The 72,089-nt window shown below is 41.5% G+C and overlaps 1 protein-coding gene across 1 annotated transcript; it reads right to left on the reverse strand.

Annotated features, from left to right (window-relative positions):
- Positions 1-14,767: 14,767 nt before the first annotated feature.
- On the reverse strand, positions 14,768-43,035 carry LOC149751428 (uncharacterized). The gene is made up of 3 exons (XM_089927030.1): positions 42,829-43,035; positions 42,443-42,747; positions 14,768-14,786 (listed from the first exon to the last, which is right to left on the reverse strand). The coding sequence occupies exons 1-3, from the start codon at positions 43,024-43,026 to the stop codon at positions 14,768-14,770; spliced, it is 522 nt and encodes a 173-aa protein (XP_089783156.1). The 5' UTR covers positions 43,027-43,035.
- Between the last annotated feature and the right edge of the window lie 29,054 nt (positions 43,036-72,089).

The following is a 72,089-nucleotide window of genomic DNA, read 5'->3' on the forward strand; positions in this document are numbered from 1 at the left end:
ATGGCCTCTTTTATAAAGTCATAGAAAGGAACGAGCTGGTGGCATCACAATGGAATTGGAAAGAATGAACTGGACTATCATACTACAGAGCCCACTTTCTCTCCATGAAACAAGGCAGTTGAGCAATTAATGGATCTGCTTGGCCCAATTAGGCCAAACAAAATCATTGATGTACCAGTGTAGAAATTGACAAATTGTGAAAATTTCTCTATCAATTGTTATTATATGCTTGTTTGGGAGGTAGCAACACCTAAAAGAGCAAAAATCTTCTTGTGGATTACTCTCAAGAATAGAGGGAGATTTGTGCATGCGCCTCGTTGGTGCTCCCCTCGATCATATGGGCGATTGGAGACGAACGGGCTATTGATGTGTTGGAGGACAGATGGCTGTCCGAGCAGCTCCTTAGGTGGTGGCCTACCTTCTTCGACCTGGTGTACTTGGAGGGATGCAGAGTTCGCGACCTGATTGTCCCTCGGGAGAGAAGATGGAATGTGGACCATGTTCGGCATGCCTTCGGGGAGCAGCTGACTGAGAAGGTTCTTGATCTACCGTTACCTACAGAGGATGTTGCAGCCAAAAGTGTATGGAGAGCGACAAAGAGATCGATGGTAAGTGCCTGTGACCTACAGGATCTGGTCAGAGGAGGATGGTTTGTCAGATGGATGGAAAATAGATCAAAAAGATGCACATCCATCCCCGTGTTGCATTGTTCATCTAGAAGGTGGCATGGGGATGTTTGCCGACTAAGGGTGTACTGGCAAGGAGGGGTGTACGTGTCACTTCTACCTGCGAGTGGTGTCTAGATGAGGAGGAGTCCATTAATCATGTCCTTCGATTCCCTCATGTGGCACAGATCTGGGGGTGCGTCAGGAGGTCACCGCAAACCATAGCTACGATTGAGGACTTCCTGCATCTACTGCAGCAGTCATTGTGGATGCCCAGTATAGTGGAGTGGAGCATTAGATGTGCTTATGTGGCCAACCACATCTGGTTGGATAGAAATGCCCGGATCTTTGAGAGCAGAAGGGTTCATCCGGGGATAGTGGTGGACAGAGCTTTATTTCATGCTGTCGAGGTATCCAGCACCACTACTGCGGCATTGTTTGAGTTGGCGAGGGATATTTGGGTTTCCCATTCAGCTTATACAGCGGCCAAGATGATTCTCGTTTCTTGGGAGTCCCTTAGCTTTCTTAAGATAAATTTCAATGGTAGTGTCTTGGATGGTGGAGGTAGAGGTGGAGTGGATTTTGTGATCAGGAACCACGACTCCAATTATAGAGAAATCTATGCTGTGGGAAGGCAAAGGATAGCCATGACTAGCTCAGGAGCCTACTTTTTTCATTGTCTCACCCTATTTGACTTCTTCTCCTTGTACTTGTCTTTCTTACCTTTTGCCTCTTAAAAGACTTCTTTATTTTGCACATATTACTCTATTTAATAAAATCTAGAGGAGATTCTTCACTTCCTCCTTTATCCCCTCAAACAAAATAAGAAGAGGCATTGTATCACTTTCTGATAAAAATTAAGTTTTTTTTTTTTGTTGTTTGCTTTTGTCACATAAAGCTATTATTTCTTTAGATTGTACATAGCACCATGTTCAAGTGCAAAGTCATCTTGAGCAAATGAGATGTGTTTGACATATGAAATACTATGCATACATTTGTACGTAGCATCTGCGAGGGCCTAGTCCATTGACCAACCTGCACACTTATTGGGCTTAGGCCAGCCTAGTGGTTTCACATGTGCCGCACATGATGAAACGGGAGAGAAGGACTCTGGTTGTGAGTCTCCTTCATTCCCATTTTCAATTGTGATCGCTATCGAAAAAGCAGAGGTTCAATCTAATCCGAATACAAAAAATCTTAGATTTTTGCCTATTTAAGCTTGCTCATTCTCCCCTTTTGAGATCCATCAAAGAATAGGGATAGTTTTCTTTCGATCTCAAGCTTTCTTCTCGAGAGTCATCCTCCATTTTTTACTGAGAAAGGTCGCTAAAGAGCCTTGCCAAACCTAGGTACGAGCTCTCCATCTTCTCCTCTTCCTTCCTTTGTTTTTTGGGCCTTTATTTTCATGGATTTGAGTCAGCAATCGTCAAACTCTCTTTTGAAATAGAGCACCCCTATTCCAGTTTCTTCCACCGTGATCTGACACCATTGGCCACCGGGTTTCGCCTAGAATTGCAGCCACCTGAGGTCATCGTCAGGTGGGCAGTTAGGCCACCGCTACTGCCACCTATTACTGATGAGTGGAAGGAAGAAGAGAGACGATAAGAAGGATTCTTCCCTCTTCTTTCCTCTCTCTACTTTCTATCTCTAGAAGATTTATGGACCCAGTATTGGATCCTATCGACCTGATCTACGAACTCGAGTTGATTCCTGAAAGGAGGCCCTAAACTGTCCTAGTGCCCGGGATGCCTACTAGACTGATCATCTGGCCTTGTCAAGTATCCATGAAACTCAATGATGATGAATTATGTTAAATAATTAAGTATGATCGAGTCCATGCCCTATGATTTATTTATCGAATCGCTCAGGCCTGACCCACCCAGAATCATCGAATGCCATCATCTGACTAATCGTCTATGTTTCTTATTATTTTAATTCAATTAAAATCGTCAAACAAAAATTAATTTTGCTTTTATTATTTTTAATAGGGTTTAAATTGTCTAGTGAATTTTGTCAGTTTAAGACGAAAGAGGTAAGTAGATCGTACACTCCTTATTATTTTTAAATTATCATGTTTTCCATGTATATGGTTTGCCAATGAAAATATCATTCTTTTAAAATTATGGATTGGCATATATATTATAAAAATTATGCCTTATTATGAAAAATAGTTTTATAAATGCTTTAATAAAAATAGCTTTGTTATGAAATATAAATCTGATCATGTCATTTAGTATTTTTTATCTACTTATATGAATATTTTTAGAAAAATATATAAATTTTTTAAAGGCTCTTAGATAGCTATGTATGATCTCTAGAATTGAAAAAATCGACACCCTAAAGCTAGCATCCAACGAAAATAGCCCTCTGCCAATGATTTAATGTTGGTAACTTATACGAGTTATGATATCTTGTTGATTTTGAAGATTGCCCTGTCACACATTATAGTGACTATGGCACGAATATTTATGAGCAATATTTTGATCCATGATAGGATCAAATAATATGAAGAATGATTTACAAATTTATTTGCAATATAAACCTGAAATTATATTTATGAAAGATGGATGATTTGTTCATACATGATTTACTTTATGAGTTGTTTTAATATACTATACTACAAAATGTTTATTTTAGAATATTTGTTATTTTTCTTAAATGATGCATTGATATGAATTTGTACTTAATAAATTAACTATACTATACTACAAAATGTACTATACTACAAAATGTACTATACTACAAAATGTACTATACTTAATAAATTAATATACTATACTACAAAATGTTCATCTGGCGATTTTGTAGAAGAATTTTAGTCTTTAAATTAACTATGAATTTGCACTTAATAATTGTTTGAATGTTGAGGATTATGAGTTTGGTATTTATATTTGGATTTAGACACTCTGAACTAATGTTGGCTGCATTTAATGAATAATGAAATTGAATTGTATTTATCATATTTTGTTTGAGATGGATTTGAAAGCTAAATGTATTATTGGTTTCGTGTTAGCTTGGGTTGTACCCAAGGGTAGCACAGCTATATCATACGCCAGATTTGGGGCGTGACAGCGTCTATATTTAACCTTCAGTGCATTGCATATGCACGTGTGTGCATGCAGACACATACAAAAGAGACAAAGAGAGAGAGAGAGAGATCTTCATGTGTATGTGAATCTAATTTTAGTCCTTTATTCATTAAATCAAGCATCAAGCGCAACTAATGGAGATTTATTAACAAAGATATTTCATGTCTCTCTTGTATGTGCGCGTACAACTGAGACAAAGAGAGATTTTATTAACAAGGCACATACAACTGAATGTCTGTCCCATCTCCCTTGTACTATTTCTTTTTTTCTGATTTTATGAACTGCACCCACACTCATTGTGTGTGAGTCACCATTGTACCTAAAAAAAAGGAGATATATGAGCTTGATCTATAGGATTGAATAGATTAATCTAACTACTAGATATTCCTAAACAAAAACTACTAGACATCAAGGGATGCTTGATCTATAGGATTGAATAGATTAATCTAACTCGCATTGATCCATAGGTTTAGCCCTTAACAAGGGTAATTTTAAGTTCTTGATCCATATATGGAAGAGGCAGGGGGAACTAAGAAGCAATTTAAAAGAAAATTGGAATTAAAATGGACAATTAAATATTACTGAAGATGGTCAAGGTAGAATTACTTCCACCTCAATATTTCTTTCTTTTATTTTCTTGTGTTTTTCCCCCACTCATACCATTCACTATATATATCTTTCAATAAAGACTTTAATTTTATTTTCTTTATCCATCCACCCCGTTTATATCTTTCTATCAATTCAATAACTAGGATATCCATCCATTCCCACAGATCGTCTTTCAAATCCATTTTTATGAGACTCTGACTTGGAGTCTAATAAAGTGAAATAGGAGATGTAATGAAGACACCAACACATATAGGGCCACTAGTTTACATCATCCTCATCTTTCTTTACCCTTCCATAACCTTGGGAATTGCAAGCTTGTATGACTCCACATGTGCCCACTCTTATCTATATCAACTACTCTCTTTATCATATGATATTAAATTCAAGCAAGCACATATAAGTATATGTTACTAGTTATTAATGAGAAAGCAGCCGGTGTCAAGGTTGGAAAATGTGGGGGTGGAATGCTCTCATGCTCTTCTTCTTTGGACCTTCGTGGAGAAAGCAAAGAAGAAAGCATTTGTCTCTCTTCTCCCATTTGCCTCTCTCCTGCTTTTCTAGTGCGAGTCTTTGGTATTGTTGTTGTTAGATGAGGAAAAGTCCATCAGCTTTTACATTATTTGGTAACGCAGAACAAAGTTTTTATTTTGTCCATTGCCCCACCTGTCCCCATAAACAACCAAAATAGACCTTCAGTTATAACTAGTAAGCCTTTATTTCTTATGGCCAAGGCAAGTGGAGGCTATTCAAGAGTGGAGGGCATATCATCTCACGAAATCTTTCTTCTTTGCGTTCAATTACACCAGAAAATAACTTGTAAACTTTATTAAACTATATAATGTGCTCACGAACTATATAATGTGCTCACGCTGGAGTGTTAATTTTTACGGGCTACCTGATCAATAATTGGATGGGGTTTGTAGTTTCTCAAATGTATCTTTAAGTCACCTGCACAATTTGAATTGGTTGGTAGCTATCTTTATCAGTGGCTCTCGATGGAATCAAATAGACATGGCTAAATCTTTACTGTCTTTGTATGCTTCTTGTTGGTTGTAGCTGTTGGATCTGTGATGCTGTTACTGGAGCTCATGAAATTTTAGCCTTGGCCACTCATCATTGAAACTATATATTTCAAATTTAATGAGATATTTGATGGTCAAAATGTAGGAGAGACCAAATTTGAAATCATTATTTGAATCAAATTTTCATATAAATTTAGCGTTTCATATTCACTATTGCTTGTCACTAAATAGATGAATATTAAACTACCCTTTATTTTCTAATCAAACCTAAACTATAAACATATGTGTAGAAATAGTTTTAGGTTGTTCTTCCATTAATAGATGTTCTAAAGGTTGGATGATGACAAAAAATTTCTAGAAGAGGTTGATCCAGAAGATGGTCTAGGATCAAGATATTCTATAGCAGAGATCAATTCTAATGTGGTGAGCTAATATTTTACTTGGTTTGGCCACCTTATAAAAGAGGAACCACTACATTTTTTGAGTTTGACTGAATTATGATCATCAAAAAAAGCAATTTATGAAGTTTTGTTTGCTTAGTTTGTTCTGCAAATATGAGTTTGAAGGAGTTTAGCCCTATATGTTTGAATGGTTATTTGCTTTCAAAAATATATTTTAGATTTTGAAATAAATGCAACAAAAAACTATAATAACAATTAATAACTACACTTAGAAGTATAACAAGTAATTTTGTAATCTTTGCACATTTTTCAAAGTAGCAACAATAGGTATTTTGAAAACAACTAATAATATGCACAGTTTTTAAAGATGCAAGAGTTTTCTGTACAGATTTTAAAGATGCAGAAAATTCTACAGAAAATTAAAAATTACAGAAAATAGTTTGCACAGAATTTAAAGTTGTAGAAAATCTACATGGATTTTAAAGCTGTAGTAGTATTTGACAGATTTTTAATCTACAGAAAATTTTAACACCATTTTCAAAGATGCAGAAAATTCTGCAAAGTTTTTAAATATATAGAAAAGTTTTTATACAGATTTTAAAGTTACAAAAATCTGTTTGCAAAGCAATATAATTTTCTTAAAAGATTGATTTTGGTGAAGAAAATAACCTTTTGAATAAAGTTAAGGCTTTCAAATTTTTATACAATTAGACTAAATCTAACTCTATATTATCAAATTAAATTTTGATAAACAAATATATATAACAATTTCTAGTATAATAAAGATCACGTTCTTAGATTGTTAGAAATATTTTGCCAAAAAATTGCTATATCTTTATTTTATAAAAGTATTATAAAATAATAATCTACTATAATAAAATTAGAAGTTTCAAAAGAGTTTGTCTGTATCAAGGCGTGTGATATGCACTACCCTAAAAATGTGATTTTTTCTATGTGCAGATCTATGGCGATCTCGTCTCCAAGTTACAATAATCTAGCTCAGTCTGATTTTCCTTCAACAAGTATGATTGCTGGAGAAAGAAGCAAAATTAAAAAGTGAAACAACTTTATCTAAGGAAACAACTCTTGAGAGGAGAGAAAGCTCTAATAAATGAGAAAGATCGGATTTTTTTGAATTAATTCTGTATTTATAGACTCTATTCGGAATACCGGAAAGACGAGATAGTTTTGAAGATACGTAATGTTTCAGAAACATCATATATTTTTGGAAACCAATATTCTCTTTCAAAGAGTCATAACTCTTCTAAAAGAAACATCTAAAAAAATAAATATTTTAAAGCTTTTAAAACAACTAAAATTAGAAGATAAGAAAATTTGAATCTTTTTTTAATTAAAACTCTAGCACAAGCAAGGCTAACCCACACTTATTTCTAATTTTAAATGAGATCAGTACATTAGAAGATTAGAGAAATTAATTTGTGATATGGTTTCTCATATTTCTTTGTTTTTACAAAAAAAAAAAAAAGGCATTACTAGTTGTAAAGCACGTGTGAAGAAGTTAAGGTGGGGGAATGTGTGGGTTATATTTATTCTTTCAAATCACTTCTATATTTTTTGGCTCTGGTGATAATTCTGTCAATGCCGGTGATGATTTCAAGCCGAGGGGGGCGGGGTGAAAAAGTTGGACAAGCCGGTAATGATTTCAAGCCGAGGGGGGCGGGGTGAAAAAGTTGGACAATGTGTAGCAAAAAAAAAAACAAACAAAGTTGGACAAAGCGTGCGGGAATACGGACATGACGACGTGGCGTCCCGGTGGCGCGGAGCGTGGACTGTTAGCTCCGACTCGCCCTTTTTTGTGGGCCCGGCTGTCCACTTAGTGTCAGACCAATAAATGGAAGTCATGAAGCTACCCACCTCCAATGGCCTATGTGCTCTGGTCTGTGCTGTTGTTATTATTTTTTTTTTCTTTTAAGACAAAAGTAGCACTATTTTTCTACTTATAATTTATAAATATATTTATCATAACAATATTATATAATTATTATTAATTTTTTTGAAATTTATGTATACTATATTTATATCTAATAGCTCGTAAAACTTATACTTAAATCTAGTTAAATTAATGGCAATAGTAAAATCGCTCATTTTATGTAAAAATTTGAAATTATTTTTGGATGGAAAAAAGGATATATCTATTTTCTTATATTTTTGGATGATTATTTTGTCACTTTAAGTTATTTTAGTTATCTTAAAAGCGTTTGGATTTCGTTTAAAATTAACGATTTGTCTAATATTTTGTTAAGTTATAAATTAGAATGTTGAATAAAAGTAAATCTTAAAAAATGGGTGAAAATTTTTCAAACTATTAAATATAAATATAATTTATTTTTTAAAATTTATTATTATTATTATTATTATTATTATTATTATTATTATTATTTAAGAAATACATAATTTTTTATCTTTGTACATGGACATGGTAACTTGATGAGTCACAAGCACATAGGAGTGAATAAGGGAGGCTTGTAGATAGACTTGTTTGTAATTATAGGAACCAGAATAATTTTGGCTCCCCACGCCGAGGACTGCAGCACTGGAAGGACCAGCCGGACTCAGTCCGATCCAATGGTTTACGCCCGGCTAGCTGGAAAGGCAATGATAGAGCACGCAGGCCGAGGTGTTCAGTGGAACCCCAGGTGGGGTTTTGGGGTCCATTTAGCCAGATGCCTGTTTGTCCTCTCTGGCTCACAAAAAGCCAATGACTAACTTCCATTGTACCACGAGTAAAGGGTAGAGGAACATCTCGTTTCCATTGGAATTTTCACCGCCATCAGGTCACAAGTATTTCTGACTTTCTAAGGTAATTAACTTTAAAAAAATAATAATAAAATAATAAAAATAAAAGAACTGACAAGAAGGATAAGAGTTTACTGAGCCATGGCCCATTTGCCCATGTGGATTTACCTGCCATGCAAGGATGATAGGCGCAATTCTCTGGATTTTCTTGGCAAAGGGAGTATTACTTTTCTTTGATTTATATATAAATTTTATTTTGTAATTTGTGAAAAAAAAACTATAAGAGCCACCAAGGTGTAAATGGAACTAGACTTTGTTTCCACCGAAGCGGTCTAGATTCGAAATGCACAAGCGTCGATTAAATTTGGAGACCGGATGCCCCACGTCTGGACGCTTTTGGTGAAAGCGCTACTGGTCCGCTGCTACGCGGGTGAGGTTTCCTCTCCCCCTCCTATTTTTTTTAAAAAAAAATATAAGAATATTAGCTGGAAAGGAAGCAGAAAATAGTAGCATATAATTGGTTTTTTAATATATTTTTGGTCGATAAGGTATGGATTCAATTTTGGGTTATGGAACAGGAGTAATCCTCTCTCATATCTCCTCAACCTACAAGGTTTGTGAAGGGAAGAATTCATAATTGATTTGGTACAATCACTAGGAGATTCTAATAGTATCTTTTATTTTTATTTCAGGCTTTGTAACAGAGACATTGACATTTGGACTACACATTGAGGCCCTACATGGAGGCAGGATTTGAACTGAAACATTTAGTACAAGCACCTAGAAGCCATTACAACTAACTCCTTATTTGATCACTTCTTAAAGAGCAGATACATGGGCACATTTCTATATCCTGGACACAAGACCTCATGTAGCACTAGTTATCCTTCATCCCATTTCAAGTCCACTCCAATTCCAATTTTAATTTTTAAATATTTTTTTAATACCAAAGACTCACCGCATATTATTTTCTTTAGTGTTTCTGATCTTTCCAAAATCACATGATCGAACGTAAACAGTAATAGCAAACAAGAATACCACATCAATGTTAGGTACTAGACAAGGCAAATCAAGAGTGAAAGATCGAGAAATCCTCCTATCGGCTTCAGTCCAACATATAATGCTTGTGATAGTAGCCTCTAGAAATTAATGCTAGAAGAATGATCCATGCTCCCTCTCTCAAGTGGCTTGATCATTGATCAACATTTTGCTTAATTTTTGAGAGAAAGAGTTAAGACCGATACATGCTATAATTAGCAAGGTCCAAATTTTGAACTTACTAGTCTTGAGGATCCATGTCGGTTTAGATATGGGTGCAATTCAAGTCTACTCAACCACTTGCATCCCAGACTTTGCCAAGCCTGCATAGCTTCCCGCAGCTGCTCTTTTAATGCTCTTTGTAGCATTAAAATGTCTTCTTCAAATCTCCATGGAGCAAGAGTAATACATTCCGAGAACATAAGACAAGCCATAGCAATAACTCACTCAACAGAAACCAACAGATAATCATAAGCTTATTGAAGTGTTATACTGAATCTACTAAAGAAAATAGAAGGTGTAATATGAATCTATATCATACAACATTTCAAGTTGATGCGAAAAAACCCTCTGATTATTGTTGATCTCATCCATGTATGGGCTAATCTTGCAGTATATCTGCTTTTATGAGCTTATGCAATAACCATTGTCCTATTGAGAAATTAAGAGCTTTCCTAAGCTTCATAGTAAGATGAGATAAGCAGCAGTTAAGATACCATCAACAGTATCAGGAGATGTTGGTGACGGGCCCAAGCGGCCAATCCAAAGTTGGAGCCTCTCATCAGCAATATCCTCTTCCGCCCCTGGGGTCTTGGCTCTTCTCCAGAAATATGTAAGCCTTGCCTGAGTAGATGGTATATTTGTAAGTCACCACTAAAAAAAAAATGCTCAAATATAGTTGCGAGGGAATACTTTTGATGAACTACTACTGGGACTGGTGTATGAAACTACAAAGAGAAATTACAAACTTAAAGCAGTAAACCACTTAGCAAGTATGCAAGCAATAGTTTGGGCCTTTTCTTTTGGTCCAAGCCCATGAGGGCTCTTTAAGTCATTTTAAGTCCAAATTATAAACCCTGGGTGCTGTTTTTTCTAGATAAAAATAGAAGCATGAAAATCAGAGCTCTTTGTGAGAAAAGACGGCTACGATTTGGAGAGAGCTTGTGTGTCTAAGGGAGTCGACCCCAGTGAATGGCGAGTCGACCCCTTAAGTGGCACAGAGCCAAGACAGAGAGCACCCAAAAACAGCCAGAGCCTAGGTGTCGACCTCAGGCAGACTGGAGTCGACCTCTGGACATAAGGGAGTCGACCCTTAAGAGTGGCTGGTGTGCTGGGGTCGACTACAGTCTAAGGGAGTCGACCCCAGTGAATGTCTGTTTGACACCGAGGATCCCCTTTTATACCGTTAGAATGAGAATGAGTCAAAGGTTTGGAAGACCTCGCCCAAAAGGAGAGTCTCTGCCTTTCTCATCGTTCTCTTGACAAGTCATGACTACGCCCTCCAAACAAAAAAAAAGGTTTTGATTTTGCATCCTCTGCTATTGATACTCATTGAAGCTTGTGTTTTCAAGGGTGTAGTTTCTTTCAACAAATTGCTTGGAAGATTTTGTGTTGGAGTTGGCTTGTTCATGCTTATGAGGTAACCCTTGTCTTTCTCCTCTTTTTGGATTGTATTGGCTCAAGTGATATATGTTGATACTTGAATAGAAATTACCGTAATTTGTTTATTCTAGTAGAAGTTTGATCGGAGCATGACCCGTAGATGTAGGCTATATGCCAAACCACGTTAAATCTTGTGTCTCTTGTGTATGCCTTCTATGTGTTTGATGTTTTGCCACTTAGAATCAGGCCATACATTTTGCTTGCCTAGCATTAGTATTTGTGGTGACTAGCTTTCATAGACTTTGTATGGATAAACTTATACTTAGTTGGCCACATTTAGTTTAATTTGTGATCTCATCAAGTGAGGGAGGATTTTTCCTACAAGTGGTATCAGAGCAAGGTTTTGGGGCTTGTGGTTGACTTGTGTGGTTTGAGATGGAAGGTTCTTTTAGTACCATGATTAAGCTCATAAACACAAATTGGTTGATTTGGAAACAAAAAATGGAAGACATTCTTTCTTGCAAATATTTGTATGAACCCGTGGAGGATAAAACGGCTAGGCTTAAAGACTTGGATGATAAAGCTTGGTAAAAGTTGCATAGAAAGACTATTGGGATAATTAGGCAATTGTTGGATGATAGTGTTTTTCATCATGTATCTAATGAAACCAATGCTTATGAGTTGTGGAAGAAGCCAGAGACTAGATATGAGCAAAACACCACCAGGAACAAAGCTTTTTTTTTAATTAGAAAGCTTGTGAATATGAAGTTTAAAGAGGGTTGCCCTGTTGCCGATCACTTGAATGAATTTTAAAGTGTTGTGAATCAATTGAGTACAATGAAAATGATGCTTGAAGATGAGTTGCAATTTTTGTTGCTTTTGAGTTCTTTTCGGGATAGTTGGGGGACCTTGGTCGTCACAGTTAGTAACTCTGCTCCGAATGGTGTATTATCAATGAGTCAAGTTACTAGTAGCTTGTTCAATGAAGAAGCAAGAAAAAAATCAATGGGTACAAATAATACACAAGCTCTTGTCATGGAGAATAGGGGTAGAAGTAAGAGCAGAGAACACAAAGCTCATGGTAAATTTAAAAAAAGATCTCAGTCTAGAGAAAAGTTTGGTGAAAAAGGCAAATATTTTCATTATGGTAAAGTGGGGCATATGAAAAGAAATTGCTATGTATGGAAAACACAACAAAAAGAGAATAGTGCATAGACGAAAGAAGATGACAAGAATACAATGGCTACTTGCTCAAGTGAAGAGATAGTGGTTCTTTCTTATGAAGAAAATGAATGTATGCATGTTGATGAAGAAGTTGAGTGGGTTGTTGACACCAGAGTTTCCTACCATTCTACTCCTCATAAGGAGTTCTTCACTTCATACAAGGAAAGAGACTTTGAAAATGTGAAGATGGGCAATGAGAGTTGTTCGAAGATTGTGAAAATTGGTGATGCTTGCATTCAAACCAATGCTGGATGTACTTTGAAAGATGTGCACCATGTTCCCAATTTGTGTCTTAATCTTATTTCCGTGAATGTTTTGGATAGGCAAGATTATGTGAATTGCTTTGGTGATGGAAGATGAAAGCTTACTAAAGGATTTCTTGTAGTAGCTAAAGCAAAGCATTATTGCACTCTTTACAAGACACATATGAAGGTGTGTAGAGATGACTTATATGTCACCGAAGATGAGTCGTCTCCAAGCTTGTGGCATAAGAGGTTGGCTCACATGAGTGAGAAGGGATTGCAAATTTTAGCAAAAATGTCTCTCATTTTCTTTGCCAAAGGTAAAATTCTGAATCCTTGTGATCATTGTCTTTTTGGTAAGCAACATAGAGTTTCTTTTGCAAAATCTTCTTTAAATAAATCTAATCCTCTTGAGTTGGTTTACTCTGATGTTTGTGGAGCCATTGAGGTGGAGTCTTTGGATGGCAATAGTTATTTTGTCACATTTATTGATGATGCATCAAGGAAGGTGTGGGTGTATTTGTTGAAGACAAACGATCAGGTGCTTTAGTTATTTCAACAATTTCATGGCATGGTTGAAAGAGAGATAGGAAAACCATTAAAGTGTCTCCGTAGTGATAACGAAGGAGAATACACATTAATAGAGTTCAAAAGTTACTAATGTGGGCATGGTATTAGGCATGAACAAACTGTTTCAAGTACACCACAATATAATGGGATGGTAGAGAGGATGAACCATACTATTGTAGAGAGAGTCAGATGCATGCTAAAGATGGCTAAGTAACTTAAGGCATTTTGGGGTGAAGCCATTTTCACTGCTTGTTACTTAATAAATAGATCTCCCTCAGTTCCTTTGGGCTTTGATATTCTAGAAAAAAGATATAGAGTGGAAAGGATATTTTCTATTCGTATTTGAAGGTATTTAGGTGCAAAGCTATGCACATGTACCTAGGGAGCAAAGGTTGAAGCTTGATGATAAGATATTTTCTTATATCTTTGTTGGTTATTGTAATGAAGAGTTTGGATACAGATTATGGGTTCCAGTGAAGAGGAACATTATCAGAAGTAGAGATGTGGTCTTTCATGAAGGCCAAACCTTTGAAGATGCTGAAATAGTTGAGAAATTTAAGGATGTGGTAGAAGGTGCTATCGATTTTGTACCTATTCCGTCTCGTTTGTAGTATACTACAGATGGAGGAGAGGTACAAGATGAATCTAGCAGAGATGAGGTACCAGAAACTAGTGATAGTGATGTGTCAGAAATAGGTATGGTTGATGATGAGTTGCTGAAAGATGAGGTTAGTGAGTAGGGAGAGCAGTCTACTCAACAAGAAAGTGCAGAACCTCAGAGTATCCTACTAGAGAGCATCGATCATCATCAACGTATCCTACTTCAGAGTACATTATGTTTACTAGTGAGGGGAAGCTGGAGAGCTTTCGAGAAGCATAGTCTCATGAAGCCAAGATTAGTTGGATGAGAGCTATGGAAGAAGAGATGAATTCTTTGCTGAAAAATGACACTTATCAGCTTGTGGAGCTCCCTAGAGGCAAAAAAGTATTGAAGAATAAATAGGTGTTCAAGTTGAAAAAGAATGGCAATGGAAAGCTAGTTAAACACAAAGCCTGGTTGGTTGTTAAAAGCTTTGGCCAGAAGAGAGGCATTGACTTTGATGAGATTTTTTCTTCGGTTGTGAAGATGAATTCTATCAGAGTTGCCTTGGGTTTGACAGCTAGCTTGGACCTTGAGCTAGAGCAATTGGATGTTAAAACTACATTTCTTCATGGTGATTTGAAGAAAGAGATCTACTTGGCTCAACCTGAGGGGTTTGAGGTGAAAGTAAAGATCACTTGGTTTGCAAGTTGAAGAAAAGTCTTTATGGGCTCAAGCAAGCTTCAAGAAAGTGGTACAAGAAGTTCGACTCATTCATGGTCGATCATGGGTACAAAAGAATAGAGGTAGATCATTGTGTTTACTTTAAAAAGTTCAGTGGTGGGAACTTTATTATCCTTTTGCTCTATGTGGATGATATTAGCGAACACATTCTCGATGTTAGCAAAAGCATTAATTCCATGACTAATTGTTTCCGGAAAATACCAAATGCTTCTGTGAACTTCTGATCACCGGGTGATTTGAGATCTGCATGCACAGAAGAAAGCATAAAGGTAATGTGTTAGGTGCTGCTAATACATTTGTAGTTTTACTCTGCTCTATGGTTATACCGTACGAAGAAGAAAGAGAAGAAAATAATGAGCAAACATCCTAAATTTTTTATAGTTGCACAACATTCTATGCTTATGTGCAAGCATGTCCTTGTATGACTTTGGCTGCTTTCAACAGCAAGACAACACTTTGACAACTAAAAACAAAAGCAAACATGATAAAAAAATTTATTTTGAGGGAAAACATGATAAGGAATTATGCTTGCAAAAAGGTGTAGATATATATGTAGTACCATGTGATGAAACCCAGTGGACTAGGCCTGGACCAGTTGACTGGCCCAGCCACATTTGGGCCAACCTCACGTGCGACGCACGTGAGGGCAATCGGGAGGAAGACTCTAGTTGGAGTCTTCTTTCTCCCTTCCGATCGCACATGAGGGCAATCGGAAGGTGTAGGTTACGCAGGTGGTCGCATGCATATATTTTTAAAAATTTTACAGCGGAAGCATGAATTAAACTATTTAATTCCTATGCATACTAGAGATCATATCTCTACAACAAAAATAGATTTAGAACTTTAAACATTTATCCTAAACAAGTAGGCATGATTCTATATCTAACATTTAGTCATGCAGAATTTCAACAACCTAGTTGATTTCTAATTTTAATTTTTAATGAGATCAGATCTCATACCTTTTTGCTTTGAGAGCTTTTATGATGCCTTGATCACCTTGTATAGCCGAGCATGTGTCCAGCCTCTATGGATAGTCCACGCGAAGCTCTAGAAAGATCCACAACTGCAGGAGTGCTAGCTCGTGCAGAGGCGCTGCAGTGGCTGAACTTTTCTCCCTCGAAGCACTCAACTTTTGATTCTTCTTCGAGAGGATGAAGGATGGAGATGAAGGAGAAGAAGGAGGAGAGAAGGTGGCTGGCTCTCAGAATTTTTTCAGAATTTAGAACCCTTTCTAAAGACCATCTCAACAAACCCTAAGTGTGGGGGTCCTTTTATAGCCAAAAGACCCCCCACGCCTCACACCTCTTTTGGCCAACGAATTTGGCTGATAAAATTCTCAAAAAATTTTGGTGAATCGGCAGCTAAGAGATGAACAAATTTTCTTTTAGTCTTGTGCCAAGAATCCCTAAAAATCAGGAGGTTATTGCGCCCCATCCAAACTTTAGCTGCACGCCACCCTGCTTGATGCGTCATGTAGTCCCTACAAATTAGGAATTTGATTTCTATCTTTTTAGGAAGATTTGAGGCGCCATATTTTTCTGAAAAATAGCCCCACGCCTTCTCTTTCCTCATGCCAAAAATAAAGAGGATAGGCACCACTGCTTTTAGGGATAAGGATGAGGTGTCTTTCTTCTCCAAGAAAGAAAGCTAGGGTCCTAAATTTTAGAAATTCTTCTCCATAATAAATTCTGATTATTTGGACTCTTAATCCTCATCAAGTAAGGACTCTTAATTGACTTGAGTCAATTCCAATCCAATTGGGTCAAGTCCGATCAATTAGGTTATGTCCAATCGACTCGGGTCGAACCCGATCGAATTAGGTCAAACTCTAATTTAGCCCAAATTGAATCTAATTCAATTTGGCTTAATTAAAGTTCAATAATTCAATCAAATTGAATTTATTAGTAATCAAATTACTAATTAACCCTCCAGTAATTCAATAATTATTTTAATGCAATTTTTGCTTAGGATAATTTGTCAATCAAATTGACCAAATTATCCTTGAATGATTCTTAATCATCAATCAGCCATTTGATCAACATAGAAACTTCTATGCGTGTGACCCCATAGGTTCGAACCTAAGTCGGTAGCATAAGGACAACTTCTTGTACTAATCGAAATGACCATCTAGCAATGGTACCCGACATCCGGATAGGCCGAATGATTGCAAAGCAACATTCAAGAACCCTTGGACTATGGTTACCGTATAATTTATCCCTATGACTCCTAAATGCCAGGATGACTTCAGAGTTCTGTCAACTCTGTAATAAGTGCATCCATGATGTGATTCAACTTTAGAAATCCTATGATTTCTCATAAGGATTACCCTGGCCAAGGTTTTGCTAAATTGAACATAAGGCATTATCTCCTGTTTATAGGAGGGGTCAATTCCATCTTGACTCACAACTGACTACGCAAGTACTTGACTGTACCCAGTGACCTTCTGTCACTGAATTAGAAATTCAGGTAGTCCGGTACCAAAGTACAGTGAGTTGCTTGCCAGTCACAGATTACGGTCTCAGGTCAGAAGGCAAACTTATACTCATATCCACTCGGAACATCTCTTGACAGTAGAGCATTCCGAAATTGGTCACGTTCAGTGAAATGTACTCCTACACTTCACCTGTGTGACATATCAGTGTCTCCACACTCCTTGGTTAAGAGGACAACCAATGTATATGTCATACAACGACCTAATCTCGATAATGCTATCGTCCTAGTAACAGCATATCATTTGATCGCGAATAGTTTTAAGGACTTGAAGATAAATCCTCCTTTATCATAAAACAAGTCCTAAGGACTTCATCATATAAAAGTTCATTTGAAGATGTACAATGAAATGATAAATAATGCCAAATAACACTTTATTAATTTGTCAATTCATTTACAAAATTCAATCATCAACATGCTGACGATTGACATTTAGGATACAATTTCCAACAACTCCCACTTAGCCTAAAGCCAATCGACACAGTATCTAATACCCATCTTTGACTTGTGTTCGTTAAACTCTTTGATGCCGAGGACTTTGATAAATAGGTCAGCCAGATTTTTTTTTATATCAATCTTCTGAAAATCAATGTCACCTCGTTCGACGATCTCTCGAACTAGATGGTAGCGACGTAGAATATTCTTGGTCCGCTGATGTGCTTTGGGTTGTCTTGCTTGAGCTATGGCTCCAGTGTTGTCACAAAATACAGTGACTAGACCATCAATGGAGGGTGTCACTCCAAGCTCAGTAATGAACTTCCGCAACCATACAGCTTCTTTGGCGGCATCAGATGTTGTGATGTATTCTGCTTCACATGTAGAATCTGCCACTGTATGCTGCTTGGAACTCTTCTAGCAGATGACCCCACCCTTAAGAGTAAAGATATATCTCGACACGCTCTTGCTATCATCTTGATCTGACTGAAAATTTGAATCGGTATATCTCTCAAGTTTTAAGTCAGAATCACCGTAGACAAGCCACTAGTTTTTAGTATTTCTCAAATACTTAAGGATAATTTTTACAACCTTCCAGTGGTTGCTACCTGGATCAGACTGGTATCTGCTCACTACTCCTAGTGAGTATGCCACGTTTGGTCTAGTACATGTCATGGCATACATTATAGATCCTACTGTCGAAGCATATGGAATTCTATCCATACTCTCTCTTTCTTAAGGGGTTGTCGGACACTCTCTCTTAGAGAGGTTAATTGCATGGCCCATCGAAAGATAGCCTTTCTTGAAATTAATCATACTGAACCTCTTCAGTATACACTATAAAAAATTTGGACATTAACGACACTTTTTTTGGCTATTAGCGATGCTTTTAAGCGTCGGTAGAAACCATCCCGACGCTTTACAAAGCGTCGGTAAAGTATCGCCTATGCTACAGTGGAAAAAACATTTTTCGATGCTTTCAAAAGCGTCGCTAATTCCAATTTAGCGACGCTTTTAAGCGTCGCTCTTTTCCGACGCTTTTAAGCGTCGCTCTTTTCCAATGCTTTAAAGCGTCGCTAATTACTATTTGCCAAAAAAAATTACTATTGACGGTCTGCATCTTCTCCTCCATTCCATGGTGCTGATGGAACACAAAGAGAAATACAAACAACCTCCCCGATCGGTACCTTCATTCCATCTATGCAGAGTGGTTGGGTTTGGCTATATAAACAGTTCTTTCTTTTTCAGATCTGCCGATGTGGGACTAAAATAAGGTAGTTTTTTGGCTTCCGACGACGCTTTTAATGATGCTTAAAAGCATCGTTATTTAACAACGCTAAAAAGCATCGTTAAAAGCGTCGTCAATTACATATTAACTTTGACGACGCTTTTAAGCGTCGTCATTAGCCGACGCTTTTAAAAAGCATCGGCAAATGTTGACGGGGAAAAATTTTTGCCGACGCTTGGAATAAGTGTCGGTAAATAAGAGTCGGAAATTTTCTTTTTTGGTGTAGTAATAGTATCAATGTATGTAGATTGGGATAATCCAAGCAATCTTCTAGATCTATCTCTATAAATCTTCATCCCTTGGATGTAAGATGCTTCTCCCAAATCCTTCGTGGCAAATTGAGATGATAGCCAAACCTTTATTCCTTGTAATGCAGGAATGTCATTTTCGATTAGAAGAATGTCATCCACATACAAAACAAGAAATATAATAACTGAACCATTTGTCAATTTATAAATGCAAGGTTCCTCTTCATTCTTAATGAAGCCATACGATTTGATCACCTTATCAAATTGTATGTTCCAACTCCGTGAAGTTTGCTTTAATCCATAAATGGATTTTTGAAGCTTGCACACCTTAGACTCTTCTGTAGATATAAAATCTTCAGGTTGCATACACCTCCTCTTCTAAATCTCTATTTAAAAAAGCGGTCTTTACATCTATTTGCCAGATTTTATAATCTAAGCGTGCTGCTATCGCAAGCATAATCCGAATGGATTTGAGCATTGCCACAGAAGAAAACGTCTCGTCATAGTCAATACCATAATGCTGATGATATTCTTTGGCAACCAAACGGGGTTTATAGGTCTCTATCTTTCCGTCTGCGCCCTGTTTTCTTTTGAAAATCTACTTACACCCTATGGGTTTAATCCCTTCGGATGGGTCAACTAATGTCCATACATCATTGACCTTCATGGATTCCATTTCAGATTGCATGGCTCCAAGCCATGCATCAAAGTCATACCTCTGCATTGCATCCATGTAGGTGATCGGATCCTCATCGTTTTCATCAAGTTCGACAGAATCGCCGTCTTGGACCAAGAAACCATAGTATCTGTCCGACTGACGTGGTACTCTACCTGATCGCCTTAATGGTGCATCTAAGATGGGTTCTGGATCTGATCTAATCAAATCCGACTCAATTAGTTCAGTGGATGGTGTCGGATCTTCTACATGTTGAACTTTTCTAAGTTCAACATTAGAGCTATTAGTTCCTTCACTAAGAAATTCTTTCTCTAAGAAAACAGTTCTATTGCTTACGAACAACTTTTGTTCTTCAGCAAGGTAGAAATAATATCCTTTAGTTTTTTTAGGGTAACCGGTGAAGAAACATTTGTCAGACTTGGGTTCAAGTTTGTCTGTCTTCAAACGTTTGATGTACGCCGGACACCCCCAAATCCTAAGATGAGAGAGTACCGATTTTCGTCCCGTCCACATCTCATGTGATGTTTTATTCACCATTTACTTGGAATCTTATTAAGTATATAACAGGATGACTCAAGTGCATATCCTCAAAATAATATGGGCATATCAACAAACCCCATCATGGATCGAACTATATCTAATAGAGTTCGATTTCTCCTTTCTGACATGCCGTTATACTGCGGTGTACCAGAAGGAGTCCATTGGGAAAGAATCCCATTCTCTTTCAGATATGTCAAAAACTCATTGGAAAGGTATTCACCTCCTCGATCTGATCGAAGAGTTTTAATACTCTTCAGTTTGTTTTTCTACTTCATTATGATACAATTTGAACATTTCAAATGCTTCAGATTTATGTCTCATTAAATAGACATAACCATACCTTGAAAGGTCGTCTGTGAAAGTAATGAAATATGCATATCCGCCTCTAGCATTTGTGCTCATTGGCCCACATACATCAGAATGTACTAGGGTCAATAAGTCATTGGCTCGTTCACCTTTTTCAGTAAAAGGTGACTTGGTCATCTTACCAAGAAGGCATGATCACAGGTTGTTAATGATTCACAATCATTAACATTGAGGACTCCCTCTTTATTTAACATGTTCATCATGTTCTTGTTAATATGACCTAGCCTATGATGCCAAAGGTAGACATCCGTGACATTATCTATTCTAGGGCGCTTATTGGATTTGTACATTATATGAACAGGCTGTGACAAAATATAAATATCATTACTCAGAATTCCATTCATTACAGCAACACCATTCCAAATGATATTGCAATAATCCTTTTTTATTGATATTTCATGACTATTTTTAGCCAAAAGACTTACAGAAATGACATTCAATAAAAAACTTGGACAATAGTGACAATCACTAAGGACATTTACATGAGAGCTGAATACAAGTTTAAGAATTTCTAAAGCTAGAACTGGAATAGGTCTTCCATCTCCAACATTCAGGAATCTTTCTCCTTCTTCAAACCTCTCACTGACCTGAAGTCCCTGCAACGAATTGCAAATATTAAAAGGACTACCGGTATCCAATACCCAAGTCAAATTATCACAAATAGAAAAATTACAAGGCGTTATCATATAAATATCTTGATTGGCAACAGATTTCTCACTTTTTTTAGACCTGTTTGGATCAAGAGATGCAATGTACAAAGGACAATTCCTCTTCCAATGCCCCTGCTTCTTACAGTAGAAGCACTCTGCCTTACCTTGATTAACCTTCTTCTTCTTAGTCTGATTCTGCTCAGCATGATGCACCTTTTTCTTTTGATTTTTGTTTTTCTTCTTCCCTTTCTTAAAGGGACCATGACCCTTGGACGAACCTCCCACTAAATTCACCGACCCTTTTAGGAGTTGGTGATCCTTCTCAAAAGTTTGTAGTAAACCCAACAATTGGTGATAATTTACTACCGATTTGAATATACGAAAATTGGTGAGAAATGGGTGGTACGAATGAGGAAGAGAATTCAGTATAGCATCTTTTCCCAATTGATCATGAAGGAAAAAATTGAGAGTGCTCAGGCGCTCGATTAACTCAATCATGTACAATACATGATCAGTCACCGATGCCCCATCATTCATCCGTGCGCTGAAAATAGCACAACTAGTCTTGTGCTTTTCAATGTCGTCGGGAGTGCCAAAAGATTCGTTCAACACTTGAACAATTTCTTCGGGCTGGGCATTCTCGAACCGGCGACTGAACTCATCGCTCATTGCAGCAAGCATAATGCATCGGACAGTGATACGGTCATTGAGCCACTTCTGCTAAGTTTCTCTGATCGTACCCCGTGTATTACCAGCAGGCTGCTCAGGTGCTGGATCCGTTATCACATAAAGGATCCGTTCATGCTCTAGCACAATCTTAAGTTTCCTAAGCCAGTTATTGAAATTGGGTCCAGTCAACTTGTCATTATCCAACAATGAACGAAGTGACAAACTAGTAGCCATTTCTACATAAAAAGAAAATCGGCTATAAGTATATGAATTGACAATACCCTAAAGACTTGGATTTTAGTCTATAGGTCCTCTCACTATTTTATACAAATTTGTAGCCTCTACCTCAAATTCGAAGAATTACACTTAAATCTTTAGTGAGCATTAGAATCCAATTGATCGCATTATGGGCCCAAGTGTGGCCCAGCCAACCCATATGCACCTATTGGTAGGTTCTGAACCAATTGTTTCACCAAACAATTTCTAGTGATAATTTTGGCCCAGTCTCTTTGGCAGGCGTGTGGTGCCTTCACCAAAAATTCTGGTTAGGTCCAACCATTAAATGATAGTGTTACGGGGGAACTTAGCCACCATGCCCCACGTGACCGGCACGCGCGCCCGGAAAGACTGCGGCTGCCCCTTGATCCAGCAATCCGACCTCGGGTCGGATATCTTCGGCTCCGCAGCCCGACCCCGAGTCGGCTGTCCCTTGATCCAGCAATCCGACCTCGGGTCGGATATCTTCGGCTCCGCAGCCCGACCCCGAGTCGGCTGCCCCTTGATCCAGCAATCCGACCCCGAGTCGGCAATCTCTGACAACAACAGACTGTTCCCCTGAGGCACGCCGCGGCCCCCTGCTGTTGCCCAAGGTGACAAGCCAAGAGGGGGGGGGGGGTGAATTGGTTTCTTCTAATTTTCGGTGCTTTAAACGTTTTCTCAATATAAGTGCGGTGGATGCTTTCTTAAGCTATTAGAATGATTTAAACTAGTGCAAAGATAGAAGATGATGCAAGAATAAACGGAAACACAAGCACAACACAAACACAACAATATATAGTGGTTCGGTGCTCTCCTTAGCACCTACGTCCACTCCCCAAGCGTCCCCTTGGGAATTCACTATAATCTCTCGGATTACAGTTGGATTGTTTTCCGGGCTCACAATCCAAAAACCTTTGTTGGTTTTACGGGCTCACCAACGAACTTATACACTTTGGTTTTCCGGGTTCACCAAAAACCTTTGTTGGTTTTGCGGGCTCACCAACGAACCTTTACACTTTGGTTTTCCGGGTTCACCAAAAACCTTTGTTGGTTTTGCGGGCTCACCAACGAACCTTTGTACTTTGGTTTTCCGGGTTCACCAAAAACCTTTGTTGGTTTTGCGGGCTTACCAACGAACCTTTACAAAGTGTTTAACAAATGAAAAGAAAAGATTCAAACTCCTAAATGAACATATGAAACAATATAAACTACAAAGAAGAGTTAGAAGGTATTTATCGCTTTGAAGTCGCTTTGCTCTTCTTTGTCAAGGATGCTTCACTCTTCAAGGGAGGATGGAGCTCTTGATGACTCTTTGAATCTGCTCAATCCCTTTCTTTGATTCTTGAATGAAGCCCTTGGATGAAGCTTGCCTTGCTAGGGTTCTCTCTTGAATGCACTTAATGTATTTTCCCAAAAGCTTGCTTCCTCTGATGAATACTCCCTCTTAAATACTTCTCCAACCTCCAAATAGTCCTTTCTGACCGTTGGATTGAAGAAACTAGCTGTTTATAGCCGTTGGGAGTCCAAAAAGCATTTCTGCACAACTAGCCGTTATGTTCAGCCCGTGTTTGGGTCGGCTCAACCTGTCCTTGGGTCGGCTCAACCTTCACTTGGGTCGACTCAAACATTCCTTGGGTCGACCCTCTCAGAAAACACAGAAACTTGAAATTCAGCCTTCTGTTGCCTTGGGTCGACCCAACCTTTCTTTGGGTCGACTCAAACCTTGGGTCAGCTCAACATTTTTCTTGGGTCGACCCAAGGTCAGCTTCAGAAAATTCAGAGCCTTGAATTTCAGCCTTTCTTCACTTGGGTCGACTCAACCTTTCTCTGGGTCGACTCAAGCTTGGGTCGACTCAACTTCATCTTGGGTCGACCCTCTCAGTAAATCCAGAGAACCATTTTTCCTTCATGTTTTGAGGTTCTTGAAGTTTGGGTCGACTCATGCTTACCTTGGGTCGACCCAACCAACTGTTCATCTGTGCCATTTTTGCAGGAGTGTGCCAAATGATTTCTTGATGTGCCGGGGTCGACTCAAACAATCTTTGGGTCGACTCAATCCACACTTTGCTGCATTCTCAAGGTTAGATCCATTCAAATGAACAAGAACATATATATATTTTCAATTTAAACAAATATACTGAGAGTAATGAACTTATAAATGAAGTATCAATTTAACTTATAGCATGCTCTAGATAATTGCTTGTTAATCATCAAAATAACACTATCATCCTCAATCTCCCCCTTTTTGATGATTACAAAATAAAGAGTATAAGCCTATTGATACTTGTCTTTAAAATCAGTTTATAAAAGGGATTAAGTTGCTGAATTTCAGCTTTTCATATATCCTTGTGAAATCTCCCCCTATATCATTCAAATGTTGCCAATTTGACTTTTTGAATTGCTCCCCCTTTCATTTATAATTCATTAGCAATGAAACTTCAAAAATTTGAGATAAAATATGAGTTTCAGCTTATGTATCGGGGTGCTAGAGGTGCGTGCCAAATTCTGAATTTTTATTTGCCAAATTCTGAATTGTGATAGAAATTTTTGATTTGATGATTTTCATTGTTACAAATTGCTCCCCCTTAAATGTATAAGCTTTCTTATATGATTTCCAATTTGTTTGCCCATTTATTCCTCTTTTCTTAACATACTCTAAACACTATTTTTACTTCTCCCCTTTTTGTTATACATATCTTTACTTCTCCCAAAATTAATACTCTTTCTTTACTTCTCAAATGAAGTGCTCTTTCTTTTCTTAAATTGAATACTCTATCTTTTCTTCTCCCCCTTTATATACTCTTTTCTTCTCCCCCTTTATATACTCTTTCCTTCTCTTCTCCCCCTTTTTGTTATCATCAAAAACATATATATGGGAAAGGATGCAATAAGGAACAAACTTCAGACTTCATTGATCAAAATAGGAACATTTTCATACATTAATGCCCAAAATAAAGATAAGTACAATGTTCCTCAATCAAGATTTAAAGATATAAGGAAAAAAACAAGATACATATGGAAAAAAGCAAGATACATATGAGAACTAGATATCTAGCCTAGGCTCTAAACATAGATCGTGAGACTCTCTCGGATTGCTTGGCTACGGCTCTCTCGAGTCCCATTTCTCCAAGATATTGAAGTAATCTACTGTTTGGAGATGATTGGAGAAGATTTGAGAGTGGAAAATAGGGTTTTCGGAAGAAGACAAAGGGTAAACAGTGCCCTAGATAGCTCACGGGTCCCCCTTTTAACAGTGGGATCCCGACGTTGGGTCGACTCAAGAAACTTCTTGGGTCGACTCAACGTTGGGTCGACCCTATTCTGGGTTGGGTTGACCCAAGTGCAGAATTTTTCTTTTCTCTTTCTTTTTGCTTCTAAAAATTTTCCTTGCTTCCGATCCTTATAAATTCTTTCTGGGACAATGATACATGAGTAAGGAATCTATAGATAACAAGTTTGACTCATGTTTCATAGATTTTTAGAAATTGGAGGAATGTATCATGAGACTACTTGCTCCCTTTTATATTTCTTCAATAAAAAGGATCACATATACCTAATTCTCTCCTTAGCGTGCAGAATCTATCTTCACTCAAGGGTTTTGTGAGTATGTCGGCTAATTGTTTTTCAGTGCATATATGCTCAACACATATGTTTCCATTTTGCACATGATCCCTAATAAAGTGACATCTTATTTCTCTTTGTTTGGCTTTAGGAATGAGATATTTACGATGTAAGCCGGAAGTGATCTCTAAATGTAGATTCCAAGGATAGTTTTGAAATCAAGTGTAGATGGAATCTTTTTCAAGTTATTTTAGGGAGTATCAAGAATAATATTCAAAGAAAGGCACGGATGAAAATCCAACATTTTTTTTTTAATATATTAAGTATATAGCAAAATGAGAGCAATCTAATTAATTTTCAGAGTATAGTATAAGATCAAATAAAGATCAAACCTTATATACTTGAAAAACATAAGATTATGTTGAATCCTTAATTCTTAATGACTTTAAAGTTCTTTCATGATATAAAAGTATTGGGGCATAGACACCAAGACATGAATTTATGCAATGTAGGATATATAAAATTCAGGGCTTTGAAAGTTCTTTTAAACCTCTCTTAAAGACTTTCTTTTACTCCTTTAAAGATCATAGCATCAAAATCAATTAAAATGAATTGGCTCATGATTGAAACACTAAAGTGCAAGCCAATAAGAACTCATTAGTAGATTCCAAAGTAAATTTCCAATACTAAGACAAATGGAATCCTTTTCACTTAGTTTTCAAAACAAGTGATTTACCAATTAAGTACAGATAAAAATCCAACTTTCAAAAGATATTCAACGAAGCACAAAGTTTAATACCACTTCACATTTAGTATTCTTTCTCTTATCTTTAGTTGAATTTCAGATTTTAATGATAAACGTGAATAAAACTGAACCTTTATGATATCAAGAATGTAGAGTGATCTAGAATTATTCAAAATTTATAGCAATCACTCTTTTTAATCTTTTAAGAACAAGTTATGCTTCCTCTTAATCTTTGAGAAAATGTACTGAAATATTAATCAGAAAATGATTCATTTGAAGCTCAAATTCTTTCAAAAGCATTTACATTTTCTTTCTTTTAAGAATCATTTGAGTGAGCTGAAATATTTCTAGACTTGAGATCATTCACTCTTTTAATAATATATATACATATATATTTTGATGAAAGTCTTTAACAATGTAGGAGAGGAAAAAATATATAGATGATCATTGAAGTATATGTATTTATAGAACTCAATTTCTTAATCAAGGTTTTTCAGCAATATAATATATGAAGCACAATAAATCTTTTCAATATCAAAATAAAATCATATATTAAAAATATTTGTTTGCAATCAAGATCATCAAAAGACACATCATTCAGACCAATATTAGTACACTTTGAAGATAAGAAATGATATGTTTCAGATGCGTATCGGGGCAAGCAATCAAGGCATCAGAATTATTCTATTTTTCTTAAGCTGTAATTTTATCTAGAAATTCATGTTGAGTTTAAGCTTTTATATAAAATCAGATTCTGAATTTCATAAAGATTCTCAAGGAGGCTTTCAAAGTTGTAATTTGAGATATGTATCTTCTCATTGTAGCTCATCTTAAATCATTACGATTGAAAGTACATATTTCAAGAACATTAGAGCACATCCAGAATCTTTGTAATTCATATTAAATTTTGGTACAAATTGGAGGACATGATGTTCTAATGTTAGGCAAGATAAAAGATAAATCAGAATCAATTCATTTTGCCTAATTTGCAAATTCAAATTATGCTTTTCTTTTATTTTTCAAAATATATTCATTAAAACAGAATGATGTTGTTGTTGGTAGTAATATGTTTCAATCAAATTTTATAGGCATGAAGCATTACAAGTTATATTCAGGAAAGATCTTTGGTATTTGAATATTGAAGACACATAATTCAAAATATCATGTCACATGCAAAACATAATATGCATTAAGTCATAACATCATGTATTAAAACATTAAGAGCAAGCATGTCAAAGATCAAAATTTATTCTTTTCAAATAAACTCTCCCTATTTATATATAATTCTACACTGATTTTATCCTTAAGGTGTGTTTTCAAGTGATCGAAACTTCATTTGGCTTTTCACAAGCTTTATATATACTTTTATTTATCTTGTCATTCATTTCCGTATTTTTGAATTTCTTCCTTTAACCATTTAGTGAACATTCTAATCTTCATTTCTTTTGGTATTACTTTTCTATGCTCTATACTCTATTTGCTCCCTATCCGGTGGAGTTGGAAGGGGCACGAGGTACTACCACTAGCCTCCCTCTTGTGCCGTCCCTAATATGCCCTACACCGAATAGTTGGGTCAAATAGTACCGGGTACTACCACTAGCCTCCCCATTGACACCATCCCTATAATGAGCAATGTAGAAATGTTCAACTGTTTTCTTTAGCAACAAGATATTCACTCCAAACTCTCCCTATTTAAATATAATTAATTACGGATTTTATCCCTTCCAAAAGAATGTTCACACAAGTCTCACAAATATGCTGAATATATTATGCTTGCGCTGCTTTTACTTAAGATTGGAGTATTTACTTAGCTTTTACTTCTTCTGAGCAATGTTCATTTTTTTTTTCTTTATCTCTCTCTCTTTTTGTTATTTTCAAGTAGTTACATGAAAGAGCAGAATAAAGAATTAATCTAATATGCTGCATATAAATATATATCATGCAAACAGCATTTTCATTATGCCCAATGATTCATAGCTTATCACAAGTTATTTTGAATTAGAAACTTGAGGCATAAACTTGTGTATTTCATGGTTATGCATTATACAGGCAAAAGTGAACTTCAATTTAATCATACCATGAAACAATTATTATTAGCATGAGAATGAAGCATGATATCAAGAAGATTAGCAATTAAATGTTTAATCATGCTACCATATAATTTCAGACTATTGATTTTGCTCAACTAACTCACAAGAGAAGAGTTTAGATTACCAGTGCATTTAGCATTCTTCAAGCCAAATACCTTTTAGATTCTTTATTCCCTTGGCTGAAGAAAATCTTCTTTTTTTTTGTTTCCAAGGGAATGTTTATTGTATCTTTCATCGAGGTGTCCTTCAAGTTGAAATTTCTTGCTCACAAATCCTGTATCATTAGCAAAATCTTTTTCTTTTCTTGAAGGCAATTCATTAGGTTCTCTAGGATACAAAAACATTCATACAACATATTTCTTAGCTAGATGACTCAACATGAGACATGACAATAATTGAATTTGAGTCACTTTACTCAAGAGATTGCCTAAATATAAGCAAGCACAAGTCACTTGAACTAAAGAGATAACTTCATTAAGTAAAATGGTTCAAGGACAAGCATGTGAGGCAATAGAAAGATTCATCAAGATCAAATCAATTTCTTATTGTCAGAAGCAATTTAGCTTAGATTCTATTTGCTTAAGATAATTATTAATAAGATATACCAGTTAAGTTTTAATCAAATTATCTTAAATAGTTGTGTCTATCAAAATTCTGATTGTTACATAGAATCAAAATGATAAACTATATTCTCAATAAAGGATCTAGTTTTAATAAGAATAGTATGAATTGATATCTCTACAACTAGTATCTTTTCATTGAATATTCTATATGCATTGCTTGAAGAGTAATATCCAAAGGAATATTTGTTTTACCAGATTTGACATTATTTTCATAAGAATATATCAAGCATGACATGTATGACTGAAAAATATAAAAGATATACAATATATCATTTTCTATTTTTCAGACGATCAAAAGGAGTTTTCTAATAGAAACCATATGTATGACAAGCAATGATGATAGCTTTTAACAGAAATCATTTAAGTAGATGACTATCATACAACATTGTCTTTTTCATTTCTTCAAGGATTCTATCAACTCTATTTTATTTATGGTGTTCTTGGTGTAGAAACAATTGTATTCAATATTATTTTCTGTGCACAACTCAATAAGAAATTGGTTTTCAAAACTATGCCATGATTTCATAGTTTGCAAACCTTTTTCATTTGAACCCTTTTTGTGAGTTTGTGCCAATGCAGAAAATATTTTAATTTAAGTGCCAAGAACAAAACCAATATTAGCTTTGAGAAATTTTCCACAATTACAAAATCAGAAAGCTTATCTCCTGGGTTCACAATCCTAGAGATCCAAATAAGTTCTTATGAAGAGTTTTCAAAGGCTAAAAGGTGAAAACAATATTTTCAGATTTAGAAATGATTCTAGTTTGTTTTTCTAGATGACATACATAGCAAACTTTGACCTTGCAAAAATTAATCTAAGTGAACCAATGACAAGGTCTTTTGAGATTAAGTCCATACTAGTATGAGTTGATTTTATATGCCAAAACTAGACTCTTTAATCTTGGTATTCTTAATACATATATTTAAAAAAAAATACCAAGTAGACATTCTTATGTTTATGATCAATAAAGGATAATGCCATGGATAACAACTCTCAATCAAGCATATAGATAATTCAAAGAGTTATTCTAAGAGTATTGATTAAGCAAATTATCCATCAATAACTGAAGCATAATATAGGAAGATGGAGTGATTTGGATATATTTTCATTTCATACCAAGAGTATCGCCTATATCACAGAAATGATTAATACTAGCTACAATTTCAATATGAGAGGATGCAAGAATTACTAATTTCATTATTTCTTCCATTTTGGTCACTCTTCTTAATTATATTTTAAGTTCTATTCTTTAACACGTGTCTAGAGAACCCATTGTCCAGATAACATCTTTCATTGGAATCTTGGGTAGCTAGACACATTTGCTAACAATGATCATGTTTTCAACTTAGAAACCCAAGCTCTTTTGGGTCCTTGCAGGTTAGCTATAATTGTTCCTTTTGGAACCCATATTCTCTTAATTACCATTTTGTCTATTAGTTTGCAGGTTTTAGGAGTACAAGTAATATACTTCTGCATACTCTTGCAAAATTTAAACAACATAGATTTAGCAAAAATAGATAATGAATTTTCAGTTTTCTGTTTTTGTTTATTAGTTTCACCAGATTTGTGAAAAATCGTTTTAGGATGAATAGTGGAGGATTTAAGAAATATATTCTCGAAAGATTTTTGAGTGTACCAAGGTTGATATCCCAATCCAGCTTTGTCATATACAGCTCTTGAGTTTTCTATCATTAAATTCAGTTTTTCAGAGCTGGGAGTGAATCTTTCAACAGTAGGTTTCAAATTATCAACTTCTTTAGTTAATTTTTCATTATCTTCTGAAAGCAATCCATTGTTTTTCTTAAGTTTATCATGGCTTTCAGTGAGAAGTTGATTTCTCTGATTTAGTTCTTTATTTTCTTTAATTAAGATTTCAATTTTATTATTTAGTTTTAGTTTTTCATCTATTAGAATTTGATTTTCATTCTTCAAGTTCTTGTTCCTACAAATAAGTTTCTTATGTTCTAAATACAAATCAGAAAAAGCATCATGAAGTTCATCGAATGTAAAATCATCTTCAGTTTTATCATATACTTCATATTCAGAAGAGGAGACACTTTGTGTTTCAACACATACCTCGTTCTTGTGTCCCACAAGGCATAGATTTTCAATATCTGCTTGCCTCTCATCTTCTTCAAAGCTAATTTTTGATTTGCTAAAAATGTTAGTGCTTTCATATTTAATCTCTAGCATATTCCATATGTCTTTAGCAGTTATGCAAGAAGATATGTAATTAAATTCACTATCATTTAATGCACAAACTAGCACATTCATGGCTTTTGCATTTTGCTGAGCCATTTTCTTATCATGATTAGTGCTTGTGTGTGGTCCATTGACTATGATACTCCATAAATCATAGTCATGTGCTTGAATGAAGATGCGCATGCGTGCTTTCCAATATGTGTAGTTTATACCATCAAATAGTGGAGGTCTATCAATTAGTTGTCCCTCACTCATAGAACATCCCACTTGGGTTGTCATGATCTTTAACTCTTGATTATGAGATCAATGAGTACTATTAGAGCACCTCGCTCTGATACCACTTGTTGCCCAAGGTGACAAGCCAAGAGGGGGGGTGAATTGGTTTCTTCTAATTTTCGGTGCTTTAAACGTTTTCTCAATATAAGTGCGGTGGATGCTTTCTTAAGCTATTAGAATGATTTAAATAGTGCAAAGATAGAAGATGATGCAAGAATAAACGGAAACACAAGCACAACACAAACACAACAATATATAGTGGTTCGGTGCTCTCCTTAGCACCTACGTCCACTCCCCAAGCGTCCCCTTGGGAATTCACTATAATCTCTCGGATTACAGTTGGATTGTTTTCCGGGCTCACAATCCAAAAACCTTTGTTGGTTTTACGGGCTCACCAACGAACCTATACACTTTGGTTTTCCGGGTTCACCAAAAACCTTTGTTGGTTTTGCGGGCTCACCAACGAACCTTTACACTTTGGTTTTCCGGGTTCACCAAAAACCTTTGTTGGTTTTGCGGGCTCACCAACGAACCTTTGTACTTTGATTTTCCGGGTTCACCAAAAACCTTTGTTGGTTTTGCGGACTTACCAACGAACCTTTACAAAGTGTTTAACAAATGAAAAGAAAAGATTCAAACTCCTAAATGAGCATATGAAACAATATAAACTACAAAGAAAAGTTAGAAGGTATTTATCGCTTTGAAGTCGCTTTGCTCTTCTTTGTCAAGGATGCTTCACTCTTCAAGGGAGGATGGAGCTCTTGATGACTCTTTGAATCTGTTCAATCCCTTTCTTTGATTCTTGAATGAAGCCCTTGGATGAAGCTTGCCTTGCTAGGGTTCTCTCTTGAATGCACTTAATGTATTTTCCCAAAAGCTGGCTTCCTCTGATGAATACTCCCTCTTAAATACTTCTCCAACCTCCAAATAGTCCTTTCTGACCGTTGGATTGAAGAAACTAGCTGTTTATAGCCGTTGGGAGTCCAAAAAGCATTTCTGCACAACTAGCCGTTATGTTCAGCCCGTGTTTGGGTCGGCTCAACCTGTCCTTGGGTCGACCCAACCTTCACTTGGGTCGACTCAAACATTCCTTGGGTCGACCCTCTCAGAAAACACAGAAACTTGAAATTCAGCCTTCTATTGCCTTGGGTCGACCCAACCTTTCTTTGGGTCGACTCAAACCTTGGGTCAGCTCAACATTTTTCTTGGGTCGACCCAAGGTCAGCTTCAGAAAATTCAGAGCCTTGAATTTCAGCCTTTCTTCACTTGGGTCGACTCAACCTTTCTTTGGGTCGACTCAAGCTTGGGTCGACTCAACTTCATCTTGGGTCGACCCTCTCAGTAAATCCAGAGAACCATTTTTCCTTCATGTTTTGAGGTTCTTGAAGTTTGGGTCGACTCATGCTTACCTTGGGTCGACCCAACCAACTGTTCATCTGTGCCATTTTTGCAGGAGTGTGCCAAATGATTTCTTGATGTGCCGGAGTCGACTCAAACAATCTTTGGGTCGACTCAATCCACACTTTGCTGCATTCTCAAGGTTAGATCCATTCAAATGAACAAGAACATATATATATTTTCAATTTAAACAAATATACTGAGAGTAATGAACTTATAAATGAAGTATCAATTTAACTTATAGCATGCTCTAGATAATTGCTTGTTAATCATCAAAATAACACTATCATCCTCACCTGCTCCACTACTCCCTGCAACGGCCGTATCCGACGCTGTTTTACGATCCCCTGTAACAGCCGTACAAAGCGGAACTCCACTACGCCCTGCCATAGCCGTACCCAGCGCTGCCCCACGACGCCCTGTAACGGCCATGTCAGTGGCAACCCCATCGCGCCACACGATGACCAATCCCCAAAAGAACCCCCCAGCCTGGTATATATGCGGCTGGGGGGGAAGGGGGAGGGTAAGCAAGATTTTTCAGAGTATCATCTTACCTGCTACCTCTCCTTCTCCTTCGATCTTCCCTAACTTGATCGTCGGAGGGCCCCCACTACCCCGGTGGTGGTGCGAGGCTTGCTTGCAGGTTTTCCGGCGGAAGGTGGAACGCAACCGAAGCAATTCCAAGGGAACCCCGTTCACACCGCTGTGCCAATCGTTCTCGGTTTGAACCCCCAGCAACAGTTGGCGCTAGAGGAAGGGCCCGGATCTCAGAGCGATCGTAATGGCACGGCGAGGTGGTCGTGGAGCTTCCAATGCTTCCGGTCGCGGGGCCTCTCACGCCTCTGGCCGGAAGGCCGCTGCATCTCCAACACACTCTCAGCAACACTCCACCTCCCCACCGCCCGTTCAGACGGTCGAAGCCGCCCAGTTCGACCAACTAACCCAGCAGGTTCACACCCTCGTGGAGGCGGTGCAGAATCTGCAGGGTGCGATTTTCCGGGCGCCGCAGCGGGCTCAGGAGCCGCCGCGGCCTGAGCATTCGCCTGTCCTCCTCAACCCGCGCTCCTTCCTCTCCCATGGGGATGAGCGCCGGCGCGAGGAGGATTCTCGAGCACGCTCCATTCTGCCGGGACCCTCCCACCGGAGCCGCGCGGGGTCCGAGAGGCGGGCCCGGGCGCGTTCCCAGACCCCCCAATCCTCGAGGAACCCGCGCTCCAGTCGGTCCCCCTCTCGCCGCTCCTTGTCTCCCACCCACCGGTCGCGCTCCCTGGACCGGCGGGTGGACGATCTCCACCGACAACTCCAGGTCCTGAAGGGCCATTCCAAAGATCCCTTCGCCGACTTAGAGATCTCCTCCCAGCCGGCGCTTGCCTCGAGGATCCTGCGGACCCCGAATCCGCCGGGGTTCAAAATGCCGGCGATCGAGCCCTATGACGGGGCGGCGGACCCGCGGGATCACGTCGAGAGTTTCAGGACCCTTATGCTCCTCCACGGAGCATCAGATCCCCTTCTCTGCAAGGCTTTTCCGGCAACCCTCCGTGGCCCGGCGAGGGCATGGTTCGCCGGGCTGGAGGCCGACTCAATCCGGTCCTTCGACCAGTTCACTCGCCTCTTCGTCACTCATTTCGCCGTAAGTAGCCGGCGGCGACTGGTCTCCGACTCCCTCTTTAATGTCCGGCAAAACGAGGGAGAAAGCCTGCGGGATTATCTTACCCGCTTCAACAGGGCTACGCTGGAGGTCCGGAGCCTGAGTCAGGAGGTAGCTCTTTCAGCCCTGAAGCGTGGCTTCCGGAAGGGCAGACTCACCTTCTCCCTGGACAAACGCCTGCCGCGGAGCTTCCCAGAGCTGTTGTCCCGGGCGAACCAATATGCGGACGCCGAGGAGGCGGCCGCCCACCGGAGCAAGGAGGCCGCCGAGATCCCTCCAAAGCTTGGGAAGAAAAGGCGGAAAGAGGCACGCCAGAGGAGGAGCCCGACGCCCCAGCGTCGGCGCAGAAGCCCGTCGCCGGTGAAGAACCACGGCGCCCCACGCCCTCGTTCTCCGCCCCGACGTTTCAACCGGTACACCCCTCTCCTGACTCCCCGGGCCAAGATCCTTATGGAGATCAAGGGGCGGGAGGACCTCCCGGCCCCGAGACAGATGCGGAAGACCCCTGGGAAGAGGCCCTCCCGGGCGTACTGTGAGTACCACCGAGACCACGGCCACGACACGGAAGACTGCTTCCAGCTTCGGGACGAGATCGAGGCTCTCATCCGCCGGGGGCGTCTCGGTCGATATGTGAGCGACCGACGTCCCCCCGCAGACCCGCGTCCGGCCGACCCGGCTCCTCCGGGGCCTCGGGAGCAGAATCGACCCGTTGCGGGCGTGATCCACACTATCACTGGGGGCTGCCCCCGACCCGTGAGGAACGCAGGGGGCTCGACGGAGGCGTCGGGGGCGGCCGTCGCAAAGAGGCAGAGGGTCGGCAACGTAATCACTTTTTGTGATGAGGATGTAAAGGGGGTTCAGACCCCCCACGATGACGCCATGGTAATCTCCCTCACCATGGCAAACTATGATGTAAGGCGTGTTCTTGTGGATAGTGGAAGCTCAGCTGATATCTTGTTTTACGAGGCCTTCCAAAAGCTGGGCTTGTCCAGACAATTGTTGCACAAAATGTCCACCCCCCTCGTAGGATTCACCGGTGACGCTGTCCCGGTGGAAGGTGTCGTTGAGCTGCCTGTGACTGCGGGCGTCGCACCCGCAGAAGCCACGGTGCGACTCGGGTTCTTGGTCGTCCGTGTTCCCTCGGCTTACAACACTATCCTCGGACGACCCGGGCTGAACGCCCTTCGTGCGGTGGTCTCCACGTACCACTTGCTCATGCGGTTCCCCACGACGGTCGGGATCGGGGAGGTCCGAGGTGACCAACCGACCGCACGGCAATGTTTCTTAGCGACCCTCAAAGGGAAGAAGCCCGCAGAAGCCCTAAGCGTCGAGTCCCTTGATGCCAGAGACGAGGTGGCCTTGCGGCAGGGAGAGCCGGCCGAGGGTGTGGTCGAAGTTCCCCTCGAGGAAGGCCGCCGGGGCCGGGCGGTCCGGGTCGGCGCCAATCTCGACCCGGGAGCTCGGGCCCGATTGGTGGAATTCCTCCGAGCCAATGCCGATGTATTTGCCTGGTCGGCGGCCGATGTACCTGGGATCGACCCGGAGGTCATCTCTCACGCCCTCAACGTCGACCCGACCCACCGGCCAGTGAAGCAGAAGAAGAGACACTGTGCCCCGGATCGGATCCGGGTGATCGACCAGGAGGTAGACAAACTCTTGGAGGCAGGATTCATAAGGGAGGTGAGTTACCCCGAGTGGCTGGCAAATGTCGTACTTGTCCGGAAGGCGAGCGGGAAGTGGAGGATGTGCGTCGACTATACCGACCTGAACAAGGCGTGCCCCAAGGATAGCTTTCCGCTTTCGCGGATAGACCAACTGGTCGACGCGACTTCCGGACATCAGCTGCTGTCTTTCATGGACGCCTTCTCCGGTTACAACCAGATAATGATGGCCCCACAGGACGAGGAGAAAACTGCCTTTATAACAGATCGGGGGCTGTACTGCTACAAGGTAATGCCCTTCGGTCTGAAGAATGCTGGCGCCACTTACCAGCGCCTCGTCAACAAAATCTTCAAAGAGCAAATCGGCCGAAATATGGAGGTGTACGTGGACGATATGCTGGTGAAGAGCCGCCAGGCAGACCAGCACATCGTGGATCTGGAGGAGACTTTCACCACCTTGCGGAAGTTTCGCATGAAGCTGAACCCAGCGAAGTGCGCCTTTGGCGCTTCGGCCGGGAGGTTCCTCGGTTTCATTGTCAACCAGCGGAGTATCGAAGCCAACCCGGACAAAATCAAGGCCATCCAAGGTATGTCCCCTCCGACCAAAGTGAAGGAGGTTCAGGAGCTCGCTGGAAGGGTTGCCGCGCTCGGACGATTTGTGGCAAAATCGGCCGAACGCTGCCAACCATTCTTCAAGGTGTTAAAATGCCCGAAAGACTTCCTCTGGACGGCCGAATGTCAAGCAGCATTCGACCAGCTCAAGGAATACCTGGCGTCTCCTCCCCTGCTGTCCAAGCCGCAAGAAGGGGAGATGCTCTACCTCTATCTGGCGGTCTCCCCAACCGCGGTCAGTGCGGTGCTGGTTCGGGAAGAGGCAAAGCTCCAGAAGCCCATGTACTACATCAGCCGGGTCCTACGGGATGCCGAGACGCGGTATACGAAGGCTGAAAAGATCGCCTTCGCGCTGCTGACCGCGACCAGGAGGCTCCGCCCCTATTTCCAGGCCCATTCTGTCACCCTCTTAACTGATCAACCACTACGACAGATCCTCAGCAACCCCGAGAATGCGGGACGGCTGGTGAAGTGGGCAATAGAACTCGGTGAGTTCGACATCCGCTACCAGCCTCGGCCCGCCATCAAGGCCCAGGTGCTCGCGGACTTCCTCGCTGAGTGCACGATGCAGGTGGCGGAACCTAGACCGCCGGAAACGCCCAGCCTCAACCTCCCGACCTGGACGCTTCACATCGATGGGTCGTCGAACCCCGAGGGTGGAGGGGCCGGGCTGGTCCTTACCAGTCCTGATGGAGTGATAGCCGAGTATGCCTTGAGGTTTGGATTTTCAGTGACCAACAACGAGGCGGAGTACGAGGCCCTAGTCGCGGGACTCAAACTCGCCGGGGAGCTCGGCATCCGGCGTTTGAAGGTCTTCACCGACTCCCAGCTGGTGGTCGGGCAGGTCCGTGGGGAGTTCGAGGCCCGGAGCCCGACCATGCAGAACTACGTCCGGAAGGTGCAAGCACTCATTCCCGACCTCGGCAGCGTCGACCTCCAGCAGGTCCCCAGAAGCGAAAATGCCAGGGCTGACAGGTTGTCCCGCTTGGTGGGCGCAGAGGCGCGCAACCTGTCGAGGGCAATCTACCTGGAGACCCTGGATGCCCCGAGCATCGGCGAGGCTGGGGCGGTGATGGCGATTGACCCGGAGCCGTCTTGGATGGACCCGCTCGTCGCCTACCTCGCCGAAGGGATCCTCCCTGAAGACGAAGATCAAGCTCGGCGACTTGTCAGGAAGTCCGCCCACTACGTACTCTATGAAGGGAGGCTGTATCGGACCTCGTTCACCACCCCCCTCTTAAGGTGCCTCCGCCCCTTAGAGGCGGCCTACGTCCTCGGCGAAGTCCACGAGGGCGTCTGCGGATCGCACTCGGGGGCTAGGTCCTTGGCGCACAAGATCATGAGGCAAGGCTATTATTGGCCTACCTTGTTGGAGGACTCAAAGGATCACGTACGGAAATGCGACGCCTGCCAGCGCCACGCCAACGTCCAGAGAGTCCCTTCTGTCCCCTTGGCGCCAATCACCGCACCCTGGCCCTTCTCACAGTGGGGAATGGATATCCTCGGACCGTTCTCCGTCGCTTCCGCCCAGCGGAAATTCTTGATTGTTGCAATCGACTACTTCACCAAGTGGGTGGAGGCGGAGCCGCTGGCCACTATCACGGAGGCGCAAGTCCGGAAGTTCGTAAAGAAAAACATCATTGTCCGATTTGGGGTACCCCGGGTCCTCATCTCGGATAATGGTCGACAGTTCGACAACAAGCATTTCCGTGACTTCTGCGAGGAGTTCGGGATCGAGCATCGGTTCACATCTGTGTCGCATCCCCAAACCAACGGTGAGGCCGAAGTGACAAATCGGACAATCCTCCAAGGAATTAAGGCGCGAATCGGTCGGACGAGGCAAGTTTGGGTCGAAGAACTCGAGAACGTCCTTTGGGCGTATCGGACCACGCATCGGACCCCTACCGGGGAGACGCCTTTCGGCCTAACCTATGGCACGGAAGCGGTCGTCCCCGTGGAGCTCGGACTCCCCTCGCCCCGGGTGGCCGCGCACCGACCCGAGGCCAATTCGGAGCAGCTCCGAGGGAACCTGGACCTCTTGGAAGAAGCGAGGGAAATGGCGCAGGTCCGGATGGCGATGTATCAGCGGAGGGTGGCCCGGTATTATAACTCCAAGGTCCGACCAAAATTTTTCAGAATCGGAGATCTGGTGCTAAGGCGGGCCAAAGCATCTCAGCCCGCGGAAGGTGGGAAGCTGGCGCCAAATTGGGAAGGCCCGTATAGGGTTTGCTGGGTAAACCGACCTGGCTCCTACCAGTTGGAGGCACTAGATGGTCGAGAAATTCCAAGGAGCTGGAATTCCGCTAACCTGCGGGTATATTACCAGTAGAAAGACAAAGCCAGAAAGACAGCTCAAAAAATATATAGTTCTTTTCATTTCAATAATTCCTGGTTACAATGGCGTGTTCGTGTGATTACAAAGAATTCCCAGAGGGGGATTGGGGAGTAAAGAAACTAAGGAAGAGGTGGGGACTCCGTGGAGCTGAAGATCTGGGATCCCGAACCCTCCGCCCGAAGCAGCTGCAATCCCACTGGCCGTGGGTGCTTCCCCCCGGAGGCGCCATCGACGCCTCACGCAAAAGACGAAGAGCCGGCGCGGACGAAGAAGAAGTTCACACTGCTTCTAGAGGAACGCCACCTCCAAGGGATATTCCGGTCCTCCCCAGGAGAAGGGGAGGAAAGGAATATAAGGGAGAAGAGCGCGAGGAGGCGTGATCCCGGATGAAACGCCTAGAGCGGAGTTCCGCCGGGGAGAATCCTCCCATTGATCCCAGATGAAACGGCTAGTTGGTGGAAGTCGCGAGGGGCGTGCCTCCCGTTCCTCCGGCTGGGATTTCCCAGCCACGCGCCGGAGAGGAGGTCCACGATCCATGGCAACCTGAACAGCTCCGGCTTGGCAGGCTCCACCGCACCTGCGCTTATATTTATAGCCAAACTGTGGCCCCCCGGTCGTTCCGATGCGGGTGGCTCCAATAAATGCGGGCACATCGAATCCGGAGCCGTTCCGGCTCTCGAGGTTTATCCCCCCACGATCTCCTAGGCATCATTCTCCTTAATTGCATTCTTCGTGCAGGACACTCCGGACGGCGTGTATCCCGCGGCCCACGTATCTCCGCACGCGCCCAGGCCGCATCCGCCTCGAAGAACGCGCGTATCGCGGCCGCTTAACTGGCACTCCTCGCAAGCAGCAACTGGCCGGTCCGATTTCCCAGGTAACGCCTCAATTAGCATTTAATGGCCTTCTAGTGTTCCCCAGGCGACGCTTCGAGAGGGGGAGAAACACGATCGCAGCTGGCCACGGAGAAACCCCGTCGAGCGGCAAGTGACAGGCGCGCGACCAACGAGCGGAATTCTCCGAGGCTCGGCCCTCGGATGCCAGGCTAACCCGATGATCATCCCGGGAGCAGACTAGCCTGAAGCCCCGACCGGTCGCCTCGGCTCGCGCCAGCCTTGGCCGACCAACGAGCGGAATTCTCCGAGGCTCGGCCCTCGGATGCCAGGCTAACCCGATGATCATCCCGGAAGCAGACTAGCCTGAAGCCCCGACCGGTCGCCTCGGCTTGCGCCAGCCTTGGCCGACCAACGAGCGGAATTCTCCGAGGCTCGGCCCTCGGATGCCAGGCTAACCCGATGATCATCCCGGGAGCAGACTAGCCTGAAGCCCCGACCGGTCGCTTCGGCTTGCGCCAGCCTTGGCCGACCAACGAGCGAAATTCCCCGAGGCTCGGCCCTCGGATGCCAGGCTAACCCGATGATCATCCCGGGAGCAGACTAGCCTGAAGCCCCGACCGGTCGCCTCGGCTTGCGCCAGTCTTGGCCGACCAACGAGCGGAATTCCCCGAGGCTCGGCCCTCGGATGCCAGGCTAACCCGATGATCATCCCGGGAGCAGACTAGCCTGAAGCTCCGACCGGTCGCCTCGGCTTGCGCCAGCCTTGGCCGACCAACGAGCGGAATTCCCCGAGGCTCGGCCCTCGGATGCCAGGCTAACCCGATGATCATCCCGGGAGCAGACTAGCCTGAAGCCCCGACCGGTCGCCTCGGCTTGCGCCAGCCTTGGCCGACCAACGAGCGGAATTCTCCAATGCTCGGCCCTCGGATGCCAGGCTAACCCGATGATCATCCCGAGAGCAGACTAGCCTGAAGCCCCGACCGGTCGCCTCGGCTTGCGCCAGCCTTGGCCGACCAACGAGCGGAATTCCCCGAGGCTCGGCCCTTGGATGCCAGGCTAACCCGATGATCATCCCGGGAGCAGACTAGCCTGAAGCCCCGACCGGTCGCCTCGGCTTGCGCCAGCCTTGGCCGACCAGCGGAAGAATTTTCTGAGGCCTAACCCTCGGATGCCTGGCCTAGCGCCGGAAGAATTTCCTGAGGCCTAACCCTCGGATGCCTGGCCTAGCGCCGGAAGAATTTCCTGAGGCCCAACCCTCGGATGCCTGGCCTAGCGCCGGAAGAATTTCCTGAGGCCCAACCCTCGGATGCCTGGCCTAGCGCCGGAAGAATTTCCTGAGGCCCAACCCTCGGATGCCTGGCCTAGCGCCGGAAGAATTTCCTGAGGCCTAACCCTCGGATGCCTGGCCTAGCGCCGGAAGAATTTCCTGAGGCCTAACCCCCGGATGCCTGGCCTAGCGCCGGGAGAATTTTCTGAGGCCTAACCTTCGGATGCCTGGCCTAGCACCGGAAGAATTTCCTGAGGCCTAACCCTCGGATGCCTGGCCTAGCGCCGGAAGAACTTCAAGAGTCAGGAGTCGGCGAGACGCTACCAAGAGTTAAGAAGAGGAAGGACGAAAGTGAAATGAGGAAACACTCTGTTTGCATTAACTTTCGTTGCAACAGGGCCGAGACCCATACAACATGGCAAAACGCCAACATACAAAGAAAAGAATAAAGAAAAGTACAGAGAGTCAGTTTGGAGGAACCCCTGAGTCGGGAACGGCGAGCACGTCCACGAAGGGTGGGAAGACGGTTGGAGAATCGGCAGGCAATGGCATCGGAGGGGAGTCGAGGAGGGAGACCCCACTCAGGTCAATTCCGGGGTATTTAGCGGACACCCTTGCCAGGCCTTCATCGAAGCCTAAGGCAAAGGAGTCGGACCCCGCGTCCGACATGTCACGGATGAACTCGGCGGACTGACGATAGGCCTGTACCGCCTGACGCCCGATCTCCACGCTCTTCTCGGCCAGCGCAGCCTCCGCTCGCTCCGTAATCTGAGCTTTCGCTTCCATGACCTTCGCCACAATCCGGTCGTCCGCCTCGGAGGAGACCCTCAGCAGATCGGCCCGAGCCTCCATGTGCCTCGCCTCGGCAGCGACGCGAGCAGCCTCAGCCTCCTCCAGGCGCGAATGAAGCTCCTGGTTGCTCGCACGAGTCCCCTCCAAGGCCGACTCCAATTCGGCCAGCTTGGCTTCAAGAGATCGGGTTCGGTTGCGGGCGTTGTCGGCCGACTGCTGGGCCTTCTCCCACCTCTCTCGGAAGTCGGCAGCCTTCCGGGACTGCTTTTCGGCCCGCTCCTCCGCCTTCCTGATCTCGCTTTCGAGACCCGAGGCAACCTTGAGTTGCTCCTGAGCATCCAACAGTTGCCTCTCGAGGACGGCGAAGCCGAGTGCCCGCTCTTCGGCCACCTGGAGCCTCGTTTCGAGGTCCCTGGTCGTCCTCCCCGCCGCAGCCTGGCCTCCCTCCTCTACAGCTTTCAGTCGGCTCTCGGTCCTCGCCAGAAGCCTCGCCTGTTCCTCGTGGCTCTCCTCCAGGCGGATCATGTACTGGGCGAGCTAAGAGATAGGAAAAATGAGAGCGTCAGACGGGGATCAACAGAGCCTATAAACGACGAAAGCGACCAAAAGAACACTCACCGACATGAGACAGACGCAGCTGGCAGCTCCGACTTCAGGGATGCTCATCTGCCGGACCTGCCTACGGTCCCTCTCCAGCAGCACCGTCTCGACGAGGTTTCGGGCGCCGGCGAAAGTGAAGGCCGACCCCGACTTCGCCCCGGAGCCGGACGGTGGTTCTGCAGCCTTACCCTTACCCATCGCTTGGGAGAGAGTCATGCCAACCGTGCGCGGGGCAGGGGCCACGCCAGAGATCGACAGAGTCCCGCTCGGCCGGGGCCTCGGCGCGCCCCCCCTTCTCGTATCATCCGAAGCCGACCGAGTCGAAGATCGGGCTGGGGACCGACTGCGGCCGCCCCGGCCGCCCCGGGCGCGCTCGGATGACACCTCCGGAAAAACGATAGTCTCATCACTGGAGGGCTGATACGGCGTCAACTGTCGGTCCGAGCCCGCGGCGTCCCCCTGATCGATGGGCCCGGACCCGTCTGTCGGCGTCGGAGTCGCCTGCTGGCGGGGCTTCTTCGCCGGTGGGACCCCGCTCGGAGGAGTCCGTTTCTTCCTCCGGACCGCTTCCAGTAGGGACGCCCTACTAACAGCCATTGCCTTGTCCGACTGCATGACGTCGTCGATTTCTGCAAAAAGGACGAGATGGTTAGAAACTAAGAAACCGATGGAAAGAAGAAAGGAAAGAGGAGAAAAGAGCTAAAAAAGAAGAAGTGGTGGCGGGCTCACGGTCGGCGGGGACCGAGCTCAGACCGACGTTCACCAAGGCATCCTCGGAAATAAGGCTAGCCACCGGGGGGAGCCGGCCCTCGGCAACCAACCCCCTCAAGACGGCGACGCCATCGGACTCCTCCCTCGACAACCTCGATAGGCCAATCGGGGACTTCATCGGCGTCTCCCAGGTTGTCCCGATTCCCCAAGAGGGATCTACGTCGATGAAAAAGAAACGCTCCTTCCAGCCATGAATGGAGGAAGGAGCTTCCTTGACGAGGCCACACCCTCGCCGCGCCGCAAAGCACCACCACCCTCTGTCCCGGGGGTGGCCGTTCAGGCCATAGCATTCCCAAAAGACGTTCAGGGTGGCGGGAACCTCGTGCATGCGGCAGAGAACCTGGAAGGCCGTCAGGGTACGCCATGAGTTCGGCACCAGTTGCGTCGGCGCCACTCTTAAACCTCGAAGCACCTGCACGACTAAGTCCGAGAGGGGAAGGCGGAACCCAGCCCGAAGGATGTCCTCATTGATGGCGACCTTCCCTGGAGGAGGATGGGACATCCTCTCCTCAGGCCCCGGGAGCGTAACGTTGCAGGTTTCGGGAAGGTGGTACCGGGCCACGAACCTATCTAGGTCTTCGGGGACCAGCTCCGACTGAATGCGGTCTGCTCTTACTTCGTCCATCCCTAACGGCCAGTGAATCTACGGTCAGGACGGGGTCAAGAGGGGAGAAGGGACCGGAACGACTGGGGTACACTAATACGAAAGGAGAAAGTACGGAGGGCCCTAAATTGCAGAGTGGGGCAACTCACCGGAAGGGAAGGAAGAACGGCTCCGAGAGCGCCAAAGGAGGAGCGAACGAACAGTCCGACGGCAACGGCAGCAGCACAAGGGAGAAACTCGAGGATGCCTGTAAAGAGAAAGGCGGACAGGGGAGGGCCCCCGGCTAAATAGGCGGAAAGGCGGGTGACGCCTCGGTGACGCCAGAGGACGCCTGGCTGCCGAAGGTTCGTTCGCGCCCCAAAGGCGAATCGACGCCATTAAGGAAGGATGTCCGCTGAAATCCGCAGACCGCCAGATCAGCGACAACCGCCATACGCCGTAAAGAAGGCGGGGAGCTCGAAGCGCGCGCGCCTTTCCGAGGGATGGCGGCAATCTCGAAGCATCACTCCCTTCACCCGTTCCCCTCCTGGTTCCAGGCTCGAACGTGGGGGGCTACTGTTACGGGGGAACTTAGCCACCATGCCCCACGTGACCGGCACGCGCGCCCGAAAAGACTGCGGCTGCCCCTTGATCCAGCAATCCGACCTCGGGTCGGATATCTTCGGCTCCGCAGCCCGACCCCGAGTCGGCTGCCCCTTGATCCAGCAATCCGACCTCGGATCGGATATCTTCGGCTCCGCAGCCCGACCCCGAGTCGGCTGCCCCTTGATCCAGCAATCCGACCCCGAGTCGGCAATCTCTGACAACAACAGACTGTTCCCCTGAGGCACGCCGCGGCCCCCTGCTCCACTACTCCCTGCAACGGCCGTATCCGACGCTGTTTCACGATCCCCTGTAACAGCCGTACAAAGCGGAACTCCACTACGCCCTGCCATAGCCATACCCAGCGCTGCCCCACGACGCCCTGTAACGGCCATATCAGTGGCAACCCCATCGCGCCACACGATGACCAATCCCCAAAAGAACCCCCCAGCCTGGTATATATGCGGCTGGGGGAGAAGGGGGAGGGTAAGCAAGATTTTTCAGAGTATCATCTTACCTGCTACCTCTCCTTCTCCTTCGATCTTCCCTAACTTGATCGTCGGAGGGCCCCCACTACCCCGGTGGTGGTGCGAGGCTTGCTTGCAGGTTTTCCGGCGGAAGGTGGAACGCAACCGAAGCAATTCCAAGGGAACCCCGTTCACACCGCTGTGCCAATCGTTCTCGGTTTGAACCCCCAGCAACAGATAGGATTCTGTATAATCTACTAATAGATGACCAAGTCCGAGTGTGGCTTGGTCCACCTGATCACCTATTGAAGGTATACTTGACTCATCATATATCAAATGACAATTCCAATGCCCAATAAGCACCAAGCGTGTGGCGCCTCCAATGATTATCGAAAAATTGGACTTATTATCATCTAACTTAATGGGAGGCTATGACCTAGTTATCCCCATAACTATTTCATTTTAAAGACCTAACAATTTTAGAGGATTAAATTAGGATAGATAGGAAGATCCGGTTAACCTAAATTCTTCCACTGACTTCACCAAGTCAGATTATAAAGAATTAGATTCAAACCGGTTAAGGAGGCACCTAAATCAGTCAAACTGATTTTTCTTATAGGCATGGGTTAACTCGAATCATTAAATGATCCAATAAAAAATGATTGACCAAATCGGCCAGGTAAGTGAGATCGGTGGAAGGGATATGCCATTAACTCGAAAAGACGCATCAGTGCGAGTAGCTCCCAATTAAAACCACCGGTCGAGTTTGCCAAACATACCTGAGATACTGATTGGTTAATCAATTTTGATTTTGACCATCCTAATGACTCGGGCTCAACCACGGAGCCTAAATCAAGTTCCATCTTGGTCTGATCAAAGACATAGAATTGATCAATCTACAACTATTGTATTTGATCTAGAGTTTTCTTGACCTAATCTAGTTACTACTTAATTAGATTTGATCAATTAACTCTAATTGGACCATATTTGATTCTAACCCTAGGTCTAACCCAATCTTAAAAACTTGATTTGAGCTAACCCAAATGCCCCATGAATTATACAATGTCATTGAATTGAGTTCACAATTCTAGATCTAGGTTTTCATCATCACTTAATTCTCAATTAAGTGTAAGTTTATGAAAATTCAGATCATTGCATTATTCTTAATTACATACTATCTACAAAGTTTCAGTTCTTAAAATTTATTTTTCAGATCTGAGATTTATAATTAATCATGTTAAAATTCAGATTTAATTCATGTTTAAATCTTAGATGATTTATGTCCATATATCACATATACAAACTCATATGAATTAACTTAAACAACATACATCATATGCATTTATTTTTAGATTTGATTTGTCATATAAAATCAAAAAATAAATAAATTATAGATTTTATTTAGATCTAATCTAAACAAGTTTATGATTTCAGATTTATTCATATTCTTTATATCATATATACATCAACATGAATTTACTTAGATCTCATGCATCACATGCATTCTATTTTTCAGATCTAATTAATCATGTAAAAACAGCAACTAAATCAATCATAAATATCTTTTAAATCTGATCTAAACATATCTATGATTTTAGATTTAATTACAAAGATTAAAACTACTTTTAATCTTCTTTTTGTGGTTCATCTTCAAGGATTGAATCATAGTGGCACCCCTACATGCCATAAAAGATCCCATTGAATGGCAAAAGAGGGTTATGAACCCTTCTTTCTCCTATGACCGGATGGCCTAGTGATCATTCCAATCAGATTACTTGACTACTAGGATTAGAAAACTTATTTTAGGCATAAATGTTTAAACTACTTTGAACCTGGCTCTGATACCATTGTTGGTTACCCAGGTGGTCGCATGCATATATTTTTAAAAAATTTACAGAGGAAGCATGAATTAAACTATTTAATTCCTATGCATGCTAGAGATCATATCTCTACAACAAAAATAGATCCAGAACTTTAAACATTTATCCTAAATAAGTAGGCATGATTCTATGTCTAACATGTAGTCATGCATAATTTCAACAACCTAGTTGATTTCTAATTTTAATTTTTAATGAGATCAGATCTCATACCTTTTTGCTTTGAGAACTTTGATGATGCCTTGATCACCTTGTATAGCCGCACACGTGTACGGCCTCTACGGATAGTCCACGCGAAGCTCTAGGAAGATCCACAACTGCAGGAGTGCTAGCTTGTGCAGAGGTGCTGCAGTAGCTGAACTTTTCTCCCTCGAAGCACTCAACTTTTGATTCTTCTTTGAGAGGATGAGGGATGGAGATGAAGGAGAAGAAGGAGGAGAGAAGGTGGCTGGCTCTCAGAATTTTTTCAGAATTTAGAACCCTTTTTAAAGACCATCTCAACAAACCCTAAGTGTGGGGGTCCTTTTATAGCCAAAAGACCCCCCACGCCTCACACATCTTTTGGCCAATGAATTTGGCTGATAAAATTCTCAAAAAAATCTGGTGAATCGGAATCTAAGAGATGAACAAATTATCTTTAATCTTGTGCCAAGAATCCCTAAAAATCAGAAGGTTATTGCGCCCCAAACTTCAGCTGCACGCCACCCTGCTTGATGCATCATGTAGTCCCTACAATTAGGGATTTGATTCCTATCTTTTTAGGAATATTTGAGGTGCCATATTTTTCTAAAAAATAGCCCCATGCCTCCTCTTTCCTCACGCCAAAAATTGGCCAAAAATAAAGAGGATAAGGATGAGGTGTCTTTCTTCTCCAAAAAAGAAAGCTAGGATTCTAAATTTTAGGAATTCTTCTCTATAATAAATTCTGATTATTTGGACTCTTAATCCTCATCAAATAAGGACTCTTAATTGACTTGAGTCAATCCCAATCCAATTGGGTCAACTCCGATCAATTAGGTTATGCCCAATCGGCTCGGATCGAATCCGATCGAATTAGGTCAAATCCTAATTTAGCCCAAATTGAATATAATTCAATTTGGCTTAATTAAAGTCCAATAATTCAATCAAATTGAATTTATTAGTAATCCAATTACTAATTAACCTCCAATAATTCAATAATTATTTTAATGTAACTTTTGCTTAGGATAATCTGTCAATCGAATTGACCAAATTATCCCTAAATGATTCTTAATTATCAATCAGCCATTTGATCAACATATAAACTTTTATGCTTGTGACCCCATAGGTTCGAACCTAAGTCAGTAGCACAAGGTAACTTCTTGTACTAATCGAAATGATAATCTAGCAATGGTACCCGACGTCCGGATAGGCTGAATGATTGCAAAGCAACATTCAAGAGCCCTTGGACTATGGTTATCGTATAATTTATCCCTATGACTCCTAAATGCTAGGATGACTTCAGAGTTTTGTCAACTCTGTAATAAGTGCATCCATGATGTGATTCAACTTTAGAAATTCTTTGACTCCTCATAAGAATTATCTTGGCCAAGGTTTTGCTAAATTGAACATAAGGCATTATCTCCTGTTTTCAGGAGGGGTCAATTCCATCTTGACTCACAACTGACTATGCAAGTACTTGACTGTACCCAATGACCTTCCGTCATTGAATTAGAAATTCAGGTAGTCCGGTACGAAAGTACAGTGAGTTGCTTGCTAGTCACAGATTGCGGTCTCAGGTCAGAGGGCCAAACTTATACCCATATCCACTCGGAATATCTCTTGACAGTAGAGCGTTCCGGAATTGGTCACGTTCAGTGAAATGTACTCCTACACTTCACCTGTGTGACATATCAGTGTCTCCACACTCTTTGGTTAAGAGGACAACCAACGTATATGTCACACAACGATCTGATCTTGATAATGTTGTCGTCCTAGTAACAGTATATCATTTGATCGCGAACAGTTTTAAGGATTTGAAGATAAATCCTCTTTTATCATAAAACAAATCCTAAGGAATTCATCATATAAAAGTTCATTTGAAGATGTACAATGAAACGATGAATAATGCCAAATAATACTTTATTAATTTGTCAATTCATTTACAAAATTCAATCATCAACATGCTGACGATTGACATTTAGGATACAATTCCCAACAGAAGGAAGACTCTAGTTGGTGTCTTCTTTCTCCCTTCCAATCGCAATAAGGACTCCTGATCTGGAGACTAGCCGGATACGGCTAGGAAAATCTATTTAAATACCCCTTTCCTCCTCCTTCGAGTTCATCCGAGATTGAGCCACCGATTTTGAGCTTCTCCTCCGATTGTCTTCCTCGATTTGTCATCGAAAGGAGTCACCGGACCACCTTGCCAAAGCGAGGGTTTTATAAGTTGGATATCGACACCCTTCCAATAGGGGTTATATGTTGGTATATCGGTACCTTGCCGGTGGAGGTTATGCGGTGGTACTTTGATATGATCATAGTTCTGAGCTATTGAGATAAACTTAAGGATTTAAAAGATAATTAATTTATGAAACAAGTTTTGAAATTTTGAAGTGATTGATAGCATATCGATTTGGCTTTGAATCGATGTATTTTGCATACTTGATTTCAGTATAATATTGTTTTATTATTTGATTTATCTAGATGAAATGTTCATTGCTCATTGGGCTGTCTAGCTCATTATACGATTTTTTATTTTTTTTATATATTTAAAGAACTAGCCTATTTGGATTATTCAATATGGAAGAGTGGCTAGAAGAACTGTGGCACAAGTTATCTTATATTAGAGTTTATTTAAATTATGTATTATCTTAAACTAATGTTAGAATTGTGAGACATTGTAAGTTGAGTTAGTTAATGAAATAAAGATTACATATTATTAGTTAAATTATTTTTGCTGTCTGATTTTGATATCATAATGGTGAGATGCCTTGCATGCTCGTGGGGAAAGTTTCAACGAGTGTGCGGCGGTTGCCACGACTCTGGCTCACGATCTCGGATTTGGGGCATGACACATGTATTATAAGTACTTTTGAATTTTTCATTCAAAAAAAAGAAGGTGATTTTGGATGTATTGCAAAAGTTAGTGATGGGAAGATTGTTTACAAAAGTTCTTGAATGATAATTTTACCAGAGCAATAGTTCTAGCTAAGACCGATTTGGAAGGATGTACATGCAATTACCATTTAATTTGGATAAGTGAAGTAGAAACAACATTCAAAAAGAAGAAGAAAAAAAAGTAGATAACATGATCTATTACACTAAAAAGAGATTTGCCGATTGGATGTATGGAATTAGCATAAAGCAACTAAATATATACAAGCCATAATCTTTTAAAATAAGTCGTTATCAGTTAAAAATTTAAATAATTGGCAGAGGGTTGAGCTGTGGCCCCACATGACCATTGCACTTCCTAGGAGAAATGTGGAACCTTGATAGAGCCATGGATCCAGGCAACCACTCCTAGGAAAAGACTGCAGCAATTTTTTTCCCTTGGACAATGAATTTCATCTGCTATATTTTATGAGCATGCTGTAGCCAGCCTCTTCTTTAATTCCACCTCTTCCTCTGAAGTGGTTAGGAACCCACACTTAATTTTGTAAATACTCTTAATCATCTATTTGCAGTAACAAATTTGCTAAGGCATCATTTGATGTTGTAGGTGTGGGAGGTATATGAGGTCATTTTCATCTTTCATAACACAAGAAAAGAAATTTGAGATTTCTGGCTGGGAATTAATTTAGATGTTGCAGAGATGAATATTGGATAAGGGCAAGTGAGAGCTTGTGGAAAGTCTCTATCATAATTTTGATTAGAAATCATTGGGATACAGATCTCCTACTCAAAATTCAGGTTGATGGGGAACAAATTCTAAGCAGAGGACGCACCATATGTAGAAGGTCAAAATAACTTAGAGGCTGTTTGCTTGTCTGTAAGGTTTCTTAGAACAGATAATCATGAAAACTAATTTTCTGTAAAACAGTCTTCATGGAAAACAAAGGGAGGCTGTTTTTCATGAAGCATATTTTTCTCATGTTTTATTGTTAGAATAATTTCAAAATATGGGCTTACACTGATTGCGTATTTTTATTTTATAAAACGGGTTAGACGTATAGCTCAAAATGGTACTATGGTTAAGCCCAATATAATGTGTGATCATTTTGTTTTATGGGCTTTGGTGCACCTTGGAGGTATAGGATTGAGTCCTATTTATTGTGGTACTTTTGGTATGTAGGCCAGAAAACCTAATTAGGGTTTTGGAGTCTTTAATGGAAATGCTTCTCTATGTTTCCTATATATAGGCTAGGTCCCCCTCTCCTCTCCGAGTGGGTGGTTGATAGCTTGCCCCATTGACGGCTATCTTTTGTGAGGAGCAAGGAAAGGAAGATCCAGCGCTATTATTCCAGGTAATTGAAGATCGTATTCAATATGTCTTCCGCAGGTATATCTCTCAAACTTGAATACGGTATTATTGTGATTCTAAATTTTAGCACGTTATTATTATTTATAATTAACAATTGGTATCAGAGCCTCCATGCTAGGATTAGAATTCTTCATATACAATTATTATTTTATCTGGATTTATGGATTAATTTTATGCATTGGTGAATGAATCTTCCGCGGAAATCTGTATGCGCAGATTTTTTCTTGATAATCAAATATCAGATTTAATTTTAATTTAAATTTGCCAGAACATTGTATATTATTTTCGGATTAAAAAAAAAAAAAACTCCCTGTTTCCTTCTCCCGCAGACTTCATCTTCCTCCCTACTTCATCTGCTTCCATCTTCCCGTTTCAAATCCCCTTATAGATCTAAACATGGAGGATGATGAAACAAAAAAAAAAAAAAAAAAAAGACAAGAGGAGAAGAGCCCTCTGCTTTTTTTTCTCCCGCAGAGGCCTTGCCTCCCCTTCTCTTGCGGCCGGGAGCCGCTGTCCCGCGGCTGGGGAGGCTGCTTCCGGCCGCCGCACGGTCGCCGCGCGCCTCCTGGTGCCGCGGCGGGCCTGGGGACGTCACCGGCCACTCGCAGTGGCCGGCATGGTGTCGACCCCAGGTTGTTTTAAAAAAAAAAAAAAAAAGGAGGAGGGCCTTCCTCTCCGCTGGCCGACGCCTCTGTGCCGTGCGACGGCCGGCGGAAGGAGGCTCGCCCGCCACCACCGCGGGCGGACGGCCGCCCCACGGCGCCACAGCAGGCGGACGCCGCCGCCGCTGCGGGCCGGGGCGTTTCCCGAGCCACCCCACGGCCGGCCGTGGGGCGTCGCGGCGGCCCGGGGAGCGTCGCCGGCCACTCGCAGTGGCCGGCATGGGTGGCGGCCATGGGTGGCAGCCGCGGGCTGCCACCATGAGGCAGCCACGGGTTGCTTCCATCCCAAACAAAACAAAAAAAAAAAAAAACAGGGGAGGCGGCGGTTAGAGGAAGAAGATAGAGAAAATGAAAATAATAATAATAAAATAGGTTTAGGGTTTTTTCTTTTTGATCGGGCTTGGGCCTACTAAGCTAAATCTGAATACGTCATAATTGCAAGTTGGGCTCTTTTATGTAACCAGCCCAATTTTATTTAATGGACCATAATAGGTTTTGGGCCTGGGGCTAAGAGTTAGCAACCTATTTAATTATTGTTTAAATACTAAATAATTTGAATTAGACCCTCATGCATATTAATTATTGAAGTGTTATTTTGGACATATCTTGCTGCGATATATGCCTTGAATTTTGAGATTAACATTTTTTGTTTAAATCACATGTGATTTTGATTATAATTATAGCATGTTTAATGGTTATGATTTTGTCACATAATTATCATTTTGTGATTAAAATTTGTTGGGCATAAAGACTATCCTTATTTTCGTATTAAGAGAATATTTTGAAATTGAAGTGGGTGGTAGCTACCAAAGTGGCACATTCACTGATATTTATCTGATTTTCTCAAAAAAAAGGGGTAGCATTGCATTTTTCTAGATTATTGCATGCAATATCTTGCCCGAAGGTATTATTATGTATGATGATTTGGAAAAATGGCATGAAGTGATTAATGGGATTGCATTAGCCTAGAATCATTTTTCTGCCCAAAGGCGATGGTGTTTCGAAAGCTGATGTGATTTTGTTAATTAGCTTCATGATATGTCTTAAGAATACCTTATAGCGTGTTGTATTGTTAGCCCAAAGGTGACTTTACAATGATGCACCAAGGCTCTTACCGTAATTAGACTTATATGTTTTTCAAGTTGATTGCAGATTATCTAATTAATAGCCCAAGTTGATTAGATAGATATATTATTATCCATTGACTGCATGCATCATTTTTGGATGATATTAAATAAAATATGTTGTTTCCACAATTTTGAATGCCTCTTCCCTTTTCAAGTCAATTGTCTGCTATTGAAATCTTGACTGGAAATAATTATGTGAGATGCAAACGAGACATAGAAATAGCACTGGATCTGTTGGGTTTAGATTTTGCTTTGAAAGAGCAGTCTTCAAAACTAACAAATAAGAGCACTGTCGAATATAAGGCTGAGTACGTCAAGTGAGAAAGAGCTACCAGGCAATTCAAGTGCTTTAAGATCTGTGTGGTATGTGATCCATTCAATTGTGGATTTGCACGGAAAATACAACCATTCTCCGGCGTTGTTTATGTAATTAACCATCTACATGCAATTCAAGTCTGGTTAGAGGGAGATTCAACGACAATTGTGCCCTGGATCATTGGTGTCTTAAGGTTGAAGACCAGACTACCCACATTATTGAGAGGGGAATCAAGTGCCAAGTCTCCTAGCCAATTTGGGTTCATAAGCCGAAAAACTCACTATTTGGATTGATGTCTTTCCACCTCTAGCGTCTCAGTTTGCATCTGCTGATGTTTCTGGTGTTCCTTATATGAGAGCGTAATAGGAGCTTTGCCTATCACCCACATAAACCCATGAAAGAATGGAGCGGTGTTGGAAAAGCAACACTCTTTTAAATATCTATGAACACATCACCTTGGGCTCTCAAGATGGTAGCCTTAAGCAGCCCAAATACAGCGTACCAAAGTTTTAGTTACTACAATTAGCTCACTCGGCCCAGTCATGCTTTGAACGACAAAAAGAGACTAAATGAAACAATATAATTATGGAGGAAAAATGACAAGGAGAAGCTAGAAGGTTTTGCGAACGGAAAGATCATCCAATCTCTTTTGTCACTAGCCCAATATCCCGGCCGATAAGCTAGCAAAGAAATAGACAGACTGAAGTCCTCCATTGAAAAAGCTCAATTGCAAAAAAAAAAAAATGTGGTCCCACCGTGATGACCCAAAGATTGATTTAAAGATTGATTTTGATGATCACAAAACCTTGAAGTATAAATACTAATGTTTGTGTTGCAAGGAGAAAGATATTTATTTTGCAAGGAACATAGCAAGTTGGAACAATACAAGAAGGCCTCCAAAGCTCTCAAGAAAAATTGGAAGAAAGCCACACCTCATTGGCCCAAGGTTCAAGTTCAAAGGCTTCAATTTATAAGAGCAAATTTCAAGAAAAATTCAAAAGAACGGCACTCGAGTCGACTCCTACAGTTCCGAGTCGACTCCAAGGAGTAACAGACAGAAAGACAGAGAAGTATTTTCTGGATCCTGTTACCGAGTCGACTCTAGAAGAATTCGAGTCGACTCCAACGTTTGGCAAGTCGACTCCTAAACAAGCAAGAGTCGACTCTCAAAGGAAAGCAGACTGAAAGGTAGAAAATCAAACAAAGTGACTCTGAGAGCCGAGTCGACTCCAAGATAATCCGAGTCGACTCCGAGGCAGTCCAACTCCAAAGACAGAGGATCAGTTTTTGGGCTCTGAGAGCCGAGTCGACTCCAAGAGAATCCGAGTCGACTCGAGGAAGAAAATCAGAAAATATGACCTCTGGATTCCTGAGAATGAGCCGACCCCCAAGTGCCCGAGTCGTCTCCAGCTATTGGCGAGTCGACTCCGGTTTGGTCCAAGTTGACCCTAGGACAAGGCATGCACATTAATTCAAATTTAGAACAGTGGCCAAGTCGTCTCCAGTCAAGCACGAGTCGACTCCAGTAACAGCCGAGTCGTCTCCAGATCGCGCAAGTCGACTCCGATCCTAACGGATACATTGTCAGAATGTGCAGACGGGTTATAACGGCTCTATTTTTGTCTCTAACGGCTAGATTTTTGTTTCCACGCCATCCAAAGCTATAAAATCAAGGGGAGAGCTAGGGAAGAAGTTATGGAAGTGGAAGAGAACATTTAGGAAAGAGATTTCAAAGAGATTACAAGAAAAATCTCCCAAAAGCACAAAAGGGCCATTCAAAGTAAAAGAGAGAGAAGAAGAGCATCCAAGTGAATCCCAAAGCTTTCTCTCCAACTGTGTGCTGCCTCGGTGATCCTCTACTTCGTGCAAAATCAGAAGAGGGTCAAGTAAAGAAGAAGCCGAGTTCCTTCATCTACAAATTTGTTTGAGGGCTTCTTCTCTTTACTTTACTTGGTTATATTTGCTATATTTACTTATTTGAGAAGCTTGTATTTGATTTAAACTCTTGTTCTAATATCTTGTAACTTGATTCAATCAAGGGATTGAATCAAGGGGTTATGGTTTGTTGGTGAGCCAAAGGGAAACCAACGTTGTAAGGTTGTGGTTGGTGAGCCTTTGGAAAAACCAACTGGGTTGATTGTGAACCCGGAAAACAATCGTTGTAAGGTTGTGGTTGGTGAGCCTTTGGAAAAACCAACTGGGTTGGATTATGAGCCCGTGAAAACAATCGGTTGGTTCTAGTCGGTGAGCCTGTGAAAACCGACCGAGTTCGTTGTGATCTCGCAAAACAACAAGTTGGGTTGTGAGCTTGTAAAACAACCGACTGTAGTCTGAGGGATTATAGTGAAATTCTCAAGAGGTCTTGGGGAGTGGATGTAGGTGCTGGGGTGCACCGAACCACTATACATCATTGTGTTTGTGATGCCTTATCTCTTGTATTTCGTGCCTTACATTCATGCTTGATTGTGTAATATCTCTAGCTTTGTTTTCTATAGAGTTATAAGTGATTGTTTAGAATTTGCTTAGCTTCCACTCCATTCTTACCATACACATAGATTAAAATTGATCATACAACTATAAGATAATTTTAGATCAATTGCACTCTAAAGCCATGGTATAATTGCTCTAGCTTAATTTTCCACTGCTTTACTTGTAATTGCCTAGAGCTTAAGTAAATAACATCTTATCATTCCGCTGCATTCTATTCAAAGTAAAAAATTAGGGAACATAATTTTTAGAAAACCCAATTCACCCTCCCTCTTGGGTTGTCACCTTGGGCAACAAGTGGTATCAGAGCAGGTGCTCTAAGATTAATTATTGATCTCACGATCAAGAGCCAAAGATCATGACAACTCAAATAGATAGTTTTCTAGGAGAAGGACAATTAATTGATACACCTCCACTATTTAATGGCATAAACTATACACATTGGAAAGCACGCATGCGCATTTTCATACAATCACTTGATTATAATTTATGGAGCATTATAGTCAATGGAACACACACAAACACTAGTCATAATGAGAAAATGGCTCAACAAAATTCAAAAGCCATGAACCTATTATATTGTGTATTAGATAGGAATGAGTTTAATTGCATATCTTCTTGCATGACTGCTAAAGACATATGGAATATGCTTGAAGTCAAATATGAATGCACTAACAAATTTGAAAAATCATGTGTAGAAGAAGAGCAGTATCATATTGCAAATCCATGCTTCATGGCACATGAGGTACATGCTGAAACTGAAAGCAATTTTACATTTGATGAACTTCACGATGCCTTTTCTGATTTGTATTTAGAATATGAGAAACTTATTTGTAAGAACAAGAACTTGAAGAATGAAAATCAAATTCTAATAGATGAAAAACTGAAACTAACTAATAAAACTGAAATCTTAATTAAAGAAAATCAAGAACTAAATCAAAGAAATCAACTTCTCACTGAAAGCCATGATAAACTTAAGAAAAACAATGAATTACTTTCAAAAAATAACAGAAGATTAACTAAAGAAGTTGACAAATTAAAACCTGTTGTTGAAAGATTTATCTTCAGCTCTGAAAAATTGAACCTAATGATAAATAATCAAAGAGCAGAATTTGATAAAGTTGGATTAGGATATCAACCTTGGTACACCCAAAAATCTTTCAAGAATATGTTTGTTAAAACAGTTTTTAATTATTCTAAAACAGATTCTTATAATACTGATAAACGGAAACAAAAGCTAAGTAAAATCTCTTCTATTATTCCTAAATCTATACATTACAAATTTGATGAACCTAAAAGGCAAAAACAGAAAACTGAAAGTTTATCTACTACTTATGTTAGATCTATGTTTGTTAAATTCAACAAGAGGATACAGAAAATCATTCTTTGTAATCCTAAAATCTGCAAATTTATGGACAAAATAGCTATTAAGAAAATATGAGTTCCAAAAGGAACAATTATAGCTAACCTACAAGGACCCAAAAAAGCTTGGGTTCCTAAGTTGAAAATATGATTATTTTTCAGCAAGTATGTCTAGCTATCCAAGGTTCTAATGAAAGATGTTATCTAAACAATGGGTACTCTAGACACGTGTTAAAGAATTGAATTTAAAATGTAATTAAGAAGAGTGATTAAAATGAAAGAAATAATGAAATAAGTAATTCTTGCATCCTCTCGTATTAAAATTATTTTATTAGTTGATTAAAACATAACTTGCAAGTATTAATCATTTTTGTGATATAAGTGATATTTTTGGTATGAAAAGAAAATATATCCAAATCACTCCATCTTTCTATGTTATACTTTACTTATTGTTGGATAAGTTGCTAAATGATTAATCAATTTATTAAGAATAACTTTATGAATTCTCTATATGCTTGATTGAGAGTTTTTATCCATGGCATTATTTTTATTGATCATAAACATGAGAATGTGTACTTGGTATACCTTTAAATATATGCATTATAAATACTAAGATCAAAGAATTCTTTTTGGCATATAAAATTAACTTATGCTAGTATGGACCTAATTTCAAAAGACCTTGTCATTGGTTTACTTAGATTATCTTCTGAAAGGTCAAAGTTTGCTATGCATGTTAACTAAGGAAACAAACAAAAATCAATTTCTAAATCTAAAGATGTTGTTTCCATCACTAAGTTTTCAAAAGCTTACATTAGTTTTGTTCTTGGCACTCAAATTGAAATATTTTCTACATTGGCACAAACTCACAAAAAGTGTTTCAAATGAAAAAAAGTTTTCAAACAATGAAGATAAAGAGTATCATGGCATAGTGTTGAAAACCAAAATTCTGTTAAGTTTTGAACAGAAAATAATATTGAATACAATTATTTCTGCACCAAGAACACCATAAGTAAAATAGGGTTAATAGAATCCTTGAAGAAATAAAAAAGACAATGTTGTATGATAGTCATCTGCTTAAATGACTTTTGTTAAAAGCTATCATCACTGCTTGTCATACATATGGTTTCTATTAGATCTATTCTTGATGAAAACTCCTTTTGATCTTCTGAAAAATAGAAAATGAACTATTGCATATCTTTCATATTTTTCAGTCGTACATATTATGCTTGATATGTTCTTATGAAAATAATGCCAAATCTAATAAAAATATTTCTATCCTTGGATATCATTCATCAAGCAATGCATATAGAATATTCAATGAAAAGATTCGAGTTGTAGAAATATCAATTCATTTTATTCTTTATGAGACTAATGAGTTATTATCAAGATACTAAAATTAAATTATATATGTATATGGTTAATCTTTTACATATAACAATCTGAAAACTTGTTAATAATTAGAACCAAATTGAGTTTTTCATAAATGCACTTAGTGAAGAAAAATTGATGACTACTAAAAGACTAAATCAAGAAAAGATGAAATAGATCTTGATGAAACTCTTGCATGATTAGAAGTAAAGATCACCATTATCATTTGCTTGCTTTATGAGCTTTATATTTTGTCAAATGAATATGTAGAATGCACTCCTATGTGGTTATTTCATTAAAAAAGGATCTATGTAAAATAATCACCTTATTTGAAAAACACTCATTACAAATATGATAAAGCAATATATGATTTGGAACAAGCATCAAAAGCATGATATAAAAGCTTGAGTAACTTTTTGATAAAAAGTAATAAATCTATACATTAAAAAGAAGAATTTGTGATATCTTGCTTGCTCAAAGCATACATTGATAGCATCCTTTTTGGTTCTACTAATGAAGATTTATATGGAGATTTTACTAAGCTCATGCAAAGTGAGTTTGAAATATGTATAATGAATGAATTAACATTTTTTCTTGAACTCCAAATTAAGACAAACAAGAAAGGAGATCTTCATTGACCAAAGTTAGTCCATAAGAAAACTCTTATAGAAGATTGGCATGAAGAAGGTATGTCTATGACCTCATTGTTGCCCAAGGTGACAAGCCAAGAGGGGGGGTGAATTGATTTCTTTTAATTTTAATTATCTTACTTGTGTTAAATGATGAGTTAGTAAACTTAAACAACTCACAATACAAACAACAAGAAATATAGTGGTTCGGTGCTCTCCTTAGCACCTACGTCCACTCCCCAAGCGACCCCTTGGGAATTCACTATAATCCCGCGGATTACAGTTGGATTGTTTTCCGGGCTCACAATCCAAAAACCTTTACACTTTGGTTTTCCGGGTTCACCAAAAACCTATGTTGGTTTTACGGGCTCACCAACGAACCTATGTTGGTTTTTCGGGCTCATCAACGAACCTTTACAATTGGTTTTTCGGGTTCACCAATCAACCTATTCTGTTGGTTTTGCGGGCTAACCAACCAACCTTTACAAGTAGTTTAACAAATAAAGGAAGAAGATTTAAACTCCTAGATGAGCAAATGAAACAATATAATCAACAAAGAAGAGTTTAGAAAGTATTTATCGCTTGATGTGACTTCTCTCTTCTTTGTCAAGGATGCTTCTCTCTTTAAGGGTGGATGGAGCTCTTGATGACTCTTTGAATCTGCTCAACCACTTTCCTTTGATTCTTGAATGAAGCACTTTGATGAAGAAGATTAGGGCACTTTCTCTTTTTTGTGTACTCTTGGATATTCTTTGGAAAGGATGTTCTATCTGATGAATAGTGCCACTTTAAATAGTTTCCTACATCCATTGGACAAGCCCCAATGGTTAGAATTCAAAAACTAGCCGTTACTCACTGTTGGAAGGACAAAAAGTACATCTGCAGAACTAGCCGTTATGCTTCTGCCCGTGTTTGGGTCGGCTCAACCTGTCCTTGGGTCGACCCAACTTTCACTTGAGTCGACTCAAACATTCCTTGGGTCGACCCTCTCAGAAACACAGAAACTTGCAATTCAGCCTTCCTTCACTTGGGTCGACCCAACCTTTCTTTGGGTCGACTCAAGGTTCAGTTGGGTCGACTCAACTTCTTCTTAGGTCGACCCTAACAGGGTTTCCAGAGAACCTTTTCTGTCTTCTGTTCTGTCTTGCCTTTGGGTCGACCCACTCAGGATTTGGGTCGACTCAAGCTTGGGTCGACTCAACTATATCTTGGGTCGACCCTCTCAGTAAATCCTGAGAACCATTTTCTGAGTTGTTTTGAGGATCTTGATGTTTGGGTCGACTCATGCTTTCCTTGGGTCGACCCAACTCACTGTTCATTTGTGCCATTTTTGCAGAAGTGTGCCAAATGCTTTCTTGATGTGCCGGGGTCGACCCAATCATCCCTTGGGTCGACTCAATCCACACTTTGCTGCATCTCAAGGTTAGATTCATTCAAATAAACAATGAAATGTGTCTATATCAATTTATACAAATATACTGAGAGTAATAGACTTATAAATGAAGTATCGATTTAACTTATAACATACTCTAGATAATTGCTTGTTAATCATCAAAATAACACTATCATCCTCAATCTCCCCCTTTTTGATGATTACAAAATAAAGAGTATGAGCCTATTGATACTTATCTTAAAATCAGTTTTTGAAAGGGCTTAACTTGCTGAATTTCAGCTTTTCATATATAAGAGTGAAGTCTCCCCCTATATCATTCAAATGTTGCCAATTTGACTTTTTGAATTGCTCCCCCTTTCATTTATAATTCATTAAAGATGAAACTTCAAAAATTTGAGATAAAACATGAGTTTCAGGTTATGTATCGAGGTGTGAAAGGTGCGTGCCAAATTCTGAAATTCTATGTGCCAAATTCTGAAATTTGATAGAAATTTTTGATTTGATCATTTTCATTGTTACAAATTGCTCCCCCTTGGATGTATATGATTTTTAATTTGTTTTACAAGTTATTTCTCTTTCTTTCTTTACTTCTCCTTTTATTGCTCTATCTTTACTTCTCCCCTATTACTCTTTCTTTACTTCTCCCCCTTTTTGTTATCATCAAATAGGTGCATGGGAAAAGACACAATAAATAACAAACATTCAAACTTCATTGATCAAAATATGAACATTTTAGTACATTCATGTCAAAAACAAAAGCAAATACAATGTTCCTCAGTCAAAGTTTAAATATACATGATAAACACAAAATACAAATGAGAACTAGATATCTAGCCTAGGCTCTAAACAGAAATGCTAGTATCAGCCTAGGGAGTATCTAATGGCTGGGATCTAGTCCTCATCCTCCTAGTGTACGTGGCGAGGGAAGGTCGAGCCTGGTGAGACTGTGTCTGGCGTGGAGCACGACGAGCTGGATGACTCTGTGCCGATATCTCTGACTCAGCAGCCTGTGGCACAGATGGTCCATGGGTCTCTCTCTCTCCGGAGTGCTCCTATCTGCTGCCTCAGATCACTGATCTCAGCAGACATGATGTCCAGTCGGCTCGTCAGCCCATCAGTAACAGTCCTCGCCTGAGCTGACATACTATCTAATCTGCTCGTCAGCCCGTCAGTGATAGTCCTCACCTGAGCTGACATGATCTCAGTCATCCTACTCCAGAACTCATCTGTATCTCTCGGAGGAACAGATGACGATGGTCCAGCCTCCGAAGGTGCAGTAGGATGATCCATATGCTCCTCATCCTCAGGGATAGGGTCTCCATGATCTGGTGCATCACCCTCTGGTGCCTCACCCTAAATCCCTGCTCCAGTATTAATCCACTGCCCGTTCACTTTCTCATATCCCATGCGTATAAGTGTCCGTGCAGTGTATGTGTCAGTATGAAGCAGACTCCTGGATGCCTCCCCCTCGACAGATATACCGTGCTGTCGAAAAATCAACATGAGTATCATACCATAAAGTAGTGATACTCTGGAGTTGCAGATTACTTTCCTCATCTGCTTCAGTATCATGGCCGGAAGATTCAGGGGAATACCCTGAATAATATACTCCATCACTACTAGATCTCGCTCTGTGATGAGATCGAATCTCCCGCTCTTTGGAAATAAAATTCTATTTATGATACTGAGCAATAATCTCATTTCAGCAGATAAAGAGCTTGCTATTTGTTGGGAACCCGCCCATGCCGCTGATATTTCAAAAATTTTTCAGATGGCAGCGGAATCGGCATGCACGGGTTCGACGTTCATCGCATGAACGTTGTTTCGAGACCTTTCATAATTAGGTAAGAATTAAGACTTTCAAAACTATTAGGAAGATCAGATCTTCACCTTGCGCGGGTAGATGATCACCGCAAATCTGAATTCGTGGTTTTGGAAGAGGGTTCGCTTGAAGCCGTTCAAACGTCCGGCCTCTACGGGTATCCACACGAAGCAGGATCCGATCCAAGCTCTCTATCTCACCGGGGTGCTAGCTCCCTTGCAGAGATAGCTTTGATGGCTGATGTCCTCCCTCTCAATCAACTCTTGATTGTGCTTGGAAGGAGGAAGAAGAAGGATGAAGAAGAGGATGAAGATGAGCCCCTACGCAGCCTTCTGCTGTTCCTTGCGTTGGATGAAGGAAGGGAAGGGAAAGGAAGCCGCCAACTCTTGGCTTTTCTTCTCCCTTTGCTTGCGGCTGAACCAAGAGGAGGAGAGGGGGCTTCCACGGCTTGAAGAGGAGGAAAAAGATTCAACTAGGGCGCCGGCCCTAGTCCTCCTTTAATAAGGATGAAGGGCTCCTACAAGTTAGGAGCCCTTGACAACTTTCCAAGAGGGGGCGCCGGCCCCCTCTCTCTTCATGTCGCACCTAATCAAGTGGAGAGGGGCTGATGCCCCTCTTACTTGGTTAGCCTAATCCTCTTCCAAAGAGGATTAGGTCCCTCTTTCATGGTTTAATCCTAATCTAATTAGGATTGGCCAAATCTGGGTTCAATCTATGCTAGTCCTAATCCAATTAGGACTTGAATGAACCATGACTCAATTGAACTCTTCAATCCTAATCCAATTAGGAGTCATGTTGATTCATTAGATTAATAATTAATTTAGACTTAAGGAATCCTAATCCAATTAGGATTTGTTTAATTTTAGTCCTAATCCAATTAGGACTCTATTTGAATCCGAAGTCCTAATCCAATTAGGATTTCTAGGAATCCTACTCCAAGTAGGAATCCAATTTCAATTCAAAATTCCTAATCTCATTAGGATTGTAGGAATCCTATTCCAAGTAGGAATCCGAGTCCTACTCCAACTAGGATTCCCAGTCCTAATCCAATTAGGACTCTAGGAATCCTACCCGAAGTAGGACTCTTGTTTCAAGTCCAATTAATTAATCCCCTTTGTTCCTTCTTCAACTTCTTATCAATCAAGTTGATTACTCGTGATTCATAATCACTTTTCAACCATCGGATCGGTCAATACTTCTAGTGTGTGTGACCCCATAGGTTCTATTCTGACTGGTAGTGAGATATATTGTGATCTCTATCACTATATCATTGAAAACTCCTTTCAATGGGTTGGAACGATTCCAACTCAACTCATTAGGGTTTATCGATCATCAAGATAATCCCTATGAGTCCCACCATCCACCAGTGACACCTAGCAGCATGTAGTGGCTACCCAGCAGAATGGAATGATGAACCTCTAGGTGCAGTTAACATGTGATACAGTCCTACTATCGTGGATCCCTACAGGACGGAGGTCATGGACAACTCGTCAAACCTCATCGTCTGTCATATGTCAAGATTTATTCGACTTGAGTTCGATAGTGGAAAACTCTTTTTCCACTTTATATTACTGCCCTGGCCAAGGTCTTAGAACTCAGTCTAACAAATCACATAGGATCACTCCTCTTCTATCAAGGTCGATAGATTCCTTATAGGTGCATACCCTACTCCTACAGTGAACCTACTGCAGCCAATCTACACTGCATGGACCCATATGGCTAGAGACCATGTATGTGTGCAGTCAAACTACAATAACCTCACTGTGAGTAGCCGAAGCACCGCAGGTCAAAGGACCAGTCACACTACTGCAACATCAAGCAAGTCACTGACGAGTGGATAGACATCCAAGTGACTTCTTGTCTTGGTCACGCTCAGTACCCTTGTTCTCTAACAAGCACCTGCACTATCACTTCAGTGTCCCTACACTGTGGACTCAAGTCTCGTCCATCCAGAAGGAAAGTGATCTGTGCACTGATCGGATCGATCACCGTCCTCGTGATGATCCATTGATCAGGAGCATTTAGAAATTAATCACCAATGATACATGGCTCAAATTCTCAACTCTTGAGAATATGTATCATCATCTTATTAATTTCTTGGACGATTCATAGACACATAAACAATATGAATGAAAAGATGCCTTTTATTTATTCAATAATAAATAGTCAAGTACAAAATTATGTCCCTAGAATCAACAATGTGTCAGCCAAATTGGCTTCTAGGGCATACATCTAACAATCTCCCACTTGCACTAAAGCCAATTGGTCATATATCTTAGGCCCATCTTCTCAAGGTGGGCTTCAGTCTTTTGCTGACTCAGCTGCTTAGTGAACGGGTCTGCCACGTTATCCGCGGAGTCTACTCTCTGCACCTCTACATATTTCTTCTCCATATAGTCGCGTATGAGGTGAAAGCGCCGCTCTATATGCTTAGACTTCTGATGAGACCTTGGCTCCTTAGCAAGGGCTATGGCGCCATTATTATCGCAGTAGAGTGTTATGGCATCTGATGTCATCACATCCAACTCTGCAATGAATTTCTTGAACCAGAAACCTTCCTTAGCAGCTTCAGAGGCGGCGATGTATTCAGCTTCCATAGTAGAATCAGCAATGATCGGTTGTTTAGAACTCTTCCAATTCACCGCACCACCATTGCACAAGAACACGTATCCAGATGTTGACTTCCTGTCATCGACATCAGTCATGAAGTCTGAATCTGTGTACCCTTCTACCTTTAACTCTGATGATCCTCCAAAAACCAAGAATAAATCTTTAGTTCTTCTCAAGTACTTAAGACTGTTCTTCACAGCTATCCAGTGTTCTTCACCTGGATTCGACTGATATCTGCTTGTGACACTCACAGCAAGAGCTATATCAGGTCGTGTACATAGCATGGCATACATGTGGCTTCCTATTGCCGATGCATAAGAAATCTTGCTCATGCGTTGAATCTCTTCAGATGTGTTGGGGCACATCTTCTTGGAGAGATGAATTCCATGCCTTAGGGGTAAGAGACCCCTCTTGGAGTTTTCCATGCTGAACCTCTTCAGCACCTCCTCTATGTACATCTTCTGTGAAAGGCCAAGCATCCTTTTAGATCTATCTCTATAGACCTTTATTCCCAAAATATAGGATGCTTCCCCAAGGTCTTTCATGGAGAATTCTTTTGACAACCAGACCTTGACCGAGGTTAGCATGGAAATATCATTCCCAATCAGGAGAATGTCATCTACGTACAGTACGAGAAAAACGACAGCACTCCCACTAACCTTTTTGTAAACACACGGTTCCTCTTCGTTTTTGATGAAATCAAACGTTTTGATTGCGTCATCGAAACGAGTGTTCCAACTCCGAGATGCTTGCTTTAGTCCATAGATGGACCTTTGCAGCTTGCAGACCTTGTGATCTCCATCACTGGAAGTGAAACCCAAAGGCTGTTCCATATAGATATCTTCATCAAGATATCCATTCAGGAAAGCAGTTTCACATCCATCTGCCAGATTTCATAATCATGAAATGCTGCAATAGCAAGCAATGTTCGGATGGATTTTAGCATGGCAACAGGTGAAAAGGTCTCCTGATAGTCAATGCCTTCGCGCTGACTATACCCTTTCGCCACAAGCCTTGCCTTATAGGTCTCTACCTCTCCATCCGAACCTATCTTCCTTTTGTAGATCCATTTGCATCCAATAGGTACAATACCTTCTGGTGGATCTACTAAGGTCCAGACTTGGTTGGAACGCATGGAGTCTAACTCTGACTTCATAGCTTTCAGCCATTTCTCGGAATCGATATCAGATATTGCCTCGTTGTAGGTTTTGGGATCCTGTATGTGATCCCTATCTCCCACTAGGAACATTTCCTCGGTATCCTCTTCTAGTATACCTAAGTATCTATCGGGAGGATGGGAGACCCTACTAGATCTACGAGGTGGTCGAGGGACATCGTGTACTGGCTCTGTATGAATGGGTTCAATAGGATCCATGACTCGTTGCTTTTCAGAGACTTTCTCTTCAAGCTCAATTTTCCTCCCACTGCCTCTATCAAGGATAAACTGATTTTCCAAGAAGATGGCATGACGGCTCACAAACACATTGTGATCCTCTGAGACGTAAAAATTGTATCCTAATGACTCTTTAGGATATCCTATAAAACGAGCACTTATGGTCCTAGCCTCTAACTTGTCCGCCTGTAGTCTCTTGACATGGGTCGGACATCCCCAAATCTTGAGATGACCCAGACTTGGTTTCTTACCATGCCATATCTCATACGGTGTGGTAGGAACGGATTTAGAGGGAACTCTATTCAATAAATAAATCGCTGTGAGTAAGGCATCTCCCCAAAGGAACATAGGTAAATCAGTGAAGCTCATCATGGACCTGACCATGTCCAACAGGGTCCGATTCCTCCTCTCTGACACCCCGTTGAGTTGAGGTGTACCCGGAGGTGTCCATTGTGAGACTATGCCGTTTTCTTTGAGATAGTCCCGGAATTCTCCACTAAGGTATTCTCCTCCTCGATCTGATCGAAGAGCCTTAAGAGGTTTTCCAGTTTGTTTTTCTACTTCATTCTTGAACTCTTTGAACTTTTCAAAGGATTCAGACTTGTGTCTCATAAGATACACATACCCATACCGTGAATAATCATCGGTAAAGGTAATGAAGTAAGAATAACGTCCCCTGGCTAGCACATCGAATGGGCCACATACATCTGTATGTATTAGGGTAAGTATTTCAGTGGTCCTCTCCCCATGTCCTACAAAGGGCAGTCTAGCCATTTTTCCTTGAAGACAGGACTCGCAAACTGGATATGACTCGGAAGTCAATGAGCCGAGAAGCCCATCTTTATCCATTTTGTTCATCCTATCCTCTCCAATATGGCCAAGTCTGAGGTGCCACAAATATCTTTGGTTTATCTCATCTCTGGATCTTTTGGATCCTTTGGCACTCATATCTTGCTCGGTAACATTCACAGATACATCCATATGTAAATGATAGAGACTGTCGATCATGAAACCACGTGCGACTATTTTATTTCTTAAATAAATAGAACAGCAGTCTTTGTCAAATGTAAAAACATGACCTTCCTGTGCTAGACATGAAACAGAAATCAAATTTCTGCTAGCAACAGGTACATAATAGCAGTCTCTAAGTATTAAACTAAATCCAGACGGTAGTCACAGATGGTAGGTGCCCACAGCCACAGCAGCAACTTTTGCCCCGTTGCCAACCCTAAGGGTTACCGCACCTTCCGCCAGCCTTCTACTTTCCTTTAGACCCTGCATGGTAGTGCACAGATGAGCACTAGAACCAGAATCTATAACCCAACTAGAAGTAGAAGAAACCGTTAGATTAGTTTCAATTATGAGCAAGTCTATACCTTCTGAAGGTGTGTCACCTTTCTTGTTCTTCAGGCTCTCGAGGTATGAAGGACAGTTTCTCTTCCAGTGGCCTTCGACATTGCAGTGGAAACATTTTCCTTTGTCGTTAGCCTTTTTCTTTTGAACTTCCTTCTTTGGCTTCTTGTCTTTCTTCTGTTTCTTAGCAGGCTTCTTTTTCTTCCAAGTAGACTTTCTCTTGGAACCAGAAGTCAACTCAGCAGCAAGGACATTGCCCCTTGAACCTTTCAAGGCTCCCTCAGCAGTTACCAACATGTTGATTAGTTCAGTCTTAGTGCATTCAATTTTATTCATGTGGTAGTTTACTATAAACTGACCAAATGAATCAGGAAGTGACTGTAGGATCAAATCCACTTGTAATTCCTTGTGCATGTCCATACCGAGCTTCTCAAGCTCCTCTAGGTCCTTGATCATGGTCAGACCGTGATCATAGACAGACTGCCCCTCGCGCATCTTCGCTTTGAAAAGCCTCTTGGACACTTCAAAACGAGCTGTGCGACTCTGCTCACCATACAACTCTTGCAGGTGTGCCAGTATGTCCCTAGCAGTCTTTATATTTTCATGCTGGCATTGGAGTTCATTAGACATGGATGCCATCATATAGCATTTTACTCTAATGTCATCATCCAACCACTTTTTATGCATTTCACGCTGAACATCAGTAGGACGTGCTGGTAGTGTGGGGATATCTGAATCGAGTATGTAGCCTATCTTCTCACAGTCCAAAACTATTTTGAGATTTCTAAGCCAGTCTTTGTAATTGGTTCCGGTCAGTCGGTTGGTCTCAAGAATACGGGTCAAAGGGTTTGAAGCTGACATTGTATCTGCAGAGAGTAAAGATTCTAGTTAGACTTTTGTACTTGATCCTAATCTGTTCTAAGGTCTTTTAGAACAAATGTAACTCCCACTATTTTCTCGAATCCCTCACACTCCCCTGGTAGGGAAACAGAAATCCCACACGACTAGGGTTTCTAGTGGGTACTGCGGTCCCACCAATTTACATACCACCTCACCTAACAGTTATTGGTGACACATAGATGGATGAGTGTACAACTCTTGTACAATGCTTCTCAAGCATGTTGCAGTGTAACTTGGTCTCTAAGCCATGAAGACCTCACCTAACAGTTATTGGTCCCATTTCTTAGTTAAGTCAGACCCACCGTATAACCGTAGAAATAAAGTCGTCATTGGGTCCTCACCTAACAGTTATTGGTGCCCAACCCCACCTTTTCCCTACAACATCTCATGTCTATAGAGAGGTCCAGCCCCCCGATGCAACTTGACCACTGTGTCCAGCCGAGACAAATCAAAATCAGAAAGGCCTTAGCAACTCTACTACAGTGGAAGACCTATTGACTTAATATTGATTAATCAGGTCTTAGTGTTTGCAACTTGAGCCCTTCATAAGAGGTAATCGAACAATTGGCCAGGTAAGCAGGTGGGAGGCTCCCCTTACTCAGAGAGTAAGGTCCTAATTAAGTAACCACCTTTCATGCTTTCCTAGACACCAATTAGATCAATTAATCTAATATGACTTGCTCATGTCGGTTCACTCTCGACTTGATTGAGGAGGTTTTGATTTAGGTCTCAATTGGGTTTGCTACATCACATGTAAACCTATCTACCCGACTCGCATTCACATCTCATGCAAACGGTACATCACAGGCAGTTATAATCGCAGCATCAACTAAAGTTAAACTTTAAATAGGTGATGATCATGGATTCTAATTAGGTCGTATTACAAGCACATGCACATCAATCGATCAAGTGGTCTTCAACTCTTGAATTGGTTCTAAGCCTCCTTGATTCGATCCTTGATCAACTTTTGATCCCATCGCCATCAACCGCTTAGATCACCTTTCATCTCATGCCTTTGCTTCAGCTTGATCGTTGATGTACATCACATCACAGAAATACAACCAGATGTAAAATAAAAATAAAAATAAATTACATCTCCTTTTAGGAGGCACGCAGGCCTCTCAAAACATCAAATAAGATGCATGCAAGCATCTGAAAAATTACATGACATTGCAGATCACATCGCAGGTCATTACATTTGATACCAAAAGGGTTTGAATCCTATGATCATCACCGTATGCAACAATTATAATTTTCAGATCTGAAAACTAACTGATTATATCATGACATAGGTCGCTGATCATGCTAATCATGATTCTAAACTTTGTAATCCCATTAACAATGCAATTAGAATCATCTTTTTATCACATAAAAATCAGCATGCAAAAATCAGCACCCCTGAAAAATTCTGCATGCAGAATTTTTCAGTATGCATGATCATTCAATTTTCAGATCTAATAAGCCTTTAGATATTTAATTCTTACCTTAATCTACGAAGCCTAGGCTCTGATACCACTGTTGGGAATCCGCCCATGCCGCTGATATTTCAAAAATTTTTCAGATGGCAACGGAATCGGCATGCACGGGTTCGACGTTCATCGCATGAACGTTGTTTCGAGACCTTTCGTAATTAGGTAAGAATTAAGACTTTTAAAACTATTAGGAAGATCAGATCTTCACCTTGCGCGGATAGATGATCACCGCAAATCTGAATTCGTGGTTTTGGAAGAGGGTTCGCTTGAAGCCGTTCAAACGTCCGGCCTCTACGGGTATCCACACGAAGCAGGATCCGATCCAAGCTCTCTATCTCACCGGGGTGCTAGCTCCCTTGCAGAGATAGCTTTGATGGCTGATGTCCTCCCTCTCAATCAACTCTTGATTGTGCTTGGAAGGAGGAAGAAGAAGGATGAAGAAGAGGATGAAGATGAGCCCCTACGCAGCCTTCTGCTGTTCCTTGCGTTGGATGAAGGAAGGGAAGGGAAAGGAAGCTGCCAACTCTTGGCTTTTCTTCTCCCTTTGCTTGCGGCTGAACCAAGAGGAGGAGAGGGGGCTTCCACGGCTTGAAGAGGAGGAAAAAGATTCAACTAGGGCGCCGGCCCTAGTCCTCCTTTAATAAGGATGAAGGGCTCCTACAAGTTAGGAGCCCTTGACAACTTTCCAAGAGGGGGCGCCGGCCCCCTCTCTCTTCATGTCGCACCTAATCAAGTGGAGAGGGGCTGATGCCCCTCTTACTTGGTTAGCCTAATCCTCTTCCAAAGAGGATTAGGTCCCTCTTTCATGGTTTAATCCTAATCTAATTAGGATTGGCCAAATTTGGGTTCAATCTATGCTAGTCCTAATCCAATTAGGACTTGAATGAACCATGACTCAATTGAACTCTTCAATCCTAATCCAATTAGGAGTCATGTTGATTCATTAGATTAATAATTAATTTAGACTTAAGGAATCCTAATCCAATTAGGATTTGTTTAATTTTAGTCCTAATCCAATTAGGACTCTATTTGAATCCGAAGTCCTAATCCAATTAGGATTTCTAGGAATCCTACTCCAAGTAGGAATCCAATTTCAATTCAAAATTCCTAATCTCATTAGGATTGTAGGAATCCTATTCCAAGTAGGAATCCGAGTCCTACTCCAACTAGGATTCCCAGTCCTAATCCAATTAGGACTCTAGGAATCCTACCCGAAGTAGGACTCTTGTTTCAAGTCCAATTAATTAATCCCCTTTGTTCCTTCTTCAACTTCTTATCAATCAAATTGATTACTCGTGATTCCTAATCACTTTTCAACCATCGGATCGGTCAATACTTCTAGTGTGTGTGACCCCATAGGTTCTATTCTGACTGGTAGTGAGATATATTGTGATCTCTATCACTATATCATTGAAAACTCCTTTCAATGGGTTGGAACGATTCCAACTCAACTCATTAGGGTTTATCGATCATCAAGATAATCCCTATGAGTCCCACCATCCACCAGTGACACCTAGCAGCATGTAGTGGCTACCCAGCAGAATGGAATGATGAACCTCTAGGTGCAGTTAACATGTGATACAGTCCTACTATCGTGGATCCCTACAGGACGGAGGTCATGGACAACTCGTCAAACC

This window comes from Phoenix dactylifera, chromosome 13 (assembly GCF_051530095.1).
Source record: "Phoenix dactylifera cultivar Ajwa chromosome 13, Ajwa_hap1_PhDact_Kaust_v1.1, whole genome shotgun sequence".
Taxonomy (NCBI): Eukaryota; Viridiplantae; Streptophyta; class Magnoliopsida; order Arecales; family Arecaceae; genus Phoenix; species Phoenix dactylifera.

What these genes read in the sequence shown, in the direction of transcription:
- LOC149751428 (XM_089927030.1), bottom strand. Translation starts at nt 43,026, where the DNA reads ATGACTCTCTCCCAAGCGATGGGTAAGGGTAAGGCTGCAGAACCACCG. An exon ending in GCTGCGTCTGTCTCATGTCG is followed by an intron (nt 42,748 to 42,828) that starts GTGAGTGTTCTT and finishes CCTATCTCTTAG; the next exon opens with CTCGCCCAGTACATGATCCG.